This window comes from Pleurodeles waltl, chromosome 3_1, assembly GCF_031143425.1.
Source record: "Pleurodeles waltl isolate 20211129_DDA chromosome 3_1, aPleWal1.hap1.20221129, whole genome shotgun sequence".
NCBI classification, from domain to species: domain Eukaryota; kingdom Metazoa; phylum Chordata; class Amphibia; order Caudata; family Salamandridae; genus Pleurodeles; species Pleurodeles waltl.
In genome coordinates this window covers 331154322-331226410 of record NC_090440.1, presented here as the reverse complement: position 1 = coordinate 331226410, position 72089 = coordinate 331154322, and positions in this window count along the sequence as shown.

Sequence of the window (72089 nt, the reverse complement as noted above, 5' to 3'; positions counted from 1 at the left end):
TGTTTGACCGCTTTTTCCTTTGCCTCTACACTAGACTTAAGACCTGCCTCTTGAAACCAAGCTAATGCAGAGCTTGGGTCTGATTCTTCTGTTGCAGTTGTTGCCATTTTTTTGTTGGTGGGGTTGACTGATGCAAGACATGACTGTCTTCTCTGAAAGCTGAAGGCAGCACCCCAGAACTGCTGAATGGGACTCTAAGCTCCAGGCGTTCTTCTTCCAGTTCTCCTGCTTGCTCAACAATCCACCATTTGTTTTGTGAAACATCCCCTTCCGAAAAAAGAATGAAAGTGGAAACATTTTTTTATAGAGTGGATCAAGTAGAGTGGCACAGATGTAATCTTTAGATGGGATGATGTCATTTTGCATTCAAAGTCAGGCATTCGCTTCATTTCTCAACCAAGGCATGTGCTTCTGGGTGTTTGTTCGCACCCCCGAATACAAACCTTTCAAATATCTTCTGTAGCTGCCCCTGTTGGAGATGCGATAACGGAATAGTTTTGCCCATTGTCCTGTCCTCCTTGCCAACTTCCCACGTGAAAACCTCAAAAAGGGGCAGCATTTCTGTGAGGCATTTGACTAGGCCCTATTTATCTGCATCCATGGTCATAGCTTTCCCAATTGTATCAGCTCCACTTTGAATGACATAGTCATTGAGGTCCAACTTGTTGGCAACTCCTGTATCAGGTCCAGACCATCATGCCAGTGGCGGTAATTTCCACCGCTGCCGGCATGACGGTCTGGACCGCCATGTTCACAATGAGGCCCTATGTCTTCTTTATTAAGAAAGACTTGCCCAACCCGGTTGATGCAGTGTGCCAAGCACAGGTTTCTGAAATAGCCACCATATGCCATGGCCTTAACTACCTTATTGCCATTGTCCATTGCAACAAATCCAACTTGAAGACCTCGAGCACAGCCATTCAAATACCCTGCTATTAAATTTGTTCAAGATGCTTGCAGCTGTGTGTGATTTCTCCATGGCAAACATGGCTAATGTTGCCATCAGCCGAACACTCTTGAAAATGTCTTCAGGGCCAAGACCAGTAGATAGCTATAGCTTTTGCTTTACCCCCACAAAAGAGATCCAGTGAGCAGTGATGCCCATGTAATCAGTCGCCTGCCAACTGGTCCACATGTCTGTCGTCAGGTGGATAGTGTGGACAACACTTTGCTGTGAAGCTTGTCCAACCAATTGCAGCATATCATGATGTAGCACTGGAACAGCAACTGTGGCAAAATAGGTCTAACTTGGAACCTTCCATTTCAGTTAGAGGGCTGCCCCAAACAATAGGAATCCCACTCCTTCCACAATAGAAAAAGGGAGGAGGTACAGCACTAACATATTTTGCAGGCTTCCCATTGAACAAATGTGCCATTAGGTGGTTGCGGTCATAGGGCCCTTCCTGCCTAAATATGCCCATAATTGTAGCCTGTATTTTCTTCTTTGTGAGACACTGGCACAGGCGACTTTTGAGATGTAGGTGGTGGTAGACTCAATGAGCGTTGTGGTGCCATCACCACATGCTGTGGTGTCTCCATCTGACTCTGAGTCTGAGTCTGAGTCTTGCTGTGCCATTGTGAGATCACTAAAACAGGTGATTCCTCTGCACTGCTGGGGATGTCACACTCTTCTTCTTCACCTTCCACTGTGATTTGACCAGTTGTAGCTGATGTTTCCTGGCTCTCCTCACCTTCACCACTGCAACCACGTTGAGCTGTTTTTTTAAGGTGCTCCTCCCACCGGATTGTATGTTGTTTTTTCATATGGGTCGTTTGGCATCCAGTACCCAAAAATTTACCTGGCTTACCTTGACGAACACTCACGTTGCAAAGGGAGCATACCTTCTGTTCTGCTCCAACTTTGGGAGGATCTGGCTGCGGCTGCTGTCTACTGTGCTCTGTTTCCTGAAAGGATTGGGTACTACTTTGCGAAAGGGACAAATCCAATTTAACATCACTGCTCTTCAGCATAACCATGATTGTTGTGGCTGCTTCACTTACAGACATGGTCTTGGGCTTGGGTTGGGGTGGTGCTGTTGATGTGGGAGTGCTGCTCCCAGGCTCCTCTCCAGAGGCTAGTGTGGCAGGCACACGTCTCGCGAAAAAGGTTTCAGTTGGCAATTCACTGGCAGAAAGCTGCTTCTTCTCACTGTCCACTTTCTTGAGAGCAACATTCCTTGGGGCCATGTTAAGCTCTAGGTTGGCAGTTGCACTAAGATGCACAAGCGGAATTTTTTGGTGCCTGTGGACCGAAGTAACTGTAGGGCCTTCACTGAGTCAGTACTGTGGGTGATGTGGGGTCTTTTATCTTATGCACCTAAAAACAACCAAGCAAGGAAAATATGTAGTTAGTGAAATGCAACATTTTTGCAGGTCGAAATAGTAAAGAGAAATGTAATCTTAGTGTGGTTGGTTACTTATGTAATAAACCTATCTAATCAAACATTGTAAAGACAAACCACACCAACACACCATAAAAACATTAAATTTCAAATCGGACAGCACAAAAGGCAAATCTATCTCTTTGTGTTATCTCCATCTGTTTTAAAAGAGACACCTGGGAGAGGTGCATGAGTAAATGAAATAATCCAGGGGCTATGGAATAATCATTAATAAAATTAATTATGCTTTTTATTTGTCTGCCATGCACTGCAGCTAGGGTGTCCTGGAGGAAATAGAATTGCACCTTAAAAACCTGAATGCTGTAGTGCAGCTGTGCATCTTTGGTGGATGGGTGGATGGGTGTATGATGTATGGATGGAGGAATTTATTGGATAGATGTGGCTGGATGGATCATGACAAAATGCAGAGTCAAATAAAAGTTAAAGTAAAATGAAAAATTAAAATTAAAAAGAAATAAAAATAAAATAAAAGGAACTACAAAATTAAAATTAATTGAAAATTAAGCATACAAATAAATAATAAAAAAAGGCACAAAAATGTTAAATTAAAAATAACAAAATAAAAATAAAAATAGAAAACAAATAAAAGATAAAAGTAGAAACTTAGAAAGCAAGTGATCAATAATTAACAATGTTTGTCTGTAAGCCTATGTCAAAGACACAATGGTTGCATACACAAAATGGCTGCCAGCCAGCATTTGGTCAAACAACAACAACGAGGAGCAAGGAGGAGGCATGGCGAACAAAAAACACATGGTAGCCTACGGCAAGCGACACTGGCTGGATGGACAAAGTGGCTGCCTAACACATGGTCGAACAACAACAACAAGGAGCTAGGAGGCATGGTAAACAAAGAACACATGCAAGCCTATGGCAAACGGACACTGGCTGGATGGATAAAATGGCTGCCAGCCAGCCAGCCACATGGTCAAATAACAACAACAAGAAGGAGGCATGGCAAACAAAGAACACATGCAAGCCTATGGCAAAGGGACACTGGTTGTGTGCACAAGATGGCTGCAGCCACATGGTCAAACAGCAAGGAGCTAGGAGAACAAAGAAAAACACATGCAAGCCTATGGCAAAGAGTCACTGGCTGCACGTATATTATTGCTGCCAGCCACACGATCAAACAACATCCTCCATTACCATGAAATATTATTACCACATAATATGTACACTTTTTGCAAAAAAATGAAATGCAAACAATAGCCAACATTTAAAATTTAATAAAATACCATCCCTGGCCTAAATGAAGTTTTAAAAACATATACCACTGAAACATTTATTTCATGCACTGATGACTATTAGTATTGGGCCTACTAGATAAATGGGCATTTGAAAATCACAGCCACATACTAAAATAATATTGCAAATGTTACAAACATGCAGAAAAGGTACTGAGCTGTGCAGCAATTTTCCTTTATAAAAGGTGAAAAATCAATGAAATGCAAAATAAATAATTTCTAGGTCAATACTTAAACTCCAGCCCACCCAACACTATAACATTTTTAAACAAATATCAAATGAAAGTGCAAAGAAATACTGGTGCATGCCCAAGCAAACAAACAACACACTTTTACAATTTTGAAATTAAGTAAATTTGATCTTACGTGTGAGATTCAACAAAAATAAAGTGCCTCTTTTATGAGTTTGGTGGTTGGACCGCCGGCCTGATTTACTGGTGGCCACCAAAAGACCACAATGTTGGTGGTCACACAGACCGCTGTATTGTGTTTTACGAGTTAGAGAGGCAGGACCAAAAAAACGTCACCCAGAAACTCAAGATCACCAGTCCCTTGGAGAGCGTGAAATAGATGGGCTGACCACCAGCACAGACAGCACCTCGACCAACCACTGCCCATAACGAGTCAAATGTCGAAATGGTGGTTCAGCTATGGTAGTCAACCAATGGCGGTCCGAACCACAGTGGTTTGCAGTCTCCACAGTAATACACAACACCACATTGGATGGATTTGAAAACAGTACAACTGACACACATTGCCACGCTCGACACACCTGCAAAGGGCACTTTAAAACACACCACAATACTTTGCATCTACAACACAGCACAATGTAGCTAGAGCACACTATAGAGAAAGAAAAATAATTAAAATAGGTACTCCTGAAATTTTCCCACATCACATACCACACCCTTCACACATTATTTTTCAAGGCAAATCCATTTGCACTTCCCAACTTCAGAAGCTCACCGTCAACTGTTAAATTCAATCTAATCCCTTAGCACCACCATGTTACCCCAGAAAAATTCCTATTTCACTGACGATGAGTTAAGAATCATGGTGGATGGAATCATAATGACAAAGCCACATTTATTTGGAGCACGAGTCCAGCACACTACTATTGCTAGGAAAATGGAAATATGGCAAAGGATAGTCGACAGAGTGAATTCGGTAGGCCTCACCCTAAGCACAAGTGATAACATCAGGAAGAGGTGGTGCGTCCTCAGGGGAAAGGTCCGTTACATGGCATCCAGGCACCAGTTGCATGTCTAGAAGACTGGTGTTGCCCCCCCATCCATTACAACTCCTATCCTGGGAGGAGAAGATCTTGGCCATCCTACATCCTGAGGACCTGACAGAAATACATGGGGGAGTGGAGTCAGGTGAGTCACAGCACTAAATTATCACTAAAATGTATGTTCAAGCATGCTTACTGCTCACCGTTGATCACCTTCACTGTAACCCCACTCACCTACCCAGTGTCCACCTGTTCATAGACCACTGTCTGGCATCTCACATGTGAACTAGACTAACCTGGGGGAACAATAGTTGTGTACTGTGTGTAGTACAGGGACTGACAGTACTACAATTCCCAGCAGGCACTGTTCTGCAATTACAAAAACCAGACCAGTGTATCTTACTCAAATTTACCTTGTTTGGCAAATCCCAAGTGAAGTGTACCCACCTAAGAAGAAGATTTTTGTATAATGTGTGGGTAGTATAAGCAATGACAGTACTGCTAAGGCCAGGACGCACTGCTACTGCCACTCCACTCAGCTCACACAGTATCCTCTGCTCCAATGATCCGTTTCCCTCAACTCACCATTGAAGTGTACGCACTTGAGAGGTTGATATCTATATAGTGTGTGGGTAGTACAAGCACTGTCAGGACTGCTAAGGCAAGGATGCACTGCTACTGTCACTCTACTCAGCCACCACAGTGTCCTTTGCTCCACTGACCTTTGTCCCTGAACTCACCGTTGCAGGATACTCACCTGCGAGGTTGATATCTGTATAGTATGTGGGTAGTACACTCATTGACTGGACTGATATGGCCAGTAGGCACTGCCACTGTCACTACAAACACCAGAACAGTGTCCCCTTCATTGAAGACGACAGTATGTCAATTCACATGTGTTGTGTACTCACTGGGTATTTGGCAGCTGTCAGATACTGTGAAGCAGTGAGAGTGACAGGACTGCAACTCACAGCAGGAAATGCAATCCCAAATCAAGACTCCAAAACTGTGTCCTCCCTCAAAATACCCCAGTGTCACAAATCATCACTGAAGTGTAGTCACCTTCAGGAAACCATCAGTATAGTTTGTGTAATACACAGAGTTACATGGCTGCAACTCACAGGAGACTCCCTTACTGCGACTCCAAACACCAGTCCAGTGTACTCTTGCCAAAATACCCTTCTTTGGGAATTCACATATGAAGCGCACTCATCTGGGGGGATGACATATCACAACTGCATTAAATATAGGGCTAAGGCCAGGAGGTTCTGTCTCACAAAATCCCTGTCTCAGTATCTTTGTGAACTTGCAATGGCAGTGTACACACCCAGGGGGATAACTTGTATACTGTATTGTACTTGGAGTAACATTACTGTAAATACCTGGTGGGTCAGTCCATGTAACTCCAATTACCAGGACACTGTACATATGTCACAATGCATCTGCCTGTGAACTCACAAATGAGCTTTACTCACCTGGGAGGGACCAAAAGACAGATCATGGTTCACTCTGTAATGTGGCTAAACTCCTAGATCCATCTTGAACAGCTAAGACACAATGAAATTATTGTAGACAGGAAGGGCAGGTCAACATGTGTACCCAAAAACCATGAACCAAAGACCTCAAGATGTATCACCTGAAAGGTATTGACAGCAGACACATTCATACTGCACTGACCACATGGTGACGTCAATCACATATACAACAGTGTTCATGGTCTGCCTGCATAACAGTCAACTAGGACTTAAAAGGATCAAAGCCATCCTGCCCAGCCACTGTTTCGCTAGTACTGCTGGCAGGATATAAGTCTTTGACCATCATCCCTAGTGCTAATGAACTCATACACTCTGCAGCTGGTTGACTGAAATGGCACTGGCATATCTGAGAAATGTCAAGTCTATACAATTGATAGCATGTATACCAATCACATAAGGAAAAGTTGCCAATCCAACGTGCATACAGCCTTGGCTAAATGTCAGTGTCATCTATTAGAGGCAAATGTCACAATACAACCTGGAACGTTGTACCTCTTACATCAACAGTTTGAGCTGCCACTGAGAACACTGAAGAGACTGCCACTAACCCCATGGATGAAGCCCTCAGTGATAACAACACTCTTTGATGGCTGGACGTTTCTGGTCCCTCAGGGCAACCTAGTCAGACGACACAATTGAGTCGCACCATGACCACATCAACTCCTCCCAGCCCAATTGCATCTACACCTCAGGCAGCCATTTGTCCCCCAACCTGTGTCCCAAGGACAGTGACTACCATCTTCTGTCCACCAAGAATCCTGAGTCACAGCAACACACAGCTCGAACATTGATGGTCTTGGAACCAGTGATGGGGTAAGCTGTGTAAAGGAGGCAGACACTTGGGGGTAGGATATGTAGGCGGGATGTTGTGGGCCAGCAGCATGAGGCCACAGGGGATGGTCCTGGCCAGGACACCATCAACCAAGTCTTGGGAGCCTATCAACAATCCCAAGGCATGATGTGCCAGGTGCGTACCGGACTCAGGGAAATCAAGCAGCTGCAGAGGGACTTTCATTGAGAGTCATTGGAAAAGTGGAAGGCCGGAAACACCATCCTGGATTCCTTATCAGGGATATTCAGGGAGATTATCAGTACCATGAGCAACAACACACCCCATTCCTTTAGCCCAACAACACCAGGCCCTTCTACATTAGTGGCAGCTACTGGAAGAGAGACCCTGTGAGGAAAGCACCCACCTCTGATACCCCTGCCTCTGTAGCTGCAGAACACCCCCCACCCCACAAACAAGCGGAGATGTCTGCCCAATACTCCAGGAGGGGAACACCCGGAACAATGACTCCGAGACCACGAAGTCGTGAAAAATTAAAGCAAAACAACGCTTTTGTTTTCCATGACTTCCTGGTTTTGGTACCTTAACCACGCATGTCTGAACCACGTACATGCGTGGTTAAGGAACAGAAGAAGGGAGTCGGAGTCGACGCCGTGAAGGAGGAGGTAAGTTGGGCTGGGACTGGGGCTGTTCTTTTGGGGGGGTGGGGTTGGGGGCTGGGGGTGATTAGGGTTTAGAGGGGTCAGGGTTTAGGTTTAAGGGGTGGGTTGGGGGTTGGGGTGGTTTAGGTTTTAGGGGAGTGGGGTTGGGGTTCTGGTAATTTTGGGGGTGGGGTTTGGGATAGTTGTGGGGATGGGGGGTCACGGTAATTTTTGAGGATGGGGTAAGGGGGGAAGCATGCTGGAACCGTGCATGCTGATCACTAATGTCTTTACAAGGAATGCGTTTACAATGGTAAAATCGTTGTAAACACACTCGTGGTAATGGCATTAGTGATTAGAACGAGGTTGTTGTTCCGACCTCGCTGTTGAGCCATGGGTGCTTGAAGCACCCGTGGTTCCGACATATAACCCTCCAGGAGGTATAGATGGCAAGAAACCAACCACTGCCAGCATGTGACTCTTCCTGATTTCACTCCTTTGTGTGCCAAATATTCACTCTGCTGACTGTCTCCAACCACTTTCCATCTTCCATGGTAGTATCACACTCAACTTTGGACTCCAAATGTTGTGGCATCTACTGCTATGATGGCATCCACCATGATTGATCACCTCACTTTCATCTTCTGTACCATCAGTTTTTTATGTCCTGCACCTATGTCAATAAACTCACCAAATAGAAAAACATTGCTTGTTTGCTTCTGTTCCACATATTAAAATGTTGAGCCTTTGTGATGTACATGAGGAAGACATAAGATGGTAATGGAAGGAGGGATATGTCAATGTAGTGTCATGCTGAGGATTGATAGCAACACAATGATACCAGTGTCTGGTCACACCAAACATTTTATTGTACTGTACAGCACATAGGCTGTCAAAATGTCTGGATTGTTATAGTCAAGAATGTCTCAACCATAATGAATCAGGTTAGATATGCCAAAGTACCATCCCCCAGAACACAGAAGAAAGGGCATTGTCAGACCTTGTCCCATAGAACAAGCTAACAGATTAGTGGATGTTGCCACCAGATCGAGCCGTATCAAATACCAAAACATGGTCTGTTAACATTACATAAGCCATGGTACAGACAGAGGGCAGTGCAACAGTCCTTGATCATGGGTTCATCCCATTACAATGACAAGGCATTTGTGGGTATGATACAACCATTGTCAGTGTTGTGGCACAGGAACTCTGGCCTGCAATGAGGAAACACATCTAAAGCTACAAACAGGTCATACGTGATCATTGTCAATACAATGTGAAGGGAGACTTCATAGATTGCACTTGATTAGAACAAATGTCAAAGCCATATGATTGCATACATGTGACAACTGGACCACACATCACATCAAACTAGTGTATCCTGCACTCCAATTTTTTAAACCACATTCTGTCCAAGCTGCCTTGACACAGGACTCATACACCCTAAATCTGTGACCAACATTACCTGGATCAATCCATGTCCTCTTCCTATGTCAGAAGAGCATCAGATACCAGCCAATATCATGACTCTGAAATGCCCAAATGAGGGTCATGACCCCCCTAATGGCCCGCATTCTGGCACTGTCCTACCCAGAGTTGAATGTGTATTGGAGGGCAGCACAGCAGACACAATGGAATGAGTACACTGCAAATTCCTGTCTGTTCCTTTACCCAGTGACTGAGTGAGATACTGACTGCTCCCCCAGACAATGAGGGAGGAAGCATGTGTTAAATAGTAGATGGGAAATTCTTTGTGTTGACATGTGATGTGTGTCAAACGCGTGTGCCTTCCCTTTTGGACCTGGAACCTAGGACAAAACTAGGGGGAATCCTCAGACTATTTGCTCAGCAGGAACCACAAATGGCTGTGTACAGTGATCATTCATTTACTTATTGTTGTTCTAGTATCCAACAGATCAATATTCATATATTTACAAGCTTAAGGTAAGCAGGTTGTGGATCACAGCACTCTGCCATGTGTCTGGGTATATGTGCATATAGACATCATCCACCCAGGAGCTACTTATCTTCTGTGTATGATGGATGCTGGTGCCTCACTGTAGTCTGTGATGTATAACTGTCCATCATACATATCAATCAATCAATCAGAGTTTATAAAGCGCAGCTATTCACCCGCTAGGGTCTCAAGGTGCTGGGGGCGGGTGTAGCTAGTACCGGAGGTGGATTAAAAAAGCCATGTCTTCAGTTCCTTTGTGAAGCTGGGGAGGGAGTTGGTTTGTCTGAGGTGAATGGGTAGGGAGTTCCAAGAGGTGGAGACGAGGTAGGAGAAGGAGTGTCCTCCTGTTCTGGTTTTCCGGATTGCGGGCTACTTCTGCGAGAGAGAGCTGGTAGGCAGGTCCGGTGTTGTAGAGAGCTTTGTGTGCGTAGATGAGAATTTTGAAAGTGATTCTTTTCACAATTGGGAGCCAGTACAGTGTGCGTAGGTGTTGTGAGATGTGGCAGTGTCGGGGTAGGTCGAGGATCAATCTGGTGGTGGCGTTCTGGATGTTTTATAATTTGCGGGTGAGTTTTTTGTTGATTCTGGTGTAGAGTGTGTTGCCGTAGTCCAGTCTGCTGCTGATGAGGGCGTGTGTGATGGTCTTTCTATGCTCAAAGGAGATCCATTTGAAGGTCTTACATAGGAGGTGGAGGGTTCGAAAGCAGGTGGAGGTGACTGAGTTGATCTGATGGTTCATGCTGAGGCTGGGGTCAAGGATGATTCAGAGGTTGCGGGCTTGGCTGGTGGGGGGTTTCCGAGGGTGGGTGGCCACCAGGAGTCATTCCATGCATTTGGGTGAGGGCCCATGATGAGTACATCGGTCTTTTTTTGTGTTGAGTTGAAGGCAGCTATCTCTCATCCAGTTGGTGACTGCTTTCATGCCCTCGTTGAAGTTGTGTCTGGCCTTGTCTGGTTCATTGGAGAGGGAGAGAATGACTTGTGTGTCGTCGGCATAGGAGATGATGTTTATTCCATAGCTTCTGACAATGGTGGCTAGGTGGGCCATGAAGAAGTTGAACAGCGTGGGACTCAGGGAGGATCCTCGGGGCACTCCGAAGGTGACGGGTGTGGGTTCTGCGAGAAAGGGGGTGAGTCTCACTAGTTGCGTTCTGCCGAGAGGAAGGATTGCATCCAGTCGAGGGCCTTTTCTCTAATGCCGGCTTCGTGGAGTCTTCTTATCAGGGTGTGATGGGAGACTGTCTCGAACGCTGCCAAGAGGTCAAGTAGGATGAGTGCCACCATCTCTCCCTTGTCCACTGGAGAGTGGATGTCGTCTTTTGCGGACAGGAGGGCCATTTCAGTGCTGTGGTTTGACCTGAGTCCAGATACGGAGATGTTGAGGATGTTGTGGCTTTCTAAAAACGTGGTGAGATGGCTGTTGACTGCTTTTTCTATGACTTTCACAGGAAATGGAAGTAGAGAGATGGGCCTAGAGGTTTTGAGGTTGGTGGGGTCAGCCGAGGGTTTCTTGAGGATGGGGTTGATCTGGGCATGTGTCCAGTCATCGGGGAAGGTGGTGGTAGCTAGAGAGCAGTTAATGGTGAGGTGGAGCTTGGGGGCGATAGTGTCTGCAGCTCTGTTGAAGATGTGATGGTGGCATGGGTCCGTAGGGGCCCCGGAGTGTATGGACTTCATGATTTCAGTGTATCTCCCATGGAGAGGGGTGTCCAGGTGGAGATTGTGGGTTTCGTGGTTGGATGGGGGGTTCTGCATGTGGTTTGTCCTTGTTTAAACTGTTGTAGATGGTCTTGATTTTGTGGTGGAAGTAGGTGTTGAGTCTGTCACATAGGTCCTGTGAGGGTGTGATGTCTGTTTTCTTGCTGTTGGGTTGGGCGAACTCCTTGATGATATTGAAGAGTTACTTGCTGTTGTGTGCTTGTGAGGACATCCTGTCTTGGACAGCCTTCTTTCTGGAGTTTCTGATAAGTTGGTGGTGTGCGGTGGTGGCGGCTTTGAAGTTGCTGTGGGCTTCTGGGGATTTAGTGTTTCTCCAGATTTTCTCAAGGTGGCGACAGGTGCCTCTTGATTCCCGGAGTTTGGGGGTGAACCAGCTGACTCTCTTTGTGTGGGTGTTGTTGTTCTTTTTAAGGGGGACTATGGTGTTGGAGCAGTCGGTGATCCACTTGTGGAAGGTGCGTGCTGCGGTGTTAGAGGCAAATGTCACAATACAACCTGGAACGTTGTACCTCTTATATCAACAGTTTGAGCTGCCACTGAGAACACTGAAGAGACTGCCACTAACCCCATGGATGAAGCCCTCAGTGATAACAACACTCTTTGATGGCTGGACGTTTCTGGTCCCTCAGGGCAACCTAGTCAGACGACACAATTGAGTCGCACCATGACCACATCAACTCCTCCCTGCCCAATTGCATCTACACCTCAGGCAGCCATTTGTCCCCCAACCTGTGTCCCAAGGACAGTGACTACCATCTTCTGTCCACCAAGAATCCTGAGTCACAGCAACACACAGCTCGAACAATGATGGTCTTGGAACCAGTGATGGGGTAAGCTGTGTAAAGGAGGCAGACACTTGGGGGTAGGGTATGTAGGCGGGATGTTGTGGGCCAGCAGCATGAGGCCACAGGGGATGGTCCGGGCCAGGACACCATCAACCAAGTCTTGGGAGCCTATCAACAATCGCAAGGCATGATGTGCCAGGTGCGTACCGGACTCAGGGAAATCAAGCAGCTGCAGAGGGACTTTCATTGAGAGTCATTGGAAAAGTGGGAGGCCGGAAACACCATCCTGGATTCCTTATCAGGGATATTCAGGGAGATTATCAGTACCATGATCAGGTACCATGAGCAACAACACACCCCATTCCTTTAGCCCAACAACACCAGGCCCTTCTACATTAGTGGCAGCTACTGGAAGAGAGACCCTGTGAGGAAAGCACCCACCTCTGATACCCCTGCTTCTGTAGCTGCAGAACACCCCCCACCCCACAAACAAGCGGAGATGTCTGCCCAATACTCCAGGAGGGGAACACCCGGAACAATGACTCCGAGACCACGAAGACTGAAAAATTAAAGCAAAACAACGCTTTTGTTTTCCATGACTTCCTGGTTTTGCTACCTTAACCACGCATGTCTGAACCACGTACATGCGTGGTTAAGGAACAGAAGAAGGGAGTTGGAGTCGACGCCCGGAAGGAGGAGGTAAGTTGGGCTGGGACTGGGGCTGTTTTTTTGGGGGGGTGGGGTTGGGGGCTGGGAGTGATTAGGGTTTAGAGGGGTCAGGGTTTAGGTTTAAGGGGTGGGTTGGGGGTTGGGGTGGTTTAGGTTTTAGGGGAGTGGGGTTGGGGTTCTGGTAATTTTGGGGGTGGGGTTTGGGATAGTTGTGGGGATGGGGGGTTACGGTAATTTTTGAGGATGGGGGTAAGGGGTGAAGCATGCTGGAACCGTGCATGCTGATCACTAATGTCTTTACAAGGAATGCGTTTACAATGGTAAAATCGTTGTAAACACACTCGTGGTAATGGCATTAGTGATTAGAACAAGGTTGTTGTTCCGACCTCGCTGTTGAGCCATGGGTGCTTGAAGCACCCGTGGTTCCGACATATAACCCTCCAGGAGGTATAGATGGCAAGAAACCAACCACTGCCAGCATGTGACTCTTCCTGATTTCACTCCTTTGTGTGCCAAATATTCACTCTGCTGACTGTCTCCAACCACTTTCCATCTTCCATGGTAGTATCACACTGAACTTTGGACTCCAAATGTTGTGGCATCTACTGCTATGATGGCATCCACCATGATTGATCACCTCACTTTCATCTTCTGTACCATCAGTTTTTTATGTCCTGCACCTATGTCAATAAACTCACCAAATAGAAAAACATTGCTTGTTTGCTTCTGTTCCACATATTAAAATGTTGAGCCTATGTGATGTACATGAGGAAGACATAAGATGGTAATGGAAGGAGGGATATGTCAATGTAGTGTCATGCTGAGGATTGATAGCAACGCAATGATACCAGTGTCTGGTCACACCAAACATTTTATTGTACTGTACAGCACATAGGCTGTCAAAATGTCTGGATTGTTATAATCAAGAATGTCTCAACCATAATGAATCAGGTTAGATATGCCAAAGTACCATCCCCCAGAACACAGAAGAAAGGGCATTGTCAGACCTTGTCCCATAGAACAGGCTAACAGATTAGTGGATGTTGCCACCAGATCGAGCCGTATCAAATACCAAAACATGGTCTGTTAACATTACATAAGCCATGGTACAGACAGAGGGCAGTGCAACAGTCCTTGATCATGGGTTCATCCCATTACAATGACAAGGCATCTGTGGGTATGACACAACCATTGTCAGTGTTGTGGCACAGGAACTCTGGCCTGCAATGAGGAAACACATCTAAAGCTACAAACAGGTCATACGTGATCATTGTCAATACAATGTGAAGGGAGACTTCATAGATTGCACTTGATTAGAACAAATGTCAAAGCCATATGATTGCATACATGTGACAACTGGACCACACATCACATCAAACTAGTGTATCCTGCACTCCAATTTTTTAAACCACATTCTGTCCAAGCTGCCTTGACACAGGACTCATACACCCTAAATCTGTGACCAACATTACCTGGATCAATCCATGTCCTCTTCCTATGTCAGAAGAGCATCAGATACCAGCCAATATCATGACTCTGAAATGCCCAAATGAGGGTCATGACCCCCCTAATGGCCCGCATTCTGGCACTGTCCTACCCAGAGTTGAATGTGTATTGGAGGGCAGCACAGCAGCCACAATGGAATGAGTACACTGCAAATTCCTGTCTGTTCCTTTACCCAGTGACTGAGTGAGATACTGACTGCTCCCCCAGACAATGAGGGAGGAAGCATGTGTTACATAGTAGATGGGAAATTCTTTGTGTTGACATGTGATGTGTGTCAAACGCGTGTGCCTTCCCTTTTGGACCTGGAACCTAGGACAAAACTAGGGGGAATCCTCAGACTATTTGCTCAGCAGGAACCACAAATGGCTGTGTACAGTGATCATTCATTTACTTATTGTTGTTCTAGTATCCAACAGATCAATATTCATATATTTACAGGCTTACGGTAAGCAGGTTGTGGATCACAGCACTCTGCCATGTGTCTGGGTATATGTGCATATAGACATCATCCACCCAGGAGCTACTTATCTTCTGTGTATGATGGATGCTGGTGCCTCACTGTAGTCTGTGATGTATAACTGTCCATCATACATATCAATCAATCAATCAGAGTTTATAAAGCGCAGCTATTCACCCGCTAGGGTCTCAAGGTGCTGGGGGCGGATGTAGCTAGTACCGGAGGTGGATTAAAAAAGCCATGTCTTCAGTTCCTTTGTGAAGCTGGGGAGGGAGTTGGTTTGTCTGAGGTGAATGGGTAGGGAGTTCCAAGAGGTGGAGACGAGGTAGGAGAAGGAGTGTCCTCCTGTTCTGGTTTTCCGGATTGCGGGCTACTTCTGCGAGAGAGAGCTGGTAGGCAGGTCCGGTGTTGTAGAGAGCTTTGTGTGCGTAGGTGAGGATTTTGAAAGTGATTCTTTTCTCAATTGGGAGCCAGTACAGTGTGCGTAGGTGTTGTGAGATGTGGCAGTGTCGGGGTAGGTCGAGGATCAATCTGGCGGTGGCGTTCTGGATGTTTTATAATTTGCGGGTGAGTTTTTTGTTGATTCTGGTGTAGAGTGTGTTGCCGTAGTCCAGTCTGCTGCTGATGAGGGCGTGTGTGATGGTCTTTCTATGCTCAAAGGAGATCCATTTGAAGGTCTTACATAGGAGGTGGAGGGTTCGAAAGCAGGTGGAGGTGACTGAGTTGATCTGATGGTTCATGCTGAGGCTGGGGTCAAGGATGATTCAGAGGTTGCGGGCTTGGCTGGTGGGGGGTTTCCGAGGGTGGGTGGCCACCAGGAGTCATTCCATGCATTTGGGTGAGGGCCCATGATGAGTACATCGGTCTTTTTTTGTGTTGAGTTGAAGGCAGCTATCTCTCATCCAGTTGGTGACTGCTTTCATGCCCTCGTTGAAGTTGTGTCTGGCCTTGTCTGGTTCATTGGAGAGGGAGAGGATGACTTGTGTGTCGTCGGCATAGGAGATGATGTTTATTCCATAGCTTCTGACAATGGTGGCTAGGTGGGCCATGAAGAAGTTGAACAGCGTGGGACTGAGGGAGGATCCTCGGGGCACTCCGAAGGTGACGGGTGTGGGTTCTGCGAGAAAGGGGGTGAGTCTCACTAGTTGCGTTCTGCCGAGAGGAAGGATTGCATCCAGTCGAGGGCCTTTTCTCTAATGCCGGCTTCGTGGAGTCTTCTTATCAGGGTGTGATGGGAGACTGTCTCGAACGCTGCCAAGAGGTCAAGTAGGATGAGTGCCACCATCTCTCCCTTGTCCACTGGAGAGTGGATGTCGTCTTTTGCGGACAGGAGGGCCATTTCAGTGCTGTGGTTTGACCTGAGTCCAGATACGGAGATGTTGAGGATGTTGTGGCTTTCTAAAAACGTGGTGAGTTGGCTGTTGACTGCTTTTTCTATGACTTTCACAGGAAATGGAAGTAGAGAGATGGGCCTAGAGGTTTTGAGGTTGGTGGGGTCAGCCGAGGGTTTCTTGAGGATGGGGTTGATCTGGGCATGTGTCCAGTCATCGGGGAAGGTGGTGGTAGCTAGAGAGCAGTTAATGGTGAGGTGGAGCTTGGGGGCGATAGTGTCTGCAGCTCTGTTGAAGATGTGATGGTGGCATGGGTCCGTAGGGGCCCCGGAGTGTATGGACTTCATGATTTCAGTGTATCTCCCATGGAGAGGGGTGTCCAGGTGGAGATTGTGGGTTTCGTGGTTGGATGGGGGGTTCTGCATGTGGTTTGTCCTTGTTTAAACTGTTGTAGATGGTCTTGATTTTGTGGTGGAAGTAGGTGTTGAGTCTGTCACATAGGTCCTGTGAGGGTGTGATGTCTGTTTTCTTGCTGTTGGGTTGGGCGAACTCCTTGATGATATTGAAGAGTTACTTGCTGTTGTGTGCTTGTGAGGACATCCTGTCTTGGACAGCCTTCTTTCTGGAGTTTCTGATAAGTTGGTGGTGTGCGGTGGTGGCGGCTTTGAAGTTGCTGTGGGCTTCTGGGGATTTAGTGTTTCTCCAGATTTTCTCAAGGTGGCGACAGGTGCCTCTTGATTCCCGGAGTTCGGGGGTGAACCAGCTGCCTCTCTTTGTGTGGGTGTTGTTGTTCTTTTTAAGGGGGACTATGGTGTTGGAGCAGTCGGTGATCCACTTGTGGAAGGTGCGTGCTGCGGTGTTAGAGGCAAATGTCACAATACAACCTGGAACGTTGTACCTCTTATATCAACAGTTTGAGCTGCCACTGAGAACACTGAAGAGACTGCCACTAACCCCATGGATGAAGCCCTCAGTGATAACAACACTCTTTGATGGCTGGACGTTTCTGGTCCCTCAGGGCAACCTAGTCAGACGACACAATTGAGTCGCACCATGACCACATCAACTCCTCCCTGCCCAATTGCATCTACACCTCAGGCAGCCATTTGTCCCCCAACCTGTGTCCCAAGGACAGTGACTACCATCTTCTGTCCACCAAGAATCCTGAGTCACAGCAACACACAGCTCGAACAATGATGGTCTTGGAACCAGTGATGGGGTAAGCTGTGTAAAGGAGGCAGACACTTGGGGGTAGGGTATGTAGGCGGGATGTTGTGGGCCAGCAGCATGAGGCCACAGGGGATGGTCCGGGCCAGGACACCATCAACCAAGTCTTGGGAGCCTATCAACAATCGCAAGGCATGATGTGCCAGGTGCGTACCGGACTCAGGGAAATCAAGCAGCTGCAGAGGGACTTTCATTGAGAGTCATTGGAAAAGTGGGAGGCCGGAAACACCATCCTGGATTCCTTATCAGGGATATTCAGGGAGATTATCAGTACCATGATCAGGTACCATGAGCAACAACACACCCCATTCCTTTAGCCCAACAACACCAGGCCCTTCTACATTAGTGGCAGCTACTGGAAGAGAGACCCTGTGAGGAAAGCACCCACCTCTGATACCCCTGCCTCTGTAGCTGCAGAACACCCCCCACCCCACAAACAAGCGGAGATGTCTGCCCAATACTCCAGGAGGGGAACACCCGGAACAATGACTCCGAGACCACGAAGACTGAAAAATTAAAGCAAAACAACGCTTTTGTTTTCCATGACTTCCTGGTTTTGGTACCTTAACCACGCATGTCTGAACCATGTACATGCGTGGTTAAGGAACAGAAGAAGGGAGTTGGAGTCGACGCCCGGAAGGAGGAGGTAAGTTGGGCTGGGACTGGGGCTGTTTTTTTGGGGGGGTGGGGTTGGGGGCTGGGGGTGATTAGGGTTTAGAGGGGTCAGGGTTTAGGTTTAAGGGGTGGGTTGGGGGTTGGGGTGGTTTAGGTTTTAGGGGAGTGGGGTTGGGGTTCTGGTAATTTTGGGGGTGGGGTTTGGGATAGTTGTGGGGATGGGGGGTTACGGTAATTTTTGAGGATGGGGGTAAGGGGTGAAGCATGCTGGAACCGTGCATGCTGATCACTAATATCTTTACAAGGAATGCGTTTACAATGGTAAAATCGTTGTAAACACACTCGTGGTAATGGCATTAGTGATTAGAACAAGGTTGTTGTTCCGACCTCGCTGTTGAGCCATGGGTGCTTGAAGCACCCGTGGTTCCGACATATAACCCTCCAGGAGGTATAGATGGCAAGAAACCAACCACTGCCAGCATGTGACTCTTCCTGATTTCACTCCTTTGTGTGCCAAATATTCACTCTGCTGACTGTCTCCAACCACTTTCCATCTTCCATGGTAGTATCACACTGAACTTTGGACTCCAAATGTTGTGGCATCTATTGCTATGATGGCATCCACCATGATTGATCACCTCACTTTCATCTTCTGTACCATCAGTTTTTTATGTCCTGCACCTATGTCAATAAACTCACCAAATAGAAAAACATTGCTTGTTTGCTTCTGTTCCACATATTAAAATGTTGAGCCTATGTGATGTACATGAGGAAGACATAAGATGGTAATGGAAGGAGGGATATGTCAATGTAGTGTCATGCTGAGGATTGATAGCAACGCAATGATACCAGTGTCTGGTCACACCAAACATTTTATTGTACTGTACAGCACATAGGCTGTCAAAATGTCTGGATTGTTATAGTCAAGAATGTCTCAACCATAATGAATCAGGTTAGATATGCCAAAGTACCATCCCCCAGAACACAGAAGAAAGGGCATTGTCAGACCTTGTCCCATAGAACAGGCTAACAGATTAGTGGATGTTGCCACCAGATCGAGCCGTATCAAATACCAAAACATGGTCTGTTAACATTACATAAGCCATGGTACAGACAGAGGGCAGTGCAACAGTCCTTGATCATGGGTTCATCCCATTACAATGACAAGGCATCTGTGGGTATGACACAACCATTGTCACTGTTGTGGCACAGGAACTCTGGCCTGCAATGAGGAAACACATCTAAAGCTACAAACAGGTCATACGTGATCATTGTCAATACAATGTGAAGGGAGACTTCATAGATTGCACTTGATTAGAACAAATGTCAAAGCCATATGATTGCATACATGTGACAACTGGACCACACATCACATCAAACTAGTGTATCCTGCACTCCAATTTTTTAAACCACATTCTGTCCAAGCTGCCTTGACACAGGACTCATACACCCTAAATCTGTGACCAACATTACCTGGATCAATCCATGTCCTCTTCCTATGTCAGAAGAGCATCAGATACCAGCCAATATCATGACTCTGAAATGCCCAAATGAGGGTCATGACCCCCCTAATGGCCCGCATTCTGGCACTGTCCTACCCAGAGTTGAATGTGTATTGGAGGGCAGCACAGCAGCCAAAATGGAATGAGTACACTGCAAATTCCTGTCTGTTCCTTTACCCAGTGACTGAGTGAGATACTGACTGCTCCCCCAGACAATGAGGGAGGAAGCATGTGTTACATAGTAGATGGGAAATTCTTTGTGTTGACATGTGATGTGTGTCAAACGCGTGTGCCTTCCCTTTTGGACCTGGAACCTAGGACAAAACTAGGGGGAATCCTCAGACTATTTGCTCAGCAGGGACCACAAATGGCTGTGTACAGTGATCATTCATTTACTTATTGTTGTTCTAGTATCCAACAGATCAATATTCATATATTTACAGGCTTAAGGTAAGCAGGTTGTGGATCACAGCACTCTGCCATGTGTCTGGGTATATGTGCATAGAGACATCATCCACCCAGGAGCTACTTATCTTCTGTGTATGATGGATGCTGGTGCCTCACTGTAGTCTGTGATGTATAACTGTCCATCATACATATCAATCAATCAATCAGAGTTTATAAAGCGCAGCTATTCACCCGCTAGGGTCTCAAGGTGCTGGGGGCGGGTGTAGCTAGTACCGGAGGTGGATTAAAAAAGCCATGTCTTCAGTTCCTTTTTGAAGCTGGGGAGGGAGTTGGTTTGTCTGAGGTGAATGGGTAGGGAGTTCCAAGAGGTGGAGACGAGGTAGGAGAAGGAGTGTCCTCCTGTTCTGGTTTTCCGGATTGCGGGCTACTTCTGCGAGAGAGAGCTGGTAGGCAGGTCCGGTGTTGTAGAGAGCTTTGTGTGCGTAGGTGAGGATTTTGAAAGTGATTCTTTTCTCAATTGGGAGCCAGTACAGTGTGCGTAGGTGTTGTGAGATGTGGCAGTGTCGGTGTAGGTCGAGGATCAATCTGGCGGTGGCGTTCTGGATGTTTTATAATTTGCGGGTGAGTTTTTTGTTGATTCTGGTGTAGAGTGTGTTGCCGTAGTCCAGTCTGCTGCTGATGAGGGCGTGTGTGATGGTCTTTCTATGCTCAAAGGAGATCCATTTGAAGGTCTTACATAGGAGGTGGAGGGTTCGAAAGCAGGTGGAGGTGACTGAGTTGATCTGATGGTTCATGCTGAGGCTGGGGTCAAGGATGATTCAGAGGTTGCGGGCTTGGCTGGTGGGGGGTTTCCGAGGGTGGGTGGCCACCAGGAGTCATTCCATGCATTTGGGTGAGGGCCCATGATGAGTACATCGGTCTTTTTTTGTGTTGAGTTGAAGGCAGCTATCTCTCATCCAGTTGGTGACTGCTTTCATGCCCTCGTTGAAGTTGTGTCTGGCCTTGTCTGGTTCATTGGAGAGGGAGAGGATGACTTGTGTGTCGTCGGCATAGGAGATGATGTTTATTCCATAGCTTCTGACAATGGTGGCTAGGTGGGCCATGAAGAAGTTGAACAGCGTGGGACTGAGGGAGGATCCTCGGGGCACTCCGAAGGTGACGGGTGTGGGTTCTGCGAGAAAGGGGGTGAGTCTCACTAGTTGCGTTCTGCCGAGAGGAAGGATTGCATCCAGTCGAGGGCCTTTTCTCTAATGCCGGCTTCGTGGAGTCTTCTTATCAGGGTGTGATGGGAGACTGTCTCGAACGCTGCCAAGAGGTCAAGTAGGATGAGTGCCACCATCTCTCCCTTGTCCACTGGAGAGTGGCTGTCGTCTTTTGCGGACAGGAGGGCCATTTCAGTGCTGTGGTTTGACCTGAGTCCAGATACGGAGATGTTGAGGATGTTGTGGCTTTCTAAAAACGTGGTGAGTTGGCTGTTGACTGCTTTTTCTATGACTTTTACTGGAAATGGAAGTAGAGAGATGGGCCTAGAGGTTTTGAGGTTGGTGGGGTCAGCCGAGGGTTTCTTGAGGATGGGGTTGATCTGGGCATGTGTCCAGTCATCGGGGAAGGTGGTGGTAGCTAGAGAGCAGTTAATGGTGAGGTGGAGCTTGGGGGCGATAGTGTCTGCAGCTCTGTTGAAGATGTGATGGTGGCATGGGTCCGTAGGGGCCCCGGAGTGTATGGACTTCATGATTTCAGTGTATCTCCCATGGAGAGGGGTGTCCAGGTGGAGATTGTGGGTTTCGTGGTTGGATGGGGGGTTCTGCATGTGGTTTGTCCTTGTTTAAACTGTTGTAGATGGTCTTGATTTTGTGGTGGAAGTAGGTGTTGAGTCTGTCACATAGGTCCTGTGAGGGTGTGATGTCTGTTTTCTTGCTGTTGGGTTGGGCGAACTCCTTGATGATATTGAAGAGTTACTTGCTGTTGTGTGCTTGTGAGGACATCCTGTCTTGGACAGCCTTCTTTCTGGAGTTTCTGATAAGTTGGTGGTGTGCGGTGGTGGCGGCTTTGAAGTTGCTGTGGGCTTCTGGGGATTTAGTGTTTCTCCAGATTTTCTCAAGGTGGCGACAGGTGCCTCTTGATTCCCGGAGTTCGGGGGTGAACCAGCTGACTCTCTTTGTGTGGGTGTTGTTGTTCTTTTTAAGGGGGACTATGGTGTTGGAGCAGTCGGTGATCCACTTGTGGAAGGTGCGTGCTGCGGTGTTAGAGGCAAATGTCACAATACAACCTGGAACGTTGTACCTCTTATATCAACAGTTTGAGCTGCCACTGAGAACACTGAAGAGACTGCCACTAACCCCATGGATGAAGCCCTCAGTGATAACAACACTCTTTGATGGCTGGACGTTTCTGGTCCCTCAGGGCAACCTAGTCAGACGACACAATTGAGTCGCACCATGACCACATCAACTCCTCCCTGCCCAATTGCATCTACACCTCAGGCAGCCATTTGTCCCCCAACCTGTGTCCCAAGGACAGTGACTACCATCTTCTGTCCACCAAGAATCCTGAGTCACAGCAACACACAGCTCGAACAATGATGGTCTTGGAACCAGTGATGGGGTAAGCTGTGTAAAGGAGGCAGACACTTGGGGGTAGGGTATGTAGGCGGGATGTTGTGGGCCAGCAGCATGAGGCCACAGGGGATGGTCCGGGCCAGGACACCATCAACCAAGTCTTGGGAGCCTATCAACAATCGCAAGGCATGATGTGCCAGGTGCGTACCGGACTCAGGGAAATCAAGCAGCTGCAGAGGGACTTTCATTGAGAGTCATTGGAAAAGTGGGAGGCCGGAAACACCATCCTGGATTCCTTATCAGGGATATTCAGGGAGATTATCAGTACCATGATCAGGTACCATGAGCAACAACACACCCCATTCCTTTAGCCCAACAACACCAGGCCCTTCTACATTAGTGGCAGCTACTGGAAGAGAGACCCTGTGAGGAAAGCACCCACCTCTGATACCCCTGCCTCTGTAGCTGCAGAACACCCCCCACCCCACAAACAAGCGGAGATGTCTGCCCAATACTCCAGGAGGGGAACACCCGGAACAATGACTCCGAGACCACGAAGACTGAAAAATTAAAGCAAAACAACGCTTTTGTTTTCCATGACTTCCTGGTTTTGGTATCTTAACCACGCATGTCTGAACCACGTACATGCGTGGTTAAGGAACAGAAGAAGGGAGTTGGAGTCGACGCCCGGAAGGAGGAGGTAAGTTGGGCTGGGACTGGGGCTGTTTTTTTGGGGGGGTGGGGTTGGGGGCTGGGGGTGATTAGGGTTTAGAGGGGTCAGGGTTTAGGTTTAAGGGGTGGGTTGGGGTGGTTTAGGTTTTAGGGGAGTGGGGTTGGGGTTGGGGTTCTGGTAATTTTGGGGGTGGGGTTTGGGATAGTTGTGGGGATGGGGGTTACGGTAATTTTTGAGGATGGGGGTAAGGGGTGAAGCATGCTGGAACCGTGCATGCTGATCACTAATGTCTTTACAAGGAATGCGTTTACAATGGTAAAATCGTTGTAAACACACTCGTGGTAATGGCATTAGTGATTAGAACAAGGTTGTTGTTCCGACCTCGCTGTTGAGCCATGGGTGCTTGAAGCACCCGTGGTTCCGACATATAACCCTCCAGGAGGTATAGATGGCAAGAAACCAACCACTGCCAGCATGTGACTCTTCCTGATTTCACTCCTTTGTGTGCCAAATATTCACTCTGCTGACTGTCTCCAACCACTTTCCATCTTCCATGGTAGTATCACACTGAACTTTGGACTCCAAATGTTGTGGCATCTACTGCTATGATGGCATCCACCATGATTGATCACCTCACTTTCATCTTCTGTACCATCAGTTTTTTATGTCCTGCACCTATGTCAACAAACTCACCAAATAGAAAAACATTGCTTGTTTGCTTCTGTTCCACATATTAAAATGTTGAGCCTATGTGATGTACATGAGGAAGACATAAGATGGTAATGGAAGGAGGGATATGTCAATGTAGTGTAATGCTGAGGATTGATAGCAACGCAATGATACCAGTGTCTGGTCACACCAAACATTTTATTGTACTGTACAGCACATAGGCTGTCAAAATGTCTGGATTGTTATAGTCAAGAATGTCTCAACCATAATGAATCAGGTTAGATATGCCAAAGTACCATCCCCCAGAACACAGAAGAAAGGGCATTGTCAGACCTTGTCCCATAGAACAGGCTAACAGATTAGTGGATGTTGCCACCAGATCGAGCCGTATCAAATACCAAAACATGGTCTGTTAACATTACATAAGCCATGGTACAGACAGAGGGCAGTGCAACAGTCCTTGATCATGGGTTCATCCCATTACAATGACAAGGCATCTGTGGGTATGACACAACCATTGTCAGTGTTGTGGCACAGGAACTCTGGCCTGCAATGAGGAAACACATCTAAAGCTACAAACAGGTCATACGTGATCATTGTCAATACAATGTGAAGGGAGACTTCATAGATTGCACTTGATTAGAACAAATGTCAAAGCCATATGATTGCATACATGTGACAACTGGACCACACATCACATCAAACTAGTGTATCCTGCACTCCAATTTTTTAAACCACATTCTGTCCAAGCTGCCTTGACACAGGACTCATACACCCTAAATCTGTGACCAACATTACCTGGATCAATCCATGTCCTCTTCCTATGTCAGGAGAGCATCAGATACCAGCCAATATCATGACTCTGAAATGCCCAAATGAGGATCATGACCCCCCTAATGGCCCGCATTCTGGCACTGTCCTACCCAGAGTTGAATGTGTATTGGAGGGCAGCACAGCAGCCACAATGGGATGAGTACACTGCAAATTCCTGTCTGTTCCTTTATCCAGTGACTGAGTGAGATACTGACTGCTCCCCCAGACAATGAGGGAGGAAGCATGTGTTACATAGTAGATGGGAAATTCTTTGTGTTGACATGTGATGTGTGTCAAACGCGTGTGCCTTCCCTTTTGGACCTGGAACCTAGGACAAAACTAGGGGGAATCCTCAGACTATTTGCTCAGCAGGAACCACAAATGGCTGTGTACAGTGATCATTCATTTACTTATTGTTGTTCTAGTATCCAACAGATCAATATTCATATATTTACAGGCTTAAGGTAAGCAGGTTGTGGATCACAGCACTCTGCCATGTGTCTGGGTATATGTGCATAGAGACATCATCCACCCAGGAGCTACTTATCTTCTGTGTATGATGGATGCTGGTGCCTCACTGTAGTCTGTGATGTATAACTGTCCATCATACATATCAATCAATCAATCAGAGTTTATAAAGCGCAGCTATTCACCCGCTAGGGTCTCAAGGTGCTGGGGGCGGGTGTAGCTAGTACCGGAGGTGGATTAAAAAAGCCATGTCTTCAGTTCCTTTTTGAAGCTGGGGAGGGAGTTGGTTTGTCTGAGGTGAATGGGTAGGGAGTTCCAAGAGGTGGAGACGAGGTAGGAGAAGGAGTGTCCTCCTGTTCTGGTTTTCCGGATTGCGGGCTACTTCTGCGAGAGAGAGCTGGTAGGCAGGTCCGGTGTTGTAGAGAGCTTTGTGTGCGTAGGTGAGGATTTTGAAAGTGATTCTTTTCTCAATTGGGAGCCAGTACAGTGTGCGTAGGTGTTGTGAGATGTGGCAGTGTCGGTGTAGGTCGAGGATCAATCTGGCGGTGGCGTTCTGGATGTTTTATAATTTGCGGGTGAGTTTTTTGTTGATTCTGGTGTAGAGTGTGTTGCCGTAGTCCAGTCTGCTGCTGATGAGGGCGTGTGTGATGGTCTTTCTATGCTCAAAGGAGATCCATTTGAAGGTCTTACATAGGAGGTGGAGGGTTCGAAAGCAGGTGGAGATGACTGAGTTGATCTGATGGTTCATGCTGAGGCTGGGGTCAAGGATGATTCAGAGGTTGCGGGCTTGGCTGGTGGGGGGTTTCTGAGGGTGGGTGGCCACCAGGAGTCATTCCATGCATTTGGGTGAGGGCCCATGATGAGTACATCGGTCTTTTTTTGTGTTGAGTTGAAGGCAGCTATCTCTCATCCAGTTGGTGACTGCTTTCATGCCCTCGTTGAAGTTGTGTCTGGCCTTGTCTGGTTCATTGGAGAGGGAGAGGATGACTTGTGTGTCGTCGGCATAGGAGATGATGTTTATTCCATAGCTTCTGACAATGGTGGCTAGGTGGGCCATGAAGAAGTTGAACAGCGTGGGACTGAGGGAGGATCCTCGGGGCACTCCGAAGGTGACGGGTGTGGGTTCTGCGAGAAAGGGGGTGAGTCTCACTAGTTGCGTTCTGCCGAGAGGAAGGATTGCATCCAGTCGAGGGCCTTTTCTCTAATGCCGGCTTCGTGGAGTCTTCTTATCAGGGTGTGATGGGAGACTGTCTCGAACGCTGCCAAGAGGTCAAGTAGGATGAGTGCCACCATCTCTCCCTTGTCCACTGGAGAGTGGCTGTCGTCTTTTGCGGACAGGAGGGCCATTTCAGTGCTGTGGTTTGACCTGAGTCCAGATACGGAGATGTTGAGGATGTTGTGGCTTTCTAAAAACGTGGTGAGTTGGCTGTTGACTGCTTTTTCTATGACTTTCACAGGAAATGGAAGTAGAGAGATGGGCCTAGAGGTTTTGAGGTTGGTGGGGTCAGCCGAGGGTTTCTTGAGGATGGGGTTGATCTGGGCATGTGTCCAGTCATCGGGGAAGGTGGTGGTAGCTAGAGAGCAGTTAATGGTGAGGTGGAGCTTGGGGGCGATAGTGTCTGCAGCTCTGTTGAAGATGTGATGGTGGCATGGGTCCGTAGGGGCCCCGGAGTGTATGGACTTCATGATTTCAGTGTATCTCCCATGGAGAGGGGTGTCCAGGTGGAGATTGTGGGTTTCGTGGTTGGATGGGGGGTTCTGCATGTGGTTTGTCCTTGTTTAAACTGTTGTAGATGGTCTTGATTTTGTGGTGGAAGTAGGTGTTGAGTCTGTCACATAGGTCCTGTGAGGGTGTGATGTCTGTTTTCTTGCTGTTGGGTTGGGCGAACTCCTTGATGATATTGAAGAGTTACTTGCTGTTGTGTGCTTGTGAGGACATCCTGTCTTGGACAGCCTTCTTTCTGGAGTTTCTGATAAGTTGGTGGTGTGCGGTGGTGGCGGCTTTGAAGTTGCTGTGGGCTTCTGGGGATTTAGTGTTTCTCCAGATTTTCTCAAGGTGGCGACAGGTGCCTCTTGATTCCCGGAGTTCGGGGGTGAACCAGCTGACTCTCTTTGTGTGGGTGTTGTTGTTCTTTTTAAGGGGGACTATGGTGTTGGAGCAGTCGGTGATCCACTTGTGGAAGGTGCGTGCTGCGGTGTTAGAGGCAAATGTCACAATACAACCTGGAACGTTGTACCTCTTATATCAACAGTTTGAGCTGCCACTGAGAACACTGAAGAGACTGCCACTAACCCCATGGATGAAGCCCTCAGTGATAACAACACTCTTTGATGGCTGGACGTTTCTGGTCCCTCAGGGCAACCTAGTCAGACGACACAATTGAGTCGCACCATGACCACATCAACTCCTCCCTGCCCAATTGCATCTACACCTCAGGCAGCCATTTGTCCCCCAACCTGTGTCCCAAGGACAGTGACTACCATCTTCTGTCCACCAAGAATCCTGAGTCACAGCAACACACAGCTCGAACAATGATGGTCTTGGAACCAGTGATGGGGTAAGCTGTGTAAAGGAGGCAGACACTTGGGGGTAGGGTATGTAGGCGGGATGTTGTGGGCCAGCAGCATGAGGCCACAGGGGATGGTCCGGGCCAGGACACCATCAACCAAGTCTTGGGAGCCTATCAACAATCGCAAGGCATGATGTGCCAGGTGCGTACCGGACTCAGGGAAATCAAGCAGCTGCAGAGGGACTTTCATTGAGAGTCATTGGAAAAGTGGGAGGCCGGAAACACCATCCTGGATTCCTTATCAGGGATATTCAGGGAGATTATCAGTACCATGATCAGGTACCATGAGCAACAACACACCCCATTCCTTTAGCCCAACAACACCAGGCCCTTCTACATTAGTGGCAGCTACTGGAAGAGAGACCCTGTGAGGAAAGCACCCACCTCTGATACCCCTGCCTCTGTAGCTGCAGAACACCCCCCACCCCACAAACAAGCAGAGATGTCTGCCCAATACTCCAGGAGGGGAACACCCGGAACAATGACTCCGAGACCACGAAGACTGAAAAATTAAAGCAAAACAACGCTTTTGTTTTCCATGACTTCCTGGTTTTGGTATCTTAACCACGCATGTCTGAACCACGTACATGCGTGGTTAAGGAACAGAAGAAGGGAGTTGGAGTCGACGCCCGGAAGGAGGAGGTAAGTTGGGCTGGGACTGGGGCTGTTTTTTTGGGGGGGTGGGGTTGGGGGCTGGGGGTGATTAGGGTTTAGAGGGGTCAGGGTTTAGGTTTAAGGGGTGGGTTGGGGGTTGGGGTGGTTTAGGTTTTAGGGGAGTGGGGTTGGGGTTGGGGTTGGGGTTCTGGTAATTTTGGGGGTGGGGTTTGGGATAGTTGTGGGGATGGGGGTTACGGTAATTTTTGAGGATGGGGGTAAGGGGTGAAGCATGCTGGAACCGTGCATGCTGATCACTAATGTCTTTACAAGGAATGCGTTTACAATGGTAAAATCGTTGTAAACACACTCGTGGTAATGGCATTAGTGATTAGAACAAGGTTGTTGTTCCGACCTCGCTGTTGAGCCATGGGTGCTTGAAGCACCCGTGGTTCCGACATATAACCCTCCAGGAGGTATAGATGGCAAGAAACCAACCACTGCCAGCATGTGACTCTTCCTGATTTCACTCCTTTGTGTGCCAAATATTCACTCTGCTGACTGTCTCCAACCACTTTCCATCTTCCATGGTAGTATCACACTGAACTTTGGACTCCAAATGTTGTGGCATCTACTGCTATGATGGCATCCACCATGATTGATCACCTCACTTTCATCTTCTGTACCATCAGTTTTTTATGTCCTGCACCTATGTCAACAAACTCACCAAATAGAAAAACATTGCTTGTTTGCTTCTGTTCCACATATTAAAATGTTGAGCCTATGTGATGTACATGAGGAAGACATAAGATGGTAATGGAAGGAGGGATATGTCAATGTAGTGTCATGCTGAGCATTGATAGCAACGCAATGATACCAGTGTCTGGTCACACCAAACATTTTATTGTACTGTACAGCACATAGGCTGTCAAAATGTCTGGATTGTTATAGTCAAGAATGTCTCAACCATAATGAATCAGGTTAGATATGCCAAAGTACCATCCCCCAGAACACAGAAGAAAGGGCATTGTCAGACCTTGTCCCATAGAACAGGCTAACAGATTAGTGGATGTTGCCACCAGATCGAGCCGTATCAAATACCAAAACATGGTCTGTTAACATTACATAAGCCATGGTACAGACAGAGGGCAGTGCAACAGTCCTTGATCATGGGTTCATCCCATTACAATGACAAGGCATCTGTGGGTATGACACAACCATTGTCACTGTTGTGGCACAGGAACTCTGGCCTGCAATGAGGAAACACATCTAAAGCTACAAACAGGTCATACGTGATCATTGTCAATACAATGTGAAGGGAGACTTCATAGATTGCACTTGATTAGAACAAATGTCAAAGCCATATGATTGCATACATGTGACAACTGGACCACACATCACATCAAACTAGTGTATCCTGCACTCCAATTTTTTAAACCACATTCTGTCCAAGCTGCCTTGACACAGGACTCATACACCCTAAATCTGTGACCAACATTACCTGGATCAATCCATGTCCTCTTCCTATGTCAGGAGAGCATCAGATACCAGCCAATATCATGACTCTGAAATGCCCAAATGAGGATCATGACCCCCCTAATGGCCCGCATTCTGGCACTGTCCTACCCAGAGTTGAATGTGTATTGGAGGGCAGCACAGCAGCCACAATGGGATGAGTACACTGCAAATTCCTGTCTGTTCCTTTATCCAGTGACTGAGTGAGATACTGACTGCTCCCCCAGACAATGAGGGAGGAAGCATGTGTTACATAGTAGATGGGAAATTCTTTGTGTTGACATGTGATGTGTGTCAAACGCGTGTGCCTTCCCTTTTGGACCTGGAACCTAGGACAAAACTAGGGGGAATCCTCAGACTATTTGCTCAGCAGGAACCACAAATGGCTGTGTACAGTGATCATTCATTTACTTATTGTTGTTCTAGTATCCAACAGATCAATATTCATATATTTACAGGCTTAAGGTAAGCAGGTTGTGGATCACAGCACTCTGCCATGTGTCTGGGTATATGTGCATAGAGACATCATCCACCCAGGAGCTACTTATCTTCTGTGTATGATGGATGCTGGTGCCTCACTGTAGTCTGTGATGTATAACTGTCCATCATACATATCAATCAATCAATCAGAGTTTATAAAGCGCAGCTATTCACCCGCTAGGGTCTCAAGGTGCTGGGGGCGGGTGTAGCTAGTACCGGAGGTGGATTAAAAAAGCCATGTCTTCAGTTCCTTTGTGAAGCTGGGGAGGGAGTTGGTTTGTCTGAGGTGAATGGGTAGGGAGTTCCAAGAGGTGGAGACGAGGTAGGAGAAGGAGTGTCCTCCTGTTCTGGTTTTCCGGATTGCGGGCTACTTCTGCGAGAGAGAGCTGGTAGGCAGGTCCGGTGTTGTAGAGAGCTTTGTGTGCGTAGGTGAGGATTTTGAAAGTGATTCTTTTCTCAATTGGGAGCCAGTACAGTGTGCGTGGGTGTTTTGAGATGTGGCAGTGTCGGGGTAGGTCGAGGATCAATCTGGCGGTGGCGTTCTGGATGTTTTATAATTTGCGGGTGAGTTTTTTGTTGATTCTGGTGTAGAGTGTGTTGCCGTAGTCCAGTCTGCTGCTGATGAGGGCGTGTGTGATGGTCTTTCTATGCTCAAAGGAGATCCATTTGAAGGTCTTACATAGGAGGTGGAGGGTTCGAAAGCAGGTGGAGGTGACTGAGTTGATCTGATGGTTCATGCTGAGGCTGGGGTCAAGGATGATTCAGAGGTTGCGGGCTTGGCTGGTGGGGGGTTTCCGAGGGTGGGTGGCCACCAGGAGTCATTCCATGCATTTGGGTGAGGGCCCATGATGAGTACATCGGTCTTTTTTTGTGTTGAGTTGAAGGCAGCTATCTCTCATCCAGTTGGTGACTGCTTTCATGCCCTCGTTGAAGTTGTGTCTGGCCTTGTCTGGTTCATTGGAGAGGGAGAGGATGACTTGTGTGTCGTCGGCACAGGAGATGATGTTTATTCCATAGCTTCTGACAATGGTGGCTAGGTGGTGGGCCATGAAGAAGCTGAACAGCGTGGGACTGAGGGAGGATCCTCGGGGCACTCCGAAGGTGACGGGTGTGGGTTCTGCGAGAAAGGGGGTGAGTCTCACTAGTTGCGTTCTGCCGAGAGGAAGGATTGCATCCAGTCGAGGGCCTTTTCTCTAATGCCGGCTTCGTGGAGTCTTCTTATCAGGGTGTGATGGGAGACTGTCTCGAACGCTGCCAAGAGGTCAAGTAGGATGAGTGCCACCATCTCTCCCTTGTCCACTGGAGAGTGGATGTCGTCTTTTGCGGACAGGAGGGCCATTTCAGTGCTGTGGTTTGACCTGAGTCCAGATACGGAGATGTTGAGGATGTTGTGGCTTTCTAAAAACGTGGTGAGTTGGCTGTTGACTGCTTTTTCTATGACTTTCACAGGAAATGGAAGTAGGGAGATGGGCCTAAAGGTTTTGAGGTTGGTGGGGTCAGCCGAGGGTTTCTTGAGGATGGGGTTGATCTGGGCATGTGTCCAGTCATCGGGGAAGGTAGTGGTAGCTAGAGAGCAGTTAATGGTGAGGTGGAGCTTGGGGGCGATGGTGTCTGCAGCTCTGTTGAAGATGTGATGGTGGCATGGGTCCGTAGGGGCCCCGGAGTGTATGGACTTCATGATTTCAGTGTATCTCCCATGGAGAGGGGTGTCCAGGTGGAGATTGTGGGTTTCGTGGTTGGATGGGGGGTTCTGCATGTGGTTTGTCCTTGTTTAAACTGTCGTAGATGGTCTTCATTTTGTGGTGGAAGTAGGTGTTGAGTCTGTCACATAGGTCCTGTGAGGGTGTGATGTCTGTTTTCTTGCTGTTGGGTTGGGCGAACTCCTTGATGACATTGAAGAGTTACTTGCTGTTGTGTGCTTGTGAGGACATCCTGTCTTGGACAGCCTTCTTTCTGGAGTTTCTGATAAGTCGGTGGTGTGCGGTGGTGGCGGCTTTGAAGTTGCTGTGGGCTTCTGGGGATTTAGTGTTTCTCCAGATTTTCTCAAGGTGGCGACAGGTGCCTCTTGATTCCCGGAGTTCGGGGGTGAACCAGCTGGCTCTCTGTGTGGGTGTTGTTGTTCTTTTTAAGGGGGACTATGGTGTTGGAGCAGTCGGTGATCCACTTGTGGAAGGTGCGTGCTGCGGTGTTTGGGTCATCGTTGCATGCGATGGTGGGTGCGTTGATGGCGAGGGCAGCGGTGAGCTGATCGTCAGTTATTTGTGTCCAGTTTCTATGTGATGGCTGGAGTTGGGATCTGGGGGTGGTGGGTGGGTTGAAGGTGAAGTGGATGCTTGGATGCTTTGGTGATCTGTCTATGGGAGTTCCATGGTGTGGATGAAAGTAGCGGAGGTTCCTATAGTGAAGATGGGATTGAGGGTGTATCCTGCCGAGTGTGTTGGCTCTGTCATGATCTGTCGAAGTCCTATGTTGTGGAGGTTGTCTATGGGGTCTTGTGGTTTCTCGAGGGGGACGTTGTGGTCTCCCAGCAGGGTGTAGTTGGTGGTTGCAATGGCTTGTGTGGAGATGAAGTCCGTGATGGAGTTGGCGAAAGGTGTGCAGGGTCCAGGAGGGCGGTAGATGATGGTTCCCCTAGTGGTGGATGTCGGCCTGGTGTGTAGCTTGAAGTGGAGGTGTTCCATCAGGTTAGTGGCTTCTTTGGAGTCTTCAGAGTGTGTGTTCAGGTGGATGTTGGACCTCTGGACGATGACAATTCCCCCTCAGGGCGGATGGGGCAATCTTTCCAGGCGATCTTGTACCCCTGAGCGATGGCTATGTCTGGGCCTGAGGTGTTGTTGGTTCGGGTCTCTGTGAGGAATGCGACGTCTGGGGTGATGCTGTCAAGGAGGTCCCAGATTTCGGTGGCTTGTTTATGGAGGGAGCAGACGTTGAGGAGGATGTACTTCAGGGCTTTCGGGTTCGGCGAGTTGTTGCGGGTAGGTTGTGTTGGATCCTGGGTCTTGGTAGTGGTTCAGGTTGGACGGCAGCGGAGGCAGTTGGAAGGACCGTGTGTGTTGCCAGGAGCTGCTTGCTTGCAGTTGTTGTTGTGACGTGGGTTGAGTGCAATGAGTTCATCTTCTGTGTAGAGGTGGTGGGTGGCAGGAGCAGGGGTCCTGGCGCTGGTCACGTTCGGGTCGTGGATGGGCGAAGATGGGCTTGCCTTAGGCGTGCCTTTGGTGCGTCAGCGGTGCAACAGCATAGTGCTCACCATTAAATAGGGAGGGGGAGGAAAGGACAGCTGGGAGGTTGGAGCGGGAACAGAAAATGTCACAAAAAAATGGGGTGGGCCACGGGGCAGCAGTGGGAGGGATAGAGCAGAAGAGTGAGGAGGGGCGGGGCCACAGGGGCAGCAGTGTCAGGGGAGTGAGAAAAGGAGGAGAGCAAGTGTGAAAGAGAGAGAGTGGAGTGAGGGGCGAAAAACGAGGAGGAGCGAGTGAAACGCAGAAAGCGAAAGACGCAAAAGGAATGCAAAAGTAAAAGAACACAGAAGGAAAAGAGGAAAAAAAGAGAAAAGAGGCAGAGGGCAGCCCAGTAGAAGAGCAGAGCTCTCCCGCTAGACACCAGGAATGAGGCGCAGGCAGAAGCCTGCGGGTGGGGGAGGGCCTTGAACTCTTTACAGAGGTCAGAGTTCAGAGGAACAGAAGGGCTTACTTGCCAGTGGAGCTATGAGGTGGAAGAGCAGTTCACCGACTAGGTCAGTGTGGTTGTTCGTCCTACTGTGCAGCGGCCACCATTAAGTAGGGAGGGGGGAGGAGAAGACAGCTGGGAGGCGAGAGCAGAAATCAGCGTGAAAAAAGGGGGCAGGACCACAGTTACGTCGGGATAGAGCACGAGAAAGAGGAGGGGCCTCAGGGGCAAACTCGGCAGAGGGGTGAGAAGGGGGGAGAGCGAGAGTGAGTGAGAGAAACCGGAGTGAGGGAAGAAAAACGAGGAGGAGAGACTGAAATGCAGAAAGCGAAAGACACAAAAGGAATACAAAAGGAACAGAACATGGAAGGAAAAGCACACAAAGAGTGAACAGAGCCAAAAGAGATAAAAAAGAGAAAAGAGGCAGAGGGCAGCCCAGTAGAAGAGCAGAGCTCTCCCACTAGACACCAGGGATGAGGCACAGGCAGAAGCCTGCGTGTAGAGGAGGGCCTCAAACTCTTGACAGAGGTCAGAGTTCAGAAGAACAGAAGGGCTTACTTGCCGGTGGAGCTACGAGGTGGAAGAGCAGTTCACTGACTAGGTCAGTGTAGTTGCTCATCCTACCGTGCAATGGGAGCCATTAAGTAGCCATATGACATGGTTTACATAGCTATTTGTGTGCAGATGTAGCAGACTACTTTCCCTTGGTATGTGGGGAGTGTCTATTGATATGTATGATGTGTCATCACTGTTGTCAACGTTCCTTGTGCCCACGTGTCAGCATGTGGCCCTTTCTCTTTAGGAAACATTTCTATGCTGCAGTTCCATGCATTTCTATCTATTTTGATGGATAAAATCTGTATTCTGTCACATATATGTGCATGGGTCACTATTAGTCACATAGTAATTCCTCAGTGGACATTCATTTCATGTGGAGCCACAGACAGGAGTGTGTTACCTTTGTTCATTTTCTCACATATAGCTTCATGCGTCATGGTATGTCATTTGGCATGTAGAACTGCAGTAGCTATGAGGGAGATGACAGGTAGGACGAGAGTGCAGCACCACTTTATGTTTATGCAGTCCCTTCATGTTGAATCATGTGGAAAAGTGTACTGCACATGTGTAATGATTAAAGATTGTGCCCTGACTGTTGGCATGCACCATGGAGTGAGTTGCAGTGATGTTTACATGACGTGTGCTTATGTGCAGGTAATCATCCACAGACAAACACTAGGATTGGGATATCCAAGAAGTGGTTAGTGATATTGGTGCTCATTGGGCAATAAGTTGAGGGTCTTCTAATATTCTTTAAAAGTTCTGTGTCTCTTCAAAATGCACAGGACAGATGTCAACTACAGAAACCCACAGAGAAAGTCTTTGTAATAGGTATAAGACATTAGTGGTGACTATCCTGGGTTTTGCAAAATCTTTGTGTTTTTCATTCGAGGGACATCTTTCCCTGACATATTGATCCAGACGTCAGTAGTGTTCCTTTCAATGGCACATGTGAGGCCTATTTGAGTTGTATCAATGCTAACTCCTTGAATCGATTGTGACAGATGTCACTTGTTGAAGTGTATATTGTTGAAATGTTTCCTGTATGACATGGTTATTACCATGTCACATACTCCAGGATATAGAACTTTTGGGATCCACATAGCAGGATTGCAGGGCCTCATTTCTAATTGTACGTTAATTATGTGAGTGTCAAATAAATGTGTACATGACCTTGTGCGGGATATGTGAGAATGGAATTTACAATGGGACACAGTTGTTTGCATTTAGTTGACTGAGGTCAGTTGCATGTGGGACAGCCTTGAGGATGAAGAGGACTCCTAGTTGTTGCATGGTTATTTTGTCCCCAAAACTTTACCCATGCAATTGCAGTTGTCTGAGGTCCTGATTCTAATGTGGCCATAACCGTAAATCCAGATGTCACATATATGCACTAGTTAGATGAGTAGTTTTGCTGGGGCCTGCTAGACGTAATGGTATTGTTAGTCAATCTGAGTTGTGGTTCAGGTGTTATCATGGATATGTGATGACCATATTCCCCTTTGACCGTAGGGCATCAACACAGGCAAGCAGAGGGGAGGATATTGAGCCAAGTTGGGATGCACATGGCCACGGTACCTTGGGTCAAAGGACAACTGATACAGAGTGACCCAATGGCCTGGAGGACGAGGGGAGTGCCATGGGGAGACTGCATCTACATCACCATTTTCCTCTGATTCCTCCTCCAGTGGCCACTCCCTAGTAGTGGTGGACCAATCATGGCATTCCACAGCACCATGTTTGTCCACACCCCCTGTTCTATCACTGCCCTCACTGTTGCTGTCCACCCAGCTGGCGTTGCCCACTCACCCAAGAGGGTATGCATCTTCTGTGCCGCACGCACCTTCGGCCCAGCCCCTGTTACCCCTGCTGCCCTCAGTGAGGAGCTCATTGACCACCTGAGAAGTATCTCTGTGGGTCAGTCAGCCATTGAGAATGCCATTGAGGGACTGGAGCACCAACTGCAACCATCAAATGCGTTCCTAGAAGGCATTCATGGTGCAATGTCTGGCCTACAGAGAACTTTTCAGGCTTTGGCCTCCACACTGATGGCAGCCAGTCACCCCCCTCCTCCCGTCCCGCCTCCATCTCCCTCTTCTTAGTCCAAATCCCTCCTTCACCTACCTACTGAAAGCACACAAACAGATCTGCAGTCTTCCACCTCTACAGACAAATGGAGCTTACACAAGCACCATAAGACACACTGGCACACACACACACAACATCCACCTACAGATGCGACAACAGTCACAACTTTGCCTGCACCCCACCACTCCCAGCATCAAAAACAACATCAAGCATACCTACAGAACCCTACCACAAGTCACTGACACAGCTACCACACCATCCTACCTGCAGACACCACTCCCGGCAAACCTGCAGACATCCACCACAAGCACTACACTCACACACACCACAGCTACAGGCACACAAACATCCACCATATCCACCATACCTGCAGTCACCGCCCCAATAGACACTCTCCCACCCACCAGAGTATCCCCATTACCTTCACCCTCCTAAGCTAAAGACACATAAATGCACTGACTCACCCACCTAACAGACACCCACCACACACAAGCATACATCCCATAAGCATGCACTCATGACATCCACACCTACACATCAGACAACCACTCCCTCAACCTCCATATATGGAGTCCCTTCTGATGACTGTTCCTGTGTGTCCAAAAAACTGTTCCTATGTGACGTTGGCCTTACCCCTGATCCTCCCCCCCACACCACACCCAAAAATACACCACCCTGATCCAAGGCCATCCCTTCTACCTCCAAAGCCTCCCTGCACCCATACCCTTCCCCCACCAAGAAGAAGCTCACCCCTCCCAAGCCCAAACCCCCTCCCAAATTTGACCCCCACGATAATCCCTGTGGTGCCTGCATACCCCCTTGATGTCCCTTCCTGTGGAGGTTCCCTGGCAGTTGATAGTCAAGATTATGCACAACACTGGGCTATATATGAACTTTTTGGACTGATCAATGGCATTCAGACTTGAAGAACTTTATAATTTAATAAATATATGCTGTTTATTTTTTTTGGTACACATTTGTCTTGCAATTAATTTAACACCATTATGTTGTTCCTGATTAATTTTGTTGTGTGCCTTCAGCTGTATGTGTTTGGACCTGCTTGCCGCTCCACTTGCTGTTGTTTGTAGTATGTGAGTTGGTGTTCAGTGCTGGTGTCAAGAGAAAGGTATATGTTGTGTGCATAAGTATGTGTGTGCAAACGCATTGTTGGTGTCATGGCATTGTGTAGTATTTGGTATGGTAAGTATTTCTTTTTGTGTTGTGCAATGTGGGCATGTATGGTGTTTGACTTGTCCCCCGGTATGGCTTCTGTATGTATCTGATTTGTGTTGTCTTGGATTTTGTTTGTACAAACATGGAGTGTGTTCTGTTGCACTTGCTGTGTTTGAATTTGCCTGTGGATATGTCCATTTAGATGACTGTCTCATGCAGCTGGTTCCTGTAGGGCTATGTTCCATGCAGTAGGAGTGGTGTGTGCTTTGCTGATTCACCCTTGCATATTGTGCATATGCACATGACATTTGGGTTTAGTATTGCTTGTCCCTGGGACCCATACAGGTCCATTTCCTGTGTACATGTTGTTTTAGGGGCCTGTTAGAAGTGGTGTATTCCCCAGTGCAGTACCATTCCCTGGGTGACCTAGATACCCCCCTTCCCATTTGTGCAGGTATAGTTGTCATGTTTTCTTTGTCTTTTTGTGTCTCTGTATTAAGTGTATGCAATTGTGCTTTCATTGTGCTGTGATATGTGTGATATGTGTGTCATATGTGTGAATAGTCTGTGGCCAGTAGTGTGACAATAGTGTGTACCCTTCACTGGTATTGCCCCTGTGCCTGAGCTGTGTGGTCATGTGTATTTGTATGTTGTTGCAGTGCAGTGAGTGTGCTGCCCAAAGTTTAATATATGTTTGTGGGTATGTGTGGTTTGAGATGTGCACCTGCTGCCATTGGCATGCCCCCCTATGATGTGTAAGCAGGCACAACACCCTGTTTTTAAGGTTAATGAAACAGGTAGGTGTGTGCACTTACGGTTGTATCGTTGTTGGCATCTACAATAGCATTGATTTTGTTGTCTTTGGATGAGCAGGAGCAGCAGTATGATGTTTGTGGAGGGCTCCATGGAGGCTCCAGATGTTTAGGTCTGCCTGCAGGTGAGTGTGTCCCTTTATACTGTCCGCTTCTGCCTTCTGATACTTGGTGGTTGGACTGTCATGGTCACCATGGCAGTGTGCAGCCTTGTAATGAGTCTGGTAACAACACAGGCTGCGCAGGCTTGTTTGTGCTTCTTCACGACCGTGGTGGTCTCTACTACCTGGAGGTGTTGGCAGACCACTGGCAGTCTTTTGTTAGTGTGACTGCCATACTCATAATATGGTGGTTCAACTGCCAGATTGATGGACTCGGACAGCCACCTTGGCGGTCCATGGACCGACTAGCTCGTAATGAGGCCCAAGGTCCTTAAATCCAAAGGTATATCCAGTAGACAAAGAGAGTGATCCTTTCCCCTCACAATCAAAGTCAAAAGTGACCAGGAGATGGACAAAGCACTGGGAGGAGCCTGCTGGACAGAAGCCGGAAGTTGGAGTCTGTGATGCACATCCTTTCTGTTTGAAAAAAAGACTTCCCAATCTGAAAAACACATTGCAAGGTCCATTGGAGAAGAAAATCTAGTCTCAATCTCTTTTTGACTAGATTTAGTGGCTCTGGGGTAGAAAATCTACTTCAGAAGTGAAGTAGTGGTCGCAAGTTACCCTGTTTTGGCTGGCAGCACAGCTGGAAGCAGCACGAGTGAATGCAAAGTCTTGCATGCGCATGCTCACTAGCAGCCCAGGAGTATCATCACCCTTCTGAGAGAGCATATAAGCCCAAACTCCGCTCAATGCCAGAATGCAGAATTCTGGAACTCCACACTACTCCACATAGCACAAAGTAAACGAATTCTGCAAACTCTGCCGGCGGAGCAGATTTCTACACCCTAGCCAAGAAATATTGGGCCTGATTCTGACCCCGGCGGTAAGGAACCGCCGGGGCCAGGGTCGGCGGGAGCACCGCCAGCAGGCTGGCGGTGCCCCGCAGGGCATTCTGACCGCGGCGGTTTTGCCGCGGTCAGAAGTGGAAAACCGGCGGTCTCCCGCCGGTTTTCCGCTGCCCATTAGAATCCTCCATGGCGGCGCAGCTCGCTGCGCCGCCATGGGGATTCTGACAGCCCATACCGCCATCCTGTTCCTGGCGGTTCTCCCGCCAGGAACAGGATGGCGGTATGGGTTGTCGTGGGGCCCCCGTAAGAGGGCCCCAAAAGGAATTTCACTGTCTGCTTTGCAGACAGTGAAATTCGCGACGGGTGCAACTGCACCCGTTGCACCTTCCCACTCCGCTGGCTCAATTCTGAGCCGGCATCCTCGTGGGAAGGGTTTTTGCACTGGGCTGGCGGGCGGCCTTTTGGTGGTCGCCCGCCAGCCCAGTGCAAAAGCCAAAATACCCTCAGCGGTCTTGCGACCGCAGAGCGGTATTTTGGAGGGGGGAAGTCTGGCGGGCGGCCTCCGCCACCCGCCAGACTCAGAATGACCCCCATTATCTTTCTAGTGAGCTTTCTTGTGAAGCTTCTTCAATTCATGCTTCCTTGGTTGTTTATTCTCTATTTTAATGGCACTCGTATAAGCTTGGAGCTTCACAAGGGGGGGGTCATACTATTATATCTGTGCCAGACAGCTGAGCCAGAAGCTTACCTGTACAGGCTTTTCTCTCTTTGGTATTTTCTCCTCCTAACTGTGGCCAACTAAAGGAGCTACTTTGACACTTTAATGTAGAATGTTGTGTGTAGGGTGGCACCATGGTTACTAGGATTAATTATCCTTTTCTTAGGCATTTGAGAAGGGAACTCAAAAGACCTTTTTCAGCATTCAGGCATTAACACTATGGTATTCACCAGCACCAGCGTTACACCCCTGCACTTACCTTAGATGTTTTAGAAATTAGGGACTGAGTAGGCTGCACTCAATTAACCAAGTTAGGTCAATTCTAGCTGACATGCAATCTGCAAAAAACGTCTGACTCATTACAATTATAAAGACAATCCTGCTCAATGGTTCTAACAAAAGTATTTGTGTCATACCACAAAAAAGGAAGCATGTAGAGAAAGCAAAAGGAACGTAGGGCACTATGGATAAACTTGTTCCACAAACACACTCAAAATAATTATGGCAAGAACTTGGGCAGACCTGAAAGTATGTCATGGTTCCAGTGTATCAGAATTGTATAAAAGACACATTTGTAACAGGACACACAATGTAGGTTTTCACATAAAAGTATTATTGTGAAAGATTTGCTCATTTTTCTTAACAGCCAGAACAATATGTAATTTTAGTAGAAAACAGTATCTTGTACCACTTGAGCCATGTTGTGGACCAGCTACTCAAATGTCTACATTCACAAGCAATCAAAAGTAGGAAATACAGTATCACAGTCTAGCAAGGGAGAGGTCTCTAAAGAGAGATCATGCCAGAGTGGAATGGGGAGGAAAGGTTGCAGTCAGTTGCCCATCACAGAATGTATAACAGTTTGTGAATGTTAATATAATCAAATAAGTGACATCAAATAATATCAACTTTCGAGGCCAGCATCTGCTAGGGTTCTACTTTGTGTGTTGCATTTTAGATTTAGATTTTTGATCAACAAGATACATTTATAGGTTGTAAGAGTGCTATGCATAAGGGACAACAACCTTAAAACCTTAGTTGTAGTGACAGCCAAACCTTTGCCATTTCATGTCTTGGCCATGTCACGGTGAAAGACACAGTAGAAATTAAAATAGTTACTAACTCTAACACTAGACTGTCATCTGAAGTAACTTGTAGTTGAATTTTTAACTATGATATTTTAATGATTTCAGATGAACTAAAAGCCAAACTTTCCAGTCTTATAGCCCAGGGTGAGGCAAGCATATAAATACGACAAAAAACTTAAGAATTGTTAGTCACAGTAATTAAAACAGACAAAGATAAAGCTAAGAGCTATATCTGCAGGTTGTGTAGCCTGATTTGAAATGTAATTTTATGTTTTGGTGGTGTGGTTTGACTTTACAATGTTTCATTAAATTGGTATCTATCACATAAGTAACCAACCACACTAATATTGCATTTGTCTGTACTACTTCAACCTGCAACAATGCCACACTTCAGTAACTACATATTTTTTTCTTGCTTTGCTGCTTTTAGGTGCACAAGAGAAAATGAGACATCAACTGTAGTACTGCCTAAGAGAACACATGTACACTGATCTCAGTACTCCAATCCCTTCCTCTTGTGCAGCTTAGTGCCACTGCCAACTGAGATCTTTAGGATGCCCCCAGATAAAGGTGCTCCCAAGAAAGTGGTCAGTGAGAAAGAGCAGCTATCCACCAGTGGTGTGCTGACTGCATTCCTTTTTGGGAGATGTGTGCCTGCCACGCCAGCCTCTGGGGAGGAACCTGAAAGCCACACTTGTGTGCCACCAGAACCACCCCAACCTAAGCCCAAGACCGTGTCTGTCAGTGAGGGAGCCACTGCAATCATGGTGACGCCAATGAGCAGTGATGCTGAATTTGATTTATGCCTATCACAAAGCAGTACCCAATCATTTCAGGAAACCAAGCAGAGTGGGCAGCAGCCGCAGCCAGCAATAGTAGATCTTCCTGAAGTTGGAGCAGAGCAGGAAGTTGAGCTTCCTGCCGAGCAAGAACCTCCTATTTTAGAATCATTGGTTCCTAGATCTCCAGCAAGGAAAAGGAAGGTTACTACTCCACTATTTTCTCCAAGCACCACTTCTGATGATGATGATAGTGACATGGAGTGGACCCCAGCAGAATCCGGGAGATGCTATAAGAGGCAAGGGAAAAGAAAAGTTCCAGAAAGCCATTGAATCCTGGAAGGGAATGATAAGGAGAATGACTATGATGAGCCAGTCATTGTCAAATCTGGCACAGAGGAGTCCGACATTACAGTCCAACCTGCTCCAAGGGATGTGACACAGTAGCACTACTGCTTCCCATATTTGTAAGCCCCCAGCTGAGAGCTGTACCAACACCTACCTCAGTAGAGGTGCTTACTGCAGAGGGGCAATCAACACACCCACCAACCTCAGTTGTTCTTCAGGCATTGACTGTGGCCCAGTGAGAAAGTAATCCTTCCCAGTTTGGGACATTTTGATGATTAGCAAACAGGATGACTACTCCATTTGCCATGTGAGTGTTCGCGAGTGAGCCTGGTTCACATTATGGTACTGGAGGTCAGACGACCCTTTTGAAAAAACATCACACAATCTGCTGAGAGGAGCACCTTAAAAGAATTGCTGAGCGTGGGTATGATGGTGAAGGTGAGGAGAGCCAGGAAACATCAGTTACAATTAGACAAATCATGGTGGAAGGTGAGGAAGAAGAGGGTGACATCCTCATACAAAGCTGCCCTGTCCCCAGTAGTGCACCAGAATCACCCACCTCAGCAACATCATAATGGAAGAAGAGGACACAGAGTCAGATGGAGACACCAGGGCATACAGTGACTGCCCCACAATGCACATTTAGGGGGTCATTACAACCCTGGAAGCACCGCCAACAGGCTGGCGGTGCTTCCATGGGGTATTACGACCATGGGGGATTTCCGCCACTTTTGTCCCGGCAGAAGTAATCCTCCAGGAAATCGCTGCTTGCAGCGCTGCCCAGGGGATTACTAGTCCCCCTCCGCCAGCCGTTTCATGGCGGTAAGAACCGCCATGAAAAGGCTGGCGGAAAGGGGAGTCGCAGGGCCCCTGGGGGCCCCTGCACTGCCCATGCAACTGGCATGGGCATGGCCACTGGCATGGGCAGTGCAGGGGCCCCCTGCCACGGCCCCATGCAGCTTTTCACTGTCTGCACAGCAGACAGTGAAAAGCGCGACGGGTGCAACTGCACCCGTTGCACAGCCGCAACACCGCCGGCTCCATTTGGAGCCAGCTCCTGTGTTGCGGCCGAGATCCCCGCTGAGCTGGCGGGTGGAAACCAGGTTTCCGCCCGCCGGCCCAGCAGGGATCTCATAATGGCCGCGGTGGGAGTGTGGCTGCATTGGCGGCCACCCGGCGGTCCAACCTTGGCGGGCGGCTTCAGCCTCCCGCCAAGGTTGTAATGAGGGCCTTAGTCTACCACCAGCTACTTCTCAAAAGTCACCTTTGTCAGTGCCCCCAGAAAAGAAGAAAATCAAGTCTACTAATACGGGCATGTTTAGGCATTAGAGGTCCTATGACCACAACTACCCAATGGCACATTTGTACAATGGGACTCTAGCAAAAATGTTAGCACCTTTTGATTTTGTGAAAGTAGTGGGATTCTAAGAATTTGTGGCAGCCATCTACCCGAATTGGAAATTTCCAAGTCAGAATTATTTTGCCAGAGTTTCTCCTCCATGATGTGCTACAACTGCATGGACAAGCTTTGCAACAAATTGCTGTCCTTACTATCCACCTGATGAGAGACATGTGGACCAGTTGGCAGGCGGCTGATTACATTTCCATCACTGCACACTGGATGTATTTTGCAGGAATAAAGCTAAATCTGTCTACAGGTCTTGGCCCTGAAGAAAGTTTTCAGAGCCTTCGGTGGCATGCAACAGTAACCTTGTTCACCCTGGAGAAATCACAAACAGCTATAAACATTCCTAATGAATTTAACAGCAAGGTGTCTGAATGGGTGCAAATTAATTTTTTACCACAGACAATGGCAAAAACATAGTCAAGGTCATGGCAGGCAGTGGCTCTTTCAGGGTCCTATGTTTGGCACTATGCATCAACCATGGTTGTGCAAGACTTTTTTTTAAAACAAGACGTAGTCAGCAACCACCTGCAGAGAGATCTGCACTCATTTCAGCCATTTGTTTAAAGCACTGAAGCCATTGCAGGTTACGCAACATGTGAGTAGAGTAGCAGTCAATCCTGATACAGGATGTGCCAACACATTGTAACTTGACCTGTTATATTTTGCAACATCTGTTGAAGCAGTACAGACAGATCAATGACTATGTCATACAAAGTTGAGCGGATGCAATTGGTTAAGCTAGGACCATGGATGCGGACAAATGGGACCTAGTCAAATGCCTGACACAGATGCTGCTCCCTTTTGAGGTTTTCACATGGGAAGTTAGCAAGGAGGACAGTATGATGGGCCAAGCTATCCCGTTGTTGCATCTGCTACAGGACCTGTTAAAGAAAGTGTCTGAAAGGTTCGCATTCTGAGGTGTAATGAAAGAAAAGAAGCTCAGGCCTTGATTGAGAGCCTGACTTGTAATGCAAGGCTGCAAAATGACATTATCGCATCCAAAAAGTACATCTGGGCCACCCTTCTTGATCAATGCTACAAAAATATTTTTCCCACTTTTATTTATTTTTCTGAAGGGGATGGTTCAAAATACAAGAGGTAGATTGTTGAGAAAACCGGACACCAGAAAGAAGAATGGCCGGAACTTGGAGTCCCACTCCACAGTTCTAGGGTGCCACTTTCAATTTCCAGAAATGGCAGTCTTGTCTCATCACAGCAGCCAGAACCAGCAACAAGGACACCGCAACAACAGCAATAGAAGAATTGGACCAACTTCTACATTGGCTTGGTTTCTAGAGGAAGGACTTGGATTTGAAGAGGTAACTACTAACTATTGCACCAATGAGTCATGGTATATTGAATGAGTGTGAGTGATGATTGATGATATATGTGGTGGCGGAGGGAGGGAATTCAACACGTTTGTAAATTCGATTTTGATGATTTGCAATATTTGGGGGCTGATGGGTAATCATTCTTTCCTGAAAGTGATTGGCCTTTCAAACTTAGTGAATTTTACCTGCAGGGTCCACTCCTTTATTCTAGTTCGTCAGAGACCAGACCAGGCACTTTAGTTACCAAACACAAATCTACATAAAATACTCCAGGTCTGTTTCTCTATTTTTTCTTCAACAGCACTGCGCTACATAAGTCTACCTCATCCGGTTTGGGACTAGGAGAGAGTTAGTCAGAATCAGGAGAAGAATGGAAGGATTCAGGGTGGGACTATTTAAACAGCTAGAGGGAGGAAGTTATCAACTTCAAAGAGAAACCATGATGATGATGGAGACTCTGAGGCCTTCATCCCTTCATTTCCTTCCACAACAGATTGATGATGGTGTGCTGCTTAGCACCTCGATGAATACTGTCATTATTTCATTTGTGTAGGGTTTGTCTTTGTCACACCTTTCCCCAAATCCCCGATCCCATCCTTTCATTGAGCCCCTAACACTGTTCCCCCAAGCTTTGTGATTTTTATTTAGATGTGACAATTTATTTCCATAAGTGGCTCACCCACTTGCTGGGGCAGATGTGGTGAAATTGATACAAATTCACTGCATGACCTTCTATTATCTGAACAATATTTCACATTGGCTCCATTCACCCACCCATAAATCATTTGTCAACATCATCATTCAGGGCTTGTGTTGTGTGTTGCGTAACCACTTAACCTTGTCCAACCACTCCTAACTCTGAGGTCACTTCTCCTGAGGATTTCATTTCTTAAGGTTAATTTTCATAAAATACTAGCTCCCCATTGCTCAGAAGAAGTAGATATATGTAGTTTTTATTATCATATCAGGTCTTCTTTGTTGTTTGTCACATACTGTCATCATGGTAATCTGGTCTTAGTCTTTCTAACGCTATGCTATAATATATAACCCAGTAGCTCTCTGTTTTCCTTCAATCTAGTTGACAACAATGTATCACTCTTTCATTAATTCTGCATTTGGAGTTCCCATAGGTAGGAGTGGCACCTTGCTTGTGATAGCTTCCCTGTTAGCGTGCTAGCCTGCTACTACTACTACCACCACCATAAGTTGGTACCTTTAGAATACCCTGCAGTAAGAAGAATAAGGTAGCAGCCCTCACTTCATCTATTCGGGTAAGAGAAGAACTATGGATTGAAGTGAAATTATTTAGTTAGTAATTAACTTTTGCTGAAGAAAATATTGTTTGTGTGTATCTGTTTTTTGTAGGCAAAATAGGCAATCACCCCTTAGTGGTCAATATAGTTACAGAGGGCAGCAGAGCAAGGCTATAAGTAACTGACACATACATTTTTTAGCAGATTTAAAAAACAGGCTACACTAAAAGACAGCAGTGCAAACTAAAACACAAAAATAACGATTTGAGGCATAAATGATGTAAAATAAATTATCTCATTTTATTCTTCAAAAACAGAAAACCCACCCTTTCTACCCACAACAGGCCCATCCCTCTTGCAAACAAATCACCCCATCCCCAACCAAAGTCCACAATGAAAGGCCAAAGAAAAAATCCATAGTGCAAGAAAACCTATACCAAAAAAAACAATTTAAAAAAGGGTCAAAAGAGGGTGTTCTCCACATGGGTCTGGAGATCATCAACGGTTGTCTCAATGTGTGCCACCTGACGGTCAAGGCACGACAAGTGTTCCAGGATGCTGCCCTGCAAATTGTGGTCTGAACGTAACAGGGGCAGCAGTGGTGGGACGTGGATGGGCTGATGCCAGCTGGCAGCAGCACTGACAATGCTGCTGGGAGGCTGGAGGTGCTGCAGCCGGTTAGAGGAGCTCTGACAGGCAGGAATATTGGCAGCTGCCTGAGCCTCGACCTCCTCCTCCTGAAGAGCCACCATCCGCAGATATTCAGGCCCTGATTTATATTATTTTAAGCAAAATTGTGCTGATACAGTTTTGCGTGAAAAAGTATACAGCCGCCTAGAGCAATCCCAAGATGCCAGCCGGGCGTCATATTTATGGTATGATGGTAGCCGGCGGAAGGCCGGCTAGCTTCATAAAAATGACCGCTAGCGGGGTGGGGGAGGCGTAGGGGGAACAGGAGGTTGTGCATCAAAGGGTGACGCTAGATTGAGCAGCGGCATAAATAATGCCTCTAACCAGACTAGCTTCATCCTTTGACGCACAACTCCCATGGACACGACTCCAGTTTTGGTAAAGACAGCAATCATGCCTACCACCCCAATGACCATGCCCAGGGAGCATATAACCTCTGGGAATAGCCATTCGGCCCAGTGCTATGTGGGGGGGGGGCAAGTTAGGCCTCCCTGTGGCACTTCATAATGAAAATTAAAATACTTACCTGTACTTACCTTAATCACCAGAGGATGGACTCCCTCATCGTACATTACCATCCACACATCCCCAACGAGTACCTTTTTACCAACCACTCTTCACCCACCAAGGCATCCTTTCACCCATCCTTTCATCCACCCGTACATCTCCTATCACTACCCGATGCATCCCTTCCTTTCACCCACCCACACATCCTTTCACTATTATACCATTTCACCCATTCTTTCTTTTAGCCCTCCGTCTTTTGTTCGCCTTTTTTAACAAGTCAGTCATTATGAGCTTTTGTCTGCTGATTTGCAGAGAGAGGAGGCCATTAAGAAGTCAACCCCAGCTGTAGCGGCAAGGGGTTCACAAGCAATGCTCTTGCAGTAAGTGTTTGTCAATGAGCAAGTACAATATAACTTACTAATGCATGTTCCTGCTGCCACCTGCTCTCCCCTTCCAACCATTGCCACATCCAGTGAACTGGTACTTCCGCTGGACCCTAGACGGGTGGTTGCGCATCTGGAAAAAAATATTTCAACAAAATGCACCCACAATAGACCATTGCAGTTTTATCTTCTCCTGTCATTAACTTTAGAAATGTTGTCAATTAATTATGTTAGTAAAGCCAGGTAGTCAAATCAAATCAGCAGCAAACATTTCATAATGGAGGGGCAGAGTTAAGTCACTGAAGTGCAATAAAGGGGTGGAATATTTTGGTCAATCCATAAGGCCCATTGGTGAGGTCTTGGTTTGCAAATGTAATGGGCATGAACAAGGCAAAGAAAATCTTCACAGACATGAGTAGAAAAGCTGACTTGGGCAAACAATCTTGCTGGTAGAGTACCTGTCATAAGAAAAATCTATCCTCTTAATATTAAAGTACCAGTCCGCAAGATATATAAAGGGATAAGGGGAGACAGGAAAGCTAAGCTTAGTTACATGGCAAAAGAAAGCTTCAAACTAGTATAGACAGGAGGAAGTCAAGTACAGAAACATGACAAATAGATAAATGCATGATAACAAGAATTTAACAAAGCTTAGAAAGAACAAAAATAAGTACAAAAGAGGTAGACAGAAATAGCACAAATAAAAGAAAAAATTGCTAGAAATGAGAAGAGGTTAAAGTTAGGGAAATTTTAATAATTTTATAACAGGAAGACTTAATGGGGCCATCGGATTCACCAGCTTCTGCACTGGTGGTGGCACTGGAACCCTTGCCTCCTGGACCCACCTCAGACGTTGCCATTTTCTTCCCCTTGTGTGCTGAGGTAAAAAATAAAGAAGATAATAAAATAGATGAGTGGTACAGTTAACCTCCAAAAAACTATTTTGACAGACAGAGGCACTGTGACACTCTATTTTTCTAAATTAGATTGCCATTGACTCAACTTGAGTAGTCCATAATTTCCTAAATTCTATACCTAACCCCTACTCGAAATTTCCTAAACTACATTTACAACTAGGTACCACTACAAATGCATTCATGTTGCAACTAATGATCTTTGTTTCTGAACCACATTTAATGGGGCAAATCAGTCTCAGTTTTTTTTTTCAATGCATAGCTGCATACTATGATACTACACATCACCAGGAGATTGCAATTGGGAGGAACTGCATAAGCTACATAGAGAAAGGCACAGAGAAGGGAATGCTAACTCACTGATATTACTTATTACTACTACAACTATCTTATTCTTGGTGACAGAAGGAGTCTCAGTCTGCATGGCTTCTTAAATGATCAGTCCAAACGTGTGTATAGGAGTACAAATAGGAAGTGCTGGCTGAGCACTTGGCTAACTCAATCTGGATCTCATAATATTCATTGTAACATAAATTTAACTTACCTCTGAAAGTCAGCAGTGCTTTAGAAAAAATATTAGCATTGAAAACACAACAAACAAATAACTGTTTACTCACCGAGCACTGACACCTTGACGCCCAGCAGGTCAAGCAGGTCCTTGTTCACGATCCAAAATGTCTGCCCAATGGTGCATAAACTGCTGGGTGTGCTTGACCCCAGTGTACCGAAGCATCAACTGGTGCACCCTCCCCCATAGAAGTGAATGCTCCTGAAGGGTGTAACCACTCCCAGGCCTGCCATTTGCTCCCAGCATTCAGGGGAGGTGGCGCAGCACAAAAAGCATGAGTGCTGCCACCTCCGTCTCTGTAAAAATGGGGCACGGTGGCATCGAGGTCTGCAAGGTGAGCTGCTAGCAGATACACTGACACCTTCACTCCCTCTGCCACCCTGCTCTGCTATTGAGAAAAAAGAAAGGGGAAGAAATAGAAGGAAGAAAGAAAGAAAAGATATATAAAGAAGTAAAGGGTAAAGAAAAAAATTAAAGTATTCAAAAAGTCACAAAAAAGTACAAATCACATCTAAAAACTATTAGAAACAAAATACACAAACACAAAGACACACACTGATGAAATAAAGGAAAATGAGGGGTGGATAATTCAGAGAAGGGTAGAATTTGTTAGAGTGGATTAAAACTTAGGCCCAGCACCTTATAGAGAAAACAAAATGGCTTTACCCATGCAAACCACATGGTGTTGTTTGCACAATATTTTCACCGTGAGAATGTGCGTCACTCTCCTAACAATGAAAAACATAGCTCGAGTGGGTGCACCAAGCAATTCCACCCACTCATGGAATTCCACTGAACTTGAGGAGTTTTTTTAACCACTTTGCGAAATTCCACATAGTGGAACTCTGTGAGCTCTGCCCATCCCTACTACCCACTCTACACTATATTGTCACTTGTTCTCATCATAATGGCAAAAAATCTGAAGATTTACAAAAAAGAGCCTCCTCAAAGACCCCACTGGGTATTGCAGCGCTGGCCCAAAGAGAAGTAGCCTAATGATGAAGCATAACACAGATATGGGAGTGTGAGGGCATTTAATTCTGATCATTCCGAACCCCCGATCCAGTTGATCAGCCCCTTTCCTGGTCCTGACCGACAGCTCCTCATTTCTTTCCCTTTTATTTTCTGTAGAAACAGCATCCTTTCTTTGTATAGTCACAAATTAACTCATCCATCCTACAACTGTTATTTCATTGCCCATTCACAGTTTATTCAGTCCTGCTCTGACCTGTCAAGTTTCTCTTAACTATGTGTGATGTTTTACACCAGTCCCAGTTGTCCTTCAAATCCTGAGGTTTGTAGTGTAATCAGTAACATTTTTCACCAGAACTGAAAGTCCCACAATACAAAGGAAAAAAACAGGACTGGAGCAGCACATTATGCATGGACTCTCAAAACATAAAAGATATGTCTTGGCCAATGCAGGTCCCATTGCTCCATGATGCAAGTGTGCTTGTCTTTGCGCTAGGCAACCACAAGTGTTATGTAATGTAAAGTAATGTGGCATGGCAGAGGTTCAACTTGCCACCTGAAAGGGGATCCAGTTGGTAAGTTTATGTATGCCCTCCAAGTAGGATCACTTGAAGAGCCAGGTGTACTGTCCCTAGCACAAATCTATATTGCATGCAGCAGTCCTGATGTGCTGGGTGAGGTTTGTACTGGTGTTGCCTGCCAGGTAAGGTACCATCCTAACTCCTGTCTTGCTCATATGGATAATGGAGGTGGGGGTGAGAGTAGGTAATGCAGAGCAGAGGGCCATGATTTTTTGGTAGAAGCACATATGGTGTGTGAGCTAGCAGAGTCCCTGATAGCGTAGTATATTGTAGGTGTGGCTGGGCATCTTGAACTGCTAGTCTGTCTGACTGGTGAGGCATCATATTTTGATGAGGTGAGGTGTGATGTGTGTGGCACAAGGTATGTTGAGTAATAGTCTGGCACTGGTGTGTTGGCTAGTTTGCCTTTTGTGTAGCAGCTGTGCAGACATGCTGTGGTAGAGGGTATTGGTGTACTACAGTTTACAAGTGATGAGAGCCTGGGTGAAAGTCTCACAAGTGGCAGGAGGGATTCATATAAACAAATGTCTGACCATGGTAATAGCCTAAAACGAGGTGAAGTTGATACTCGGATTATGAAGTCACATGGGAAGGTAGGTGTCCCGGATGAAAGACTGGTTTCTGGGATGGTTGGAGTTTGAGGGGTTTCAGTCTAGTCAGGTGGGCAACCAAGGTGAGTTCATTTTGCAGAAGGTCAGCACCACCATTTTGTGACGTTCAGTATGAGCTGAGCCATTGCTCTCACATAATGTCAGCTATGATGGTCAATTGCACAATGTTGGATTTATTGTACGATCTGGGTGTCATCAGTGTAAGAGATGATGTAGAGTACCTGAGTCTGCATTATGAGTGACCGAGGAGTCATAAACAAGATCAAGAGAGTGGGGATGAGTGAAGAGATTTGTCAGACTCTGCAGATGAGCACCTTGGGTTCTGAGGAAATAGAGTGGGCTTCAGCTGTATATATTTCCAAGTATGACCGTGGCTATTCCCTTCAGAAATGGTTCTCAGTGTCTAGTGCTGTAGAGTCTGAAGATGGCTATGTGAGTGCTAGGAATCTATAGGAGTACCTTGGCAAATTACCTGGCAAATTTAGATTATGACATATACATCGCTACTTCCTTTCCTGCAGTGGTATAATGCTGCTTGCTCTGTAAAGTTGTATGGATGTGTGTCAAATACGACCCTCAAGGCACAAAGTTGTACAAATAACATGCAAGACACTACAACAAGGCACAATGGTGTGTTGTACTGTGAGAAAGGCTGAGTGCAGGGTTGTGAGAGAGTTAACATTGTATAACTTAACTCAGTTAGTGCTGGGGTGTGAATCGATGGCTAGAGAAAATGCAGGCACCATTGCAACATTGACCAATGGTCTTAGCAGTGGTGTTAAGAAGCAAATGCTTAATCAGTGTAAACAGAAAGCAGAAATGTATCACAATATTTTAAATGTGGCCTGTTTCTACACCCAATCTTTCAGGCAGCGTAGCCCAGCCCAGCCCAGCTGCATTACATTGTGTGGAGTGACACAAATAGGCCCCAAGTCAATATTGAGGTTGTCTGAACAATGTACAGGTATAGCAATGTGAAAAGCAATAATGCTGTAACATGGTCCTATTTACTTGTAGAAACAGCTGTTCCATAGATCCCTAAGTAATAGAAAGTGATTGTAAAAACAATCTGAATATTACAATAATCACTTATATCAAATTCTTTCATGGCTTATTTGTAACATATTTCTATCTCTTACGAAAGGGACCAACAACACACCCTGTAGTTGAGCCTGTCTATGATGCCCAACCCATTGGTGATACCGTTCTACCCCCACATGGATGAAGACATCTTCCAACAACTACTGGACTCTTTTGAAAATTATCCTATCACCTTGGCAAAGGAAGGTGATGTTGCAGGGTCTCCAGATGAACTGTCCCCCACTGGACATGGCCCAATTATCTGTTTCGTCACGGCTGAGGACTCCAAGGACTGTCAAGTTGTCTTTTATTGGTGAATGGTAGATTTCCAGCAGCAATTGGCTGAGGAGGTGTGTTGGGTGTGGAGACCATAGAAGGCACTCTTGAAGGAGTCTGTTGGTGTCTTCAACCAAGTAAGGATTTGACCAAGGCCAGCACAGATACCTACTCTTGGCTCCAGCTCCTAGCTGACATTAATGGTGCCATGAGGCAGAGGGGACAACAATAGAAATTTACATCTGACACCAGTGAAGTTGCCAGACAGCTGGGGGCCATACATAATACCATTCAGACCTAGGAGTGCAAGATTGTTGCAAGATTGACTTCTTCATTGCATCAACGGTGCCCTCAATAGCAATATTACTACTTTATTGGCAAACCAGCAGAGTCTTGCAAGTGATTATCATGCTGCTTATTGGAACCCACAAACGCTTGTGGAAAAAGAGGAGCCACACTTCTCTCTCTGAGGTGTGTGTGCCTCAGCTGCCTCCACTCAAACACTACCAATTGCAAGAGAGGCAGAACATTTATCAGAGGAGGAAGATGTTGACTTCACCAGTTTATGTCAAGGAACTGCCAGATGAACATTTGTGAGTGCCACCTAGCCAGTTTTTTATTGGTCCCGTGTCAAACATCATGCTGTTGTGTAGCCATTTTAGATATAGTTTTATACCACATTATGTTAGCAAACTAGGCCTCCCGTTGTACACTTTATCCTAGATATATTGTATTCAGCTTTGTTTTATTATTTTAACATTAGCCACATTTGCGGTCTGGTTCTATTTTCTCTATCTAGCTGTTCTTTGCCTAGGTCAGCACTGCGTTCCTAAACAAGACATTTTCCTCACTCTGTGCTTTTCTGAAGGCTGTAGTAAGATAGGTTGCCGTCAAAAGTGGTACGCTTTGTCTCCAATGTTCACAGAAACATACACACTCTTTAGTGGGGATCCTTTCTTGGAACATCAGCTGTTTTATCATAAAAACACTACTTTGACCCATGTACGTTAGAGGGAGATTCCAGCCAGATGACCACGACTGTATGCTGATTGCTTATTGCTTCGCTACAGCAGCTTATGTAGACTACATGCCTCTTGCTCAGGTATTAGGGATGATGTCTTCCCAGGGAGAACCTGAAAGGCAGAATTAGAGCTTAACATGCTGTGCTCTAACCTAGCTTAGGTGGGAACTATCTATACAACCCTAGTGACAGTATGGTAGCATTATTCTTGTGTTTTACTCTCCTTGTCACAATTTTAATCTTATTGTGCTTCATCGCAATGCTTTATTATCTAAGATGCAGTTACATCAATAAAACCTTATTGAACTATACTCTGCCTCTGATTGTCCTTGCATATGTGAGACTAATGTAACTGAGAGAAACGGATGAGATCTGAGTGACCACGATTCCCCTGAGGGGTCATGTATGTCATGCGCCCAATTGCCTCAATCATCCCTGCTCTTGGGTGGAGATGAGGCATTGTTAGCTAGCCAGAACAAAACCGGATTAGGCTGTCAGGCGTCACATGGTGTGGGATCAGACTAGTCCCCGGCAGTACTGTACTGGTGATTCTGCCACCTGAATCCAGTAGTCTAATTAGGTTAATGAGAGCCTGTGCGACATGGCATCGCCAACGTTTGGTCAGGCACACATTTTTGGGTGATCCTGAGTATCTCTGTCTCACTACATGCAAAGACACCTCAGTACTATATACAGAGACATCCTTGGTATTGAGGATTTTTCAGCTAAGTAGGGAGTACCTAACTAAAGCTGCAGGTCGTTCAAGCATTCAAGCTTGAACCCTAAAAGGATAATCCCCATTTGGTGTGCTTATCTCCGAACAAGATTTACCATTTACTATGGCAAACCCGCAACGGGTAGTAATTGCAGTCAATATGCGACCCCCCCCCCTTATTTTGGCATATTTATTGGCACACGGCCTAACGACCCAGGGGGGTCTGGTTACATTTATTGCTAAAGCTCATGCAGCATACAGAACAGAAAGTTTCTATCCAGAAGTTTATGGGAACACAAATACATTTCACCACTATACACATGCAAACATACCTGCACAATATAGAGCTAATACATATTTAGAAATACCTCTATCTTATCAAGACCATATTAATTTCTTGATGGCACCCTACCACATACAATCCTACATGTTGGGTTAGGTCCTCTTAGTAATGATGGCCCTACTTGGCCTTTATTGGCACATATACACCGCACCCTGATGCAGCAACCTTGGTGGTAGCTGAGGTTTACCGCTTATATACTGAGCTTATGGCAATATATAAACTACAGTTTGTAATACAAACATTAAATACAAACCCAGCACTTGCTGCCCCGATGCAACCACATGCAGCAACACCAGGCATTAATTATGTGACTGTACATTCGATCATGACTAAGGTACCCGCCAAATGGGAAGAGATTCCATTTTGGTTAGCTCAAAATATAAATCCACTGGAAGCAGTATTTCCCCATACAAGCCCTCAGGATAAGCATAGAATATTAACTATGTGCTTATCATTTTGGATGGTTCCCACAGTAGATAACTGCTATAATTGGGGCACAGTATTTGCCATGCCCTAGACTTTAGAATACAACTTATGGCCAACTTTACCACTTTATCTTCCATTATACTAAGTAACCTTAAAGGGGAAGAAGTTGCACTAGCAGCGCGTATGCGGCTCCGGGGCGTTTCTGCGCAGGATCAAGTACGTGAGCTGCCAAAGATTATTGCGGAGTCATATTCTAGTATTAGTTGAGATAGTCTGGGGGCCAGACACATAAAACCACAATTTCAGGGTAAATCTAATAAAGATCCTACCAAGCAAGCACCTGAGGGTTCTAAAAAACGCTGGGATAAAAAACAACAAGCACCTAAAAAAGAAAGGGGAGAATCTCTGCATACGGAGACCCCACATGATAGACATAATCTCAGAAAAAGAGATAATATAAAACCGCTTGACAGATATCAATATACTTATACATGCCAATCTCGTTCCTTTCAGGACTCACTGGAAAAAAGCAGTGAAAGAGGTGAGCGGTCAGAGCAGAAAACTGAGTATGTGAAACCAAGACAGGAATCACAATGCTCAACAGAAGTTTCTGTTAAAAAAGAAGAGAAACTTCCTCAACAAAAACCCCAATTTAAAAAGAAATAAGTGGCAGCAGTTGTGATTCGTCAGGTCATTCAGAAAGAGGGCTCTATTGAAGAACAAGACCTGAGCACTAGCTCTGCTAGACAGCGCAGCAGAGGTCACAATAGTTTGCCGGAATCTTCAAAGCATCTGGAGGTGAAAGCAACTGATGAGTTCTTACAAGTTGAAACTGCGAACATGCGTGTCTCCACGCTTGACACGGTATACAAAGTAACAATACAGTAAGAAGGAGACATTGAAAACACAATTGATGCAATCTTTTAGGATCACGTTGTCAACATTTATGATATTTTACTGTCCGAAAAGGATAGGCGAGCTGAATTTGTCCGTACTTGTCCATATGGGGAAGAGGTTATCAAACCTTCTTTCTCACCTCTTGTTCCCGAAGAGCTTGTAGAATCATATGCCATTGATTGGGCATTGGCGCAGGCATCCACGTTATACCGCAACCATGTAGGGTGGGAAAAAGATTCCCCCTATCATGTAATTCCGATCAAAAATCAATCCCAACCTCCACCCCAATACCCAATAAAACATGATGCTAAAGCACCTGTGAGAGAAATACCCAACAACTAGAGTACCAGGGTGTTATCAATCCCAACAAATAATCCTTTATTCCCTGTAGCTAAACAGGACCATTTATATATAATAGTCGTAGACTACAGACACTCAAACAGTCCTACATGCACATATGCTATACAAAACTCTCATAGCACAGCATTTATGAACAACATAGTGCGCAAAAAATACAAAATAACATTGGATATTTCCAATGGTCTCTTCTGCCAAAATATAGCGACTGAGAGTAGAGACTTAACAAGTTTCAGTGCACTAGACTCCCAGAAAAAATTCTGTCATTTTCCAACACAAGTACAAGAATAGTCCAGGACTGTTTATGGCTTGTGTAACTTCCATATTGCATGACATTGACCCTGAGGCATTGCCCTGTGTAAATGATATGTACCTCACGGATGATGTATTACTGCAACATCTAAGATGGGCAGCACACATTGTTGTAGGATTTGCCGAATTATGCTATAAATTCAATTTTAAAAATAGCCTTCCTTAGTGTCTTGTTTCTGGGATATGAATTATCAAGTGAAGGAAAGACCCTAGAGCCACAATTCTTCGAAAAATACACAAGGTTACAACCTCCAAATACTATTAAAAAACTCCAATCTCTATTGGGTTTTCTAAATGTTGGCAAAATATACATTCCAGGTTATGTATCACGCATCAAACTTTCTTATGACTTATTACATCCTGACTTTTCCAGTAAATTGTGGATAGTCAAACACACATGCGTCCTCAGAGCATTGCAACAAGACATGCCTGCAGCACAACACTTGCACACAAGGGACAATAAAAAACATCTGGTCATCAGAGTAATTGCTGGTGCCATTGGTTTAATCAATGTAACATTCAGTGAGGGTGAGACAGTCCTGATTGCATACAAATCACATTTTTACTCAACAGCAGAACAACGCTTTGCTCCCACTGAGAAAATTCTCACTACTGTTCAGATGGCTGCCATTAAAGAAAGACCACTAGCCCGGGGAAACGCGTTATTGTCGTAAGTCCAATTCCAGCCCTTAAGGCTGTTATCAAAGCCACTGTTCCAAATGCTAAAGCATTGCATCCACGTTGGATCCAATGGGCAACGTCGCTGACAGCCACTGATGTTGACTATATTTTTGACCCAAAGTTACAAACTCAAGAATTTTTACAATATGAACTAGAGTCCCCTGTTCCGGCAAATACATTATCTATTGATCAGTATCAAAGAGTCATGTACACCGATGGCTCAGCACAGCCTGCTATAGGCACAAAACATCAATACTCCACTGTTTGGGCAGTTGTAAGCGGCTACATGGAGAATAGTAAATTCAATCCACAACATACCTTTACGAAAACCCTAGGGGATTGCACTGCACAACTAGCAGAGCTAAAGGCTCTGGTGATGGCACTGGAACATACGGATCCTGACCAGCTAACACTGATTGTAGGTGATTCGTACTATTGTGTCCAGTGCTTTAATGAATACCTGCATTACTGGCGCCAGAATGGGTTCTGAGATTTCAAAGGTAACACCATCAAACACAGACTTCTGTGGGGGAAAGTAGCGTATCTGAAGGAAACGCTACCAAATGTCCATGTTGTACATACACTTGGACACCAGCGTGTTGGAATACATGTTGCTGGGAATACACTAGCTGATGAAGCAGCCAAATCAGCAGTAGCTACAGCTTCTGTTGCTGCAGTAACTTGTTCTAGGACTAAACTGGATGATGACGTATGGCTAAAGGCATACCCTTGCCAAAAGCATTTCCTGCTAAATATTACTACCTTTGGCAGACTGGTTTTCTGCCATAGGTACAATACCAGGTGTGGGTAATCACGAGATTCCAAACAAAGATCGAAGACCAGAGTTGATCAAAGCAGCTCATGAGGGAGTTGTTTCTACCCATGCTGGTGTGGCGGCTACAATATCATTGTAGCAAGCTCGTTATTGGTGGCCAGGTCTATACAAACAGACCAAGCAGTATGTCCTTTGTTGTGATATCTGCCAACAAATTAAGGGGACCACCGTCAAAAGCCCACCGCAGACAGCCCTCCTAATTTCAAACAAATCATTAAAATGTGTGTACTTGGACAATTGTGGTCCCCTGACACCTGACAGTGCATACAAATACATCTTAGTCACTGTTGACTCCTGCTCCAGATTTCAATGGGTGTGGCCAAACGCTCGGCTGACGCTCTGACTGTTATAGAAGATTTGCAAGTCTTTATCAGCACATATGCAGTTGGGCTTTTCACTGAGACCAGGGCCCTGCTTTAGCCTCAGAGACATTCAGGGATGCCATGGCTTCGTTGGGGGTCCAACTCCATTACTCATCTCCATTTTATCCCGAGGGAAATAGTGTTGTGGAGTGACAAAACTGAGATTGAAAGCAGTCCTTAACAGTCAGAGTACTTGGTACTGGTCGTAGTTGGCTTAATCACCTGTATGGAGTCTAGAGAGCACTTAATAAGCTGCCTAGAAGGTCCCTGGGGGGGTCATACTTCATACGTTCTATGTTTGGAACTCAAATGTATGTTCCAGATCTTGGTGTTCCTGGTGTGGAGGTGGCAGAAACACCCTTTGACATAAATGAACATGTCACTGTATTGCAGCAATTACAACAGTTCTGTGATGACAACGGTTCTCCCAGTGCTGCCTCCTTAGGTATTAAAGATGTACCAAGAACATCTACCTGCTGGATTTCAAAGGTTGGGGATCTAGTATATGAAAAGGGTGCTGTGAAAAAGTAGTTTGGTCCTTCCTATCGTGTACTGGTTCCGGTCCTGGGAATACACAGTACCAGAGCTGTTATTCTACCACTGCTGCCTGGTTCTAAAGAAAATCGCTTTGTCTGCATCGACAATGTAAAGTTACACCATGTGGTCGATCTTGCACGGCAGACCAAGAGGAACAATCAGTAGTATCCGAATCCCTTTCACTACTGGTCAAGATGTCCCTGTACAAGTTTTAAACAGCAAAGCTGACACCTTTCTGAGCTTGGGGAGGGTGGAAAATGACCTTTCATTGTTTCCACTAGCATCTTTTTCAACAAACAACACAGAAAATGTTGAACGGTCATTCTCAAATTCTACACAAATGGATGGCATTGTCTATTACAAACCACAGTGGAAGACTATTGTTAGTTCTCTTCCTCAAAATACGGCTCCAGTTTTTGCAAGAACTGCTTCTGGATACTTTGCAGACATAACTGACACCTTTTCGGACTCATCTGCCTATTCTGCATCTGGACTGTCAAAAACACATAAGCTGATAATTTGGCTTAAAACAAATTACTTTTTTTCCATGGAACTTTCTGTGGGTTTCCTTGACTATATTAGCTTTCCTCTTTTGGAGTGCTTTGTTATTACTTTCTTTCTACTAATACATGGTCATTACCTTGCTGAACGACCAACAGTTAAACTGGTGGATAAGGTTCTAAAACCCAATTTTCTTCTCGCAAAGTCCACAAAGACTTGTCTTTTGTGAACATTTCTGCTATACCAATTCCTGATGGGATTGTTTGAGATAAAGTCACATTTCATATATACGGCCCGACTGATGTCATTCAAATACCATATGTGTTCAAACGTTCTATGAATAATGTAATAATACCCAAACTTATACATCTATGCGTTTTATGACCCACACATAGAAATCCGCCACTATCCAGACACACACACAAGTCCGCCAGCCCAAAGGTCAGTGATAAACTGGCAGTACTAAAACCCACACCGTTACGCCAACAGAACAAGGCCCACAGCATTATGACCCACGAATCACCGCGGCGGACATTCAACCTCAGTGAACCATTGGTGGTACATACTGCCGTGCTCAAAATACATACATACATACAAAACACCATCACATTGGACAATTCAAACTACACATACCTGGCACACATACACACACCACACCCACATACCCACACCACTACAAAACACTCACCCACATTAACCACAAACCTTTACGACGACAAGCAATTTCCATCAGAGAGAGAGAGACACACCTAGAGCACCCACAGAATCAGAGCCACAGAACACCATCACCAGACACCATCCACGCACCTCACAGCACACACCCCAACACATCACCCCATACACCCTCACACACACCACTCACACTACACCGATGGCACCACAAAGATACCTCAGGTTCTCAGAGGAGGAGCTAAGGGTCATGGTGGAGGAAATCATCTGGGTAGAGCCACAGCTATTCGGATCACAGGTGCAGCAGACGTCCATTGCTAGGAAGATGGAGTTATGGCAGAGAGTCGTGGACAGGGTCAACGCTGTGGGACAGCACCCAAGACCAAGGGATAACATCAGGAAGAGATGGAACGAGCTACGGGGGAAGGTGTGTTCCGTGGTAGCAAGACACCAGATTGGTGTACAAAGGACTGGTGGTGGACTCCCACCACTACCCCCACAACTAACAACATGGGAGGAGCAAGTCTTGGCAATACTGCATCCTGGAGGACTGGACTCTGGTAAGGCAAATCTTTACCACCTTATCCCCCCACCCACCTGCATGCCATCACATACTCCCACCCTTACCCTCACACCCATAACCCCAACAACCCACAGATACCCTTCTAACACAACCCACACATCCCATAACCAAGCCATGCATGTAACACCAATGCATGGATACCCATCACCCAAGTATATCCACTACAGAGACTTACTCAGGCCCCAAAATCACCAATCACACAAGGACCAGGCCAATAATGCAAGCACTGGAATAGAGGGTCAACCACCCATTGCACACGATGGCACACACAGATACAATAATTATGCATTTACACCCCAACAGGACCCCTACCCAACGTCACCGGACAGGAGGTGCCAGACATATCCAGTCCCCCCCCAGAAGAGGCCCACAGTGATGACAGCAGCTCTGCACGCCTGATCAAGATGACCAGACCAGCCCATCTATGACCTCGGGACAGTCGGTTCCCCTGACACTGTCACAAGCCAACACAGAGCCTCCTCCCTCAGGAAACACCAGCACAGAACCCACCCAGCGGGCCCATCCCTCTGTCCCAGGACACGTCAATCAGCAGTGTGTCCACCACTACAGGGAACCCAGGAAAACCCACCAACCCAAGAAAATCAGGGACCTGGGGGCAGTGGGCACACTGTTCAGGGGACAGAGGCACAGGATAACAGGGAAACTGGGAGGACTGATGTGCGACAGGGACAGGGAACCCACTCTCCACGAGGCACTCTACAACATCATGGGAGCTTACCATCATTCCCAGGAGACAATGGCAACAGTACTGGCCAAGTTTCAGGAGACCCAGGAACACTACCTTGGGATCAGGGAGAAATTGAAGTCCATTAACAACATCCTGGTCACCATTGCAGGGGTGCTGGCAGACCTTGTCAACACCAGGAGGGACACAGTGGCACAACAAGGGGCCTCTGACACTAGCCTGGATGATGAACAGCCCTCCACCTCTGCTGGCGCTAGTGGACAGGAGGCACCACCACAGGAACAACAGGACACCAGCACCCCACCCACTGCAGATGGAGAACCACCCAGCAAACGGTCCCTGAGATCCAGGAACAAAACAGAAAACATTGCAAAGACCCCGCACAATGATGTTGGGGATATGTCCCAGGGCATAGAAGTCATCTTTCACTGGGGGCAAATCCTCCACCTGAGGGAAAACGATGTAGCTGCGCATGTGTTTCAGCAGGGCAGACAACACTCTGGACAACACGTTAGAGAACATTGACTGGGACATCCCTGATGCCATGGCCACTGTTGTTTGAAAATACCCACTGCCAGGAAATTGAGTACAGACAGGACCTGCACTAGAGGGGGGATTCCTGTGGGATGGCGGATAGCTGACATAAGGTCCGTCTCCAACTGGGCACACAGTTCCTGGATTGTTGCACGATCAAGTCTGTATGTGACTAGGATGTGTCTCTCTTCCATTGTCGACAGGTCCACCAGTGGTCTGTACACCAGAGGATGCCGCCATCTCATCACCTGCTCCAGCGGACGTGCCCTATGGAGGAGAACAGTGAGCAGAGAGTCATCCAACACTGAGGTATCACAATGTCTTATTTTCAGAAGCGTTATTAATCCGCATTGTGCTGGTATCTGTCTATATTCCCGGCCTAGATAGGTGTGACGCAGTTGACATCCATCCCATGTGGCCTCCTGAAATGGAGGCTGCCTGACCGGTAAGGTGGGACAAGTGGACATGCGGTAAATGCGCTGACGTTGTACACCGTCACGGTGGGCGGTTGAAGACAGCGGCGCAATTCTACATTGGTGATACCTCAGTGTAGGATGACTCTCTGCTCGCTGTTCTCCTTCATTCTGCATTGGTTAACATTGGGCCCTATGGGTGCCAGGAGCCAATGACGATGTACGCCGGTGGTGACGGTACGCACCGCCATGGACCTGACCACCATTTTCTGTCTGTTCACTCACTTGATACCTGACCTTCAACAGGAGAGAACCTACACTGCAAGTGCTGCTGTGACCTGAGTCTGGAAGCGATGATGGCTCATGTGTCTGGGGAAAGGGCCCCTGCCTTCACTTAGGAGGAGTTGGAAAAACTAGTGGATGGAGTCCTCCCCCAGTACACACAACTGTACGGTCCTCCAGACAAACAGGTGAGTACCCTGTGAGCATGGGCAATGGCTGTTTTGAGTGGTGCGGATGCAAAATACATGGGGGGGCTCAGGCATGCATGTGCGGAGGGGGAGTGTATTTGCGTCAGGGCAAGGGTGGGAACTGGAGGGCAATGAGTATCACGGTCCGGACGGGGAAGTAATTTCCTTTCCCCCTGTACCATCTCTCTAGGTCAGCACCCACCAGAAGAAGGGTATTTGGCGTGCCATCGCCAAGGACGTCCGGACCCTGGGGGTCTACCACAGACGGAGCCACTGCTATAAAAGAGCAAGAAGACGGCGGAGGCCCAGCGGGGGATGGCCTCCCAATGTGGGAGGGGTGCCCTTTGCACCATGACCTCACTGATGTTCCGGATCCTGGCAGTGGCCTATCCGGAGTTGGATGGGCGCTTGAGGGCATCACAGCAGCCACAAGGGGGTGAGTACACTCTCATTCAGCTGACTCTGCGCGCATAATGAGGTGTCTGGTTGGGGGAGGTGGGCAGTGGGTCCTCCTAGGCCAAGGCGAAGTTGGTAGGCAAGGTCCCTTGTGAGGCAGGCTATGTGGCACCCCAACCCCACCAGTGGTAAGAGCCATCTACACCTAGTCAGGCTCCTGTGACTTCGAGGTGTCCAGCAATTGGTCTTAGGCCTCGTACCCCCTGGGCATCTGAAATTTCTAGGAACTGTTAGTGCATGACGTAATGGCGAGGGCTGCTCCCTGTGTGTTGTGTCCACCAACGGTAGTGGTGTTGCATGCACTGAACATGTTTTTCTTCTGTCTCCAACCCCATTTTGTGGTCTCCCTGTTCTTGTGTGCAATAGCATCATCAGGCGGAGGAGCATTGGCACCGGAACAGGAGGGAGCTGCAACCCACTTGGCCCTGGAGGGCGAAACAACAGAGTCTGAAGCCACCACTGGGATGGAGGGCGAGGGGAGCTCCACGGAGGGGACAGGAGCAGACAGCAGTGACAGTGACTCCTCCTCTGATGGGAGCTCCCTTGCGGTGGCAGGCACCTCTGTGCCCACCACATCACCAGGTACAGCCACCCCCACCCACCAGCACCACCCTCCCAGCAGCCCCTCAGTGTGTGTTCCGTGCCCGCTCACCCAGGAGGGTAGGCATGTCCTTCGCCTCGGCCCTGCCCCAGTCAGCCCTGCTGCCCTCAGTGAGGAGGCTATTGACCTCCTGAGATCCCTCACTGTTGGGCAATCTACCATTGTGAATGCTATCCAGGGTGTTGAGAGGCATTTACAACAAACAAATGCATACCTGGAGGGCATTCATTCTGGGCAGGCGGCCCAACAGAGAGCATTTCAGGCTCTGGCCTCAGCACTGATGGCAGCCATTGTCCCTGTGTCCAGCCTCTCCCTTCTAACTTCCTCCACCCAGACCCAATCCCCTGTACCTCAGTCTATCCCAAGCACACCATCAGACCAATATGCACACTCATCAACACACAAGAGTGACTCAGACAAACATAAGCACCACACATCCCACAGGCACTCACACAAGCACCATCCCCATGCAGACACAGCAACATCCACTGCCTCCACTGTGTCCCCCTCCTCCACGTCCTCCTCCTCCCTCCCTGTCTCGTCTCCACTCACACCTGTATGCAATACATCCTCAGCCACTACCTCCAACACCAGCACGCCCATCACCACATCCCACTCACGTGCACTCACCACCCCCACGACCATTCACACATCCCCAGTGTCCTCTCCCAGTGTGTCAGTGAGCCCTCATCCCAAAGTACACAAATGCAGGCACAGACCCACCCAACAGCCATCCACCTCACAACAACCTCTGGCCCATGCACCTTCACCCAAATTCAGCAGACGTACACCTCCTACAACCACTACCTCTGCTCCAAAACACCCTCCATCTTCCCGTCCCAGTGTGTCTAAAAAACTCTTCCTGGCTAACATTGAACTCTTCCCTACACCTCCCCCCTTCCTTCCCCTAGGGCCAGGCTTCCAGGTCCCAGCCCAGCACCTCAGCCACCAAATCCCCAGCCACAGTGGTGCCATCAAATGCGGGGTCATCGAGTGCGCCACACATCAGGGCTGCCAGTGTTCCACGTAGTGAGGGCAAGGACATTCCGCCACCTGCCAAGATGAAAAAGGTGCACACATCCCGGAAGGAGAAGCCGAAAGTACCTGCCCCCAAGGGCTCACCAAAAACCAAAGGGGATAGTGGCAAGACAACGGCGGCACCATCAAAGCTGGGAAAGGGCCAAAAGCTGAAGAGCAGGTCAGGAGACGGCATGGTGGCACGGACTGAGGGACCAGTGTCACACTTTCTGTCCTTGACCATGCTAACCTGTACGGCGGCGAACACCGCTAGCTGCCCCGTCACCAAAACCGCAACCTGCATCGCCACCTGCACTTCACGTCTACAGCCTCAGTGACAGTCCCCAGCCTTTTCCCCAGTGGGCAGCTATCCGAGGCTGCAGGACACGTCCTGCTGTGTCCCTCTGCAGGTGCTGACCCATGCACCGCCGCCAGCACCGCCGCAACAGACACCGCTGAAAGCACTGCAGCGCCAGACAGCGCCACAAGCACCACCACCTGCACCATCCCGGGCACATCTACAGCCTCAGAGACAGTCCCCAACCTCTTCCCCAGTGGGCAGCCGTCCGAGGCTGCAGGAAACGTCCTGCTGTGTCCCTCTGCAGGTGCTAACCTATGCACCGCCGCAAGCAGCGCCGCAACAGACACTGCCGCAAGCACCGCCACCGGCCCTGTGGCGTCCTGAGACACTGGCACCACCGCTGACATGGCTACCATCCCCAGTGGTCAGTCATCTGAGGCTGGAGGAGAGTTCCTAGACCCTGGTCAGCTTCCATGATGCATTTCTTCCATCACTGTTTGCACCTGCAGGTGGAAGGTGCAGCCGCAGCAGTGTGGGGTATGTCGCTGCCTCCATGGCGTATCATGCTACCTGAACCTCGCAAATCTCGTGGCACGCAAACCCAGGTGAGGGAATTGTACCAGCCACACTGCACGTGGAGCACTCTGGGCACCATGCCCCCTCAAGAACCAGTGGAGAGATACATCTACTACCTTAGTCATTGGCAGGATGAAGCACTCTGGGCACCAGGCCCCCTCCGGAACCAGTGGAGAGATACATCCACTACCTCAGTCCTTGGCAGGATGAAGCACTCTGGGCACCAGGCCCCCTTTAGAACCAGTGGAGACTGTTATCCACTTGAGAGACTGTGGCCTTGCACTCCCCAGGATAAAGCAGTGGCAACCCAACCACTGGAGAGACTTGAGAGACTGTGGCCTTGCACTCCCCAGGATAAAGCAGTGGGGGTTAACCCACCCACTGGAGAGACTTGAGAGACTGTGGCTTTGCATTCCCCAGGATAAAGCAGTAAACAAACCACCCACTGGAGAGACTTGAGAGACTGTGGCTTTGCACTCCCCAGGATACATCAATGGGCATGGAGCCCCCTCATGCAACAGTGGGGTTGTGCGTTCATCAGGCTGAGGTGACCCCCTCCCCCTCCCCCTGAGGTGCCTGTATATTTTCGATCTGATGCCCCTGCATTGTTCTCTCTGTTTCCAGTCAGGTATCATGTGTGGGCCTCCCCCATGCATTTTCGGCCCAGTGGTCCACAGACAATGATTGGAACACTATCCGGACTTGTGTAGTTGGTGTACATATTTGTATATACTGAATTTTGACTTTTGACTAATGGACTTTTCATGATTACAATGGTTACAATCATTTCCTTTTGTCCTTGTGTTCTTCCAGGGGGTGGGGGGTGTATATGTAATGTTTCTGGATGTATTTGTGTGTATGTTGTTGTGTGTGAGGGTGGGGTTGTTGCGTGTTGGTGTTGCGTGTGTGTGTCACTCTCTTTCCTCCCCCCTCCCCTGTGTTGTAGGTGCAGTACTCACTGTGGTTGCCGCCGCCGCCGTTCATACTCCAGTTAGAAGAGGAGGTAAACCAACATGGTCAGTACGTGTAGTTCGGGCTCCATGGCGTCCTGGTTCTTCGTTGGGTGTCGAGAGGTGAGTGTTTTCCCTTCTGTGTACTGTTTCCGCCGTGCTTTTGATGTAGTTGGTTCCGCCCCAGAGAAGGTGGCGGATGGGCCTATTGTAATAGGGTTGGCAGTACTTTGTCTTTCACCTGTCTGTTGGCAGTGACTGTCACGCTGTTTGTTTCTACCTCAGTGGCGGTCCGAGTGTTAAAGTGGCTGTCTATGTTGGAGGTTTCCGCCACGGTTGTAATCCCATTTTTTTTTCCACCGGCCTGTTTGCGGTATTACCGCTGCTTTAACACCGACTGACAGGGTTTTAATTAGGCCCTGATTCTCACCTAAATAAACACCCTTGGAACTAATACAAGTATGGAGTCTGTCAATTGATTGAAATATATATTAGTTTAAAAAGCTGTAAACATTGCAATTCAAATGTACAGTCATATATACATAGGTATGACCTGTAGTGGGCAGCAGTAAACACACCAGGAGCCAGAGTGGGGCATAGATATCTGACAATAGAGATGCCAAAGGGTACAGTAAGTGGCCATAGAAATTGGAAAAGCAACCTCTGTGCCCACCCCAACTTCAGGTACAGCCATCACCCCCGTACCAGTACCGCCCTCCCAGCAGCCCCTCAGCGAGTTTCTCGTGCCTGCTCACCCAGGAGGGTGGGCATCTCCTTCGCCGCAGCCACCTCAGGCCCTGCCCCAGTCAGCCCTGCTGCCCTCAGTGAGGAGGCTATTGACCTCCTGAGATCCCTCTCTGTTGGGCAGTCAACCATACTGAATGCCATCCAGGGTCTAGCAGGGCATTTGCAATAAACAAATGCATTCCTGGAGGGCATTCACTCTGGCGTGGCGGTCCAACAGAGATCATTCCAGGCTCTTGCCAACTCACTGATGGCAGCCATTATCCCTTTCTCTAGCCTCCCACCTCCAACTCCCTCTATCAAGTCCCATTCCAATCAGCCCCAGCGTATCCCAAGCACACCTTCAGACCTGCATGCACCCAAATCAACACACAGAAGTGGCTCAGGCAAACACAAGCACCACACTTCATCCAACAGGCATTCACACAAGCACCATCCAGATGCAGACACATCAACATCCACAGCCGCCACTGTGTCCCCCTCCTCCTCGTCATTCCCCACCTTCCCAGTAGCATCTCCACTCTCACCTGCATGCACTACACCCTCATCCACTACCTTCATCACCATCATGCCTATCACTACACACCCCTCACTGGAAATCACCACCCCCACATCCATGCACACGTCCCCTGTGTCATCTCCCACTGTGTCTGTGTCTCCTCCTCCCAAGGTACACAAACGCAAGCACTCAGACACCCAACTGCCATCCACCTCATGACAGCATCCAGCCCATGCACCTGCACCCAAACACAGCAGACAGACACCTCCTACTCTCAAACCTTCACCCTCTTCCAACCCCAGTGTCCCTAAAAGGCTTTTCCTCTGCACCCTTGACCTATTCCCTGCCCCTCCTCCCGTCCTTCACTTCAGGCCAGGGTGAGCAGAACCTAGGCCAGTACCTCAGCCACCCAGTCCACGGCCACTGTAGTTTCTGCAGCTACTGCATGTGTGAGAGGTTTCAAGGAGGCACCAGTCAGCACTGCCACTGTGCCTGCACCACCTGCCAAGGGCAAAAGGGGCCGCCTGCTAGCAAGGGCAGGAAGGGAACACCAGCCAGCAAGAGGAAGGAGGCACCATCAGCCAGCAAGGGGAAGGAGGTGCCACCAGCCAGCAAGGGCAAGGAGGCACCACCAGTTGCCAAGGGCAGGAAGGGAACAACAGCTGGCAAGGCCAATGTAAAAGGAACAGATGCCGAAGGCAGGAAGGATCTGGTGCCTGGGCTGGAGCAGCATCTGGGCAAACAACACCAGCCATGGCACTTCAGCCGTCCGAGGCTGCAGGGGGAGAGCTGGAGCCTCCCCCCACCACTGACAGCACCAGCACTACTGCCAGCAGCAGCAGCCCCAGTGGGCAGCCACCCGAGGCTGCAGAGCAAAGGCTGGAGCCTCCCCCCATACTGATAGCACCGCCACCTGCACTGGCGCCAGCACCGCCACCTGCACCACCACCTGCACCACTGCCAGCACCACTACTGCTAGTAGCAGCAGACTGTTTGTGTGTATGGTGTTGGGGTTGGGGGTGGGGGTGGGAGGGTTGTGTGTGTGCCACTCTCTTTCCGCCCCACCCCTTGTGTGCTAGGTGAGGTACTCACCGTGGTCGTCTTTGCCACCCTTCATATTCCTGGTGTAGGAGGAGGTAAACCAGCATTGGAAATACATGCAACTCGGGCTTCATTGTGTCGTGGTTCTTCCCTGAGTGTCAAGAGGTGAGTCGTTTGCCTTCTGTGTACTGTTTCTGCCATGCTTTTGATGGTGTTGGTACCGCCCCGAAAATCACCGACTGCCAGGGTTGTAATGAGGACCTATATTTTTAAATGAAACTGTACAATAGACAAGTTGTATAGGCTTAGCAAAAATTAAGGATTTGAATGCGCCCAGTATTCCTGCCCCTGCAAAATTTTACAAATGGCAAAAATGTATCAATGCAACAGAAGATCAGCTCAATCAATGAACCTAAATGGCACCTTTAATGCTTCACTTTCACATCCTAGTGGATGGTTATTATGGCCAATAGATACCAATGGGTGTCATAAACATTTTGTAAACTGCACGGGGTTTTAGAACAAGTAGGCCTGACCCTCGCTATGTGTCATCTGAACACATGTATAATGACAACATACAGTGTAGGGAAACTATGCCAGCGATGGTTGAAGAGTTCCTCACTATACGCTCTTAAGGAACACCTCAGTCTCCTGTCTAATAGTACTGATTTAAAGGATTTCCTGTTAGGCCCCAGAAAACAACGCAGAAAGCACTTCGTATATAGTTTATAATGAAATTTAGAAGCTTTCTCAACAAGAAGGTGCTGCCGAGGTTAAGGCAAATAGACCAGGAAAATTTACAGAAAGCATTAGCTGTTGTAGATAATGGGATTAATACCCTGTCCGACCGAATATACACCCTTATCAACATTGTTTCCTCTGCAATAGACATAGTACAGAGCGACATGTCTTCTTTACACCATGGACAGAGTCAACTCAGATCCATTATGCAGTAAGTTTGGACACTACAAACACTGAAAGCAGGTCACGTTCCCTGGTAACACGCTAGCACGAGGAACATATTTTCAACATTTAATTTAATGCAACATTAACAACTAATGGCTAAAAAAGAAGCAACTTATGTCATGTAAAATATTGAGAAATTAGAAAAGCTGTGTTACACTGTTGCTGAAATACCATCTGCTGAATGGATAATACATGGGGTCATCAGTTTGCCTATTTCCACTCTTCAATTCACATCCTGCTTAAAACACATTCCAATGGGCAGATATGAAGGGTTAGGAGATAGTTACATACACGAGGTATGGAACCTACCCTTCTCATACAAATGTCTCAGCGGCATGAAAGAAGCCTTTCTTAGCGGTACTCAATGTAAGACTTCTGCCAGTCATTCGATGGTTTGTAAACAACTGTCCTTGCACGGGGCCATCAAATTTTACCCAATGACTATTTTTGTTGCTCGAATTTGGAATTTACTACTCACATAAATGAATGAAAGGATCTGTTATTCTGGCTTTAACATTAATCTTTTCATTTGTTAAACCATGATGAATTTTGTTTGTTTCTGTAAGGTCTACCCATGACATGTTGTCTGTATAATATCTCAAAGCACTTGCTTGCAGTACAAGAAGTTTGAGTTAAAGTCAATTGCATATGCTATCTGTGTCTTTGCATCTACACCAAGTACACTCATTGCTATGGTAGTAGGAACAATGTTGACCTTATCAATGTCATATCAGGACGTATAAACCAGATGCATTTTTTGGATCACACAAAGTGAGAACATTCTGACAATGTACACAGATTTGCCACCCATAAATGGGATGTGTGAGGCACAAAAAACTGCAAAAATGTCAGCATCGATATCTCAATGAAGAGATTACGGCATCATTTCCAAATGTGACTAAATCACTGCTCATACAATGTACATACTCAAATACAAAATACCTCTGGATGGATGTTTCAATAGTAGGCAGATAGGCATGCCTGTAGACCTTATACTCTATACATAGTCCAGTACTTTAAACAAATGACAGTAAACAAGGCATGCAAGTGCACATTGCTTCCACCAAGTATACTGATAAGTGTTCAGTAACTCAACACCGGTCAAAATAGACTACTTATGCTAGTCTACCACAGAGAGGCCTAACAGGTGTTGAGTGTCAGTGCATTCACATACAAGTTTAGCTTAGGTAGAAGACCAGTAAAGCTGTATAAATGCTATACCTCCCTATGGGGGATGGGGTTGTAAATGGGAGACATACGTTAAAACATTGTTGTTGTTGGATCCTCCTAAGTGAGATGCATGATGTGGCACACTAAGCAAAAATATGTTGATATAATGATGGACGTTGTTCAGGCAGGTGTCTCCTCCTGCACATCTAAAATACACACAACAATTGTGCAGGGAGGTATACTGTAAGCGCCTTGCAGCTGTTTATGTCACAGTGCAGGCAGGGA